This window comes from Acartia tonsa, chromosome 3, assembly GCF_053477335.1.
Source record: "Acartia tonsa isolate MP-2025a chromosome 3, ASM5347733v1, whole genome shotgun sequence".
Lineage (NCBI taxonomy): Eukaryota > Metazoa > Arthropoda > Copepoda > Calanoida > Acartiidae > Acartia > Acartia tonsa.
In genome coordinates this window covers 27,996,303-28,057,250 of record NC_137262.1, presented here as the reverse complement: position 1 = coordinate 28,057,250, position 60,948 = coordinate 27,996,303, and the positions used below count along the sequence as shown (strand labels likewise).

General features: G+C 34.1%; 2 protein-coding genes across 4 annotated transcripts in view; one reads left to right on the top strand and one right to left on the bottom strand.

The window, feature by feature from the left end:
• Window positions 1-8,370: 8,370 nt before the first annotated feature.
• LOC145313812 (aquaporin-9-like) lies at window positions 8,371-39,675 on the bottom strand. 2 transcript variants are annotated; one of them, XM_080153428.1, is made up of 11 exons: window positions 39,638-39,675; window positions 38,629-38,704; window positions 34,265-34,374; window positions 33,561-33,627; window positions 33,095-33,205; window positions 32,453-32,518; window positions 31,298-31,449; window positions 30,064-30,160; window positions 28,381-28,395; window positions 10,406-10,463; window positions 8,371-10,004 (listed from the first exon to the last, which is right to left on the bottom strand). In XM_080153428.1, the coding sequence occupies exons 1-11, from the start codon at window positions 39,652-39,654 to the stop codon at window positions 9,949-9,951; spliced, it is 825 nt and encodes a 274-aa protein (XP_080009554.1). In that variant the 5' UTR covers window positions 39,655-39,675; the 3' UTR covers window positions 8,371-9,948. The 2 variants fall into 2 exon arrangements, with proteins under 2 accessions (XP_080009554.1, XP_080009555.1); XM_080153429.1 differs by lacking the exon at window positions 28,381-28,395.
• A 17,761-nt stretch (window positions 39,676-57,436) lies between these two features.
• The window catches only part of LOC145313807 (glycogen [starch] synthase-like), a 144,689-nt gene continuing 141,177 nt past the window's right edge, over window positions 57,437-60,948 (top strand). For both annotated transcript variants that reach the window (XM_080153421.1, XM_080153420.1), the window contains exon 1: window positions 57,437-57,457. The gene's annotated coding sequence lies outside the window, so the exon portion shown is untranslated. The remainder of the gene's footprint in view (window positions 57,458-60,948) is intronic.

Below are 60,948 nucleotides of genomic sequence, written 5' to 3'. Positions count from 1 at the left end.
AGTTTTAACCACCAAAAAAAGCCAACAAATAATCTGGAATAATCATTGCTTAAAAATGCTCAGTTATCTCGCAGTGCACATACATGCGCGAAAAAGACTGATTTTACTTATTTTTTCTCCTGTGAAGCTTTCAAAGTGCATCATTGCACCTTGGCTATTCCAGATTATTCATTGGCCTTCATAGGCCGCTTAAAACGGTGTGCGGGCTACATGTAGGTTCGTCTTTTTGGAGATAATCGTTACCAGGAACATTTTACAGTTGATTGCATTAAATCCATAAATTTTGCTATGGGAAAATTAGCCAATAAAGAAGTGTAAATGAAAATTTAAAAAAAAAATAAAATAAAAGTTATGGATGGTAATGAGTTGTAAAATTGCTGCGCGTAAGATATTAATGCCGATAATAACAAAGAAATAACGATTATGAGAGTAGATGAGAGAATATGTACAATAACAATATTTCCAGTGTGGCCTCGAAAACGATTAATATCCGCTGGATTATAACCGGTTTTCAGTCAAACTGAAAAAAACATGTTTTGTATCGTATTACAGATAATTTTCCACGAATATTCAAATAAAAATCATAAAATTATCGCCAGTTAGCCAGGGCCTCAACCCCTAAGAGCTAACAAATCTATTTTCAATCTTACAATTTTTCATTTTAATATCCACGGAAAGCTGTCTATAATACGATGCGATAAATAACTATTCTATATATGCAACATCCAATTCAAAAGAATTTATAAAATATTAAGGTAACATTTGTTTAACAAATATGACTTATCTGTGGTATCCGCCGAGGACAAATGGCAGACACCGGAGTTCAATTAGATTACGGCAGTGTGACAGACGTGGACACCTTACTATAGAGAAGCTACGCTTCTCTAGCTTTCACTAGATAATGATCAACATCTACTTTCAGTTGTCACTTTATTGAAGGGTTAAGAGATACTGCAGTTATATACAACAAACAATAATTACATGGATAGGAATAAATAATCATAACATAAAAGCATAAATAATACATATACAATGGTCAGTTTGGGCAATAATGATTCCCCCATCCCTGGAAAGGGTGGGGGAGAATTAAGAATACAGTTAACCATAATAAACATGACAGATTCAAATCATTAATTCTAAGCGTAGGGAGGGGGTCACTAGACCCCTTCCCCAGGACTCGGGGGAGGGCCATTGACCCTACACCGAACCCCAGATCAGCGGTGCCATAGACATGGCTCACGGTTGCCGAATACCACAACTCTCCCCTCGGAAGGCTGGGAGGTGGTTTCCCTACCAGACTTCCGACAGTGGTTGAGGCCTTCGGCCCGCTCCTTAGGGCTAAAATATATATACAAACGATAATGATTCAATGGAATCCTAGTGGTGAGTATCTTCTTAGGGTTGATGGGCTCCCAATGTGGGATAGAAGGCAGAGGCTGACTTGGGTTGGATACGTTGGTCAGCGCCGGCAGGTATCAGGTTTGCTGGTGGCACAGTTGTTGCTGGAACGGTCAGCAGTGGGGCCTGCGGGTTGTTGTTGGCAGCGGCTGGGGCACTGGCTGCCAGGTTGATTGTCTGCGCAGCGGCCTGTCCTCCTGAGGGGCCGCGGGGTCTGCCAGAGGGCGGTCCTGGCCTACCTGGGCGGTCATGCCCGCTGTCAGTTGATTTCATAGACACCATTTCCTCGGCTGCTTCCCTGCCGATGGGAATGGCATCCCAGTCCACTGAAAAGTCCCGGGACTTGGCATGGTTGAGCCTGGCTCTAGCCAACGCCTTCCTATACAAAGCTGGATGGTACAGGAACACTTGTGATATCGCATTCAGGGCTGCCCGGACTCCTCCTTGTGCTGCTGCCAGAGAAATGATGGTTAGGTCCCCCAGCAGTTTGAGGATCAGCAACAGCAAGCACAGGATGGCGGCGCCATCTCCCCACTCGTGGATGGCTTGTCTAAATCCTGCCCAGACATCCAGGGCTGCCTCTCCTTCCTCCGCCAGTCGGTCAATGTTGTAGGACACTATCCCATGGTCTCCTGTGGCCGAACAGCTGCCTTGCTGAACGCAGGAGCCATAGGATAGGCCGGTCAGCATGGCACTCTTGTATGCTGGGAACGCCAGCAGTTGTTGCCAGTCATTCAACTCAGCCTGCGAATACAAACCGCCTGAACTGAAGTCATCCAAGGGGTCTGTCAACAACTGCTTAGGCGTATCCAGCGGGGGTGGCCTTTTCTTGGGAGCAGGGGTTAACTCTATCCAGCCTTCCTCCGCGTGCACAGTCAGGGGGTAGGTGGAGGAACAGGGAATCTTGGTGGCGTGCTCACTGTATACCCGTGTCACAGCGTCTACAAAACCTGTGGGCTCCACTGGCACTTTGTCCCAACACTCCTTGTGTTCGCGGACAACATACTTGTGCCTTTGGCAGGTCAGCTGCAGCAGGATGTCTCCCCTCAGTACCGAGAACGTGCTCCCCTGGACACGCACCGGGTGGGCCGGATCTAGTTGCTGGAGCTTCCAGCAGTTGGCCGCTACTTCTTCTGCTGCAGTGCTTCTCATGCGCGTTTCCAGGGTAAATCCAATATAACCTGCATGGATCTGTGCTTGAAGGGGAACGTCAACATCCCTGGCCGACACTCTGGGCAGCGCAGCCGCGGCTGGGTCAGCTGCCACGAACAACGCTGGATGGTTGGTGGCATGGGCCTCGAAGTCGCAGTTCACAATTGAGGTGGGGTTGGTCATGTTGATGAAAAACTGGGCCTGATGGTCAACCAGATAGGCATCCCTCACCAGGCTGGGCTGGAGGCTGCGGATCAGCCTCAAGGGGCAATCTCTTCCCAGGTGGTCCCACACGTAGGTGGCTTCCCCGGTGATACAGGACAGCTCAGAATGGGGACACTCGAGGGTCAGGTGGTCAGACTGGGACTCCACCCGTCCATCCTCCACCACATAGGTCTCCTCCTTGACCAGCAGCCGCCGCTCCTGGAGCACTAATTCATTGCGGTAGAGCTGGCCCTCAAAGTGGACGTCCTCCCCCTCGCAACCCACCCCCTCGGGGCTGTTGACGAGGGCGCCCACCATATCAATGGTGAAGAACAGGGGGTGGTTCAGCTGGAACGTCAGTGGCTGGGTCTTGCCTGGCAACGTGTATACTCGGTTCCTGGCCAGGTCTCGGCACGCTTCTGGGTCTATCTTGGTTGGCCTCATGAGGGTGGGGACCGAGGTCACCTTGAGGTGACCCCATACCCCACACCTGAATGTCCACTGGGACACGGTGAGCTGACAGCTGAACCCAGTGGTTTCCCTCACCTTGACTTGCTGCAGGACGTGGACGTCATGGCCCAGGGGCACCTCCTGGTGTAGGGGCTCCGTGTCACACATCTTTTCTTTATTGTAAGACGTGACATGGGTGGGGTTGGCACAGTCCCACCCCACCAGGACGTAGCTGGTTGTAGGCCACACGGCTGCCAGCAGGAGGCCCCACAGGACCATCCACCAATGGGAGAGGCTTCCAGGTAACCATCTTCCTCGTACACGCGGCTGGGGATCTCCGGCTCTGGTCACGGCTGCTTCTTGGGGCTGGACACGGCTGGGCTGCTCCTGGCTAGATACAAATTTCCATTGAGCGTTATCTGTATGCGGCCGAGGCACCCCGATACCCTCCCCAATGACAGACTGGCAAGCGACTGGCACTTGCCTGGGTGTCGGCTCCCCTAGCCCTAAGTGCTCCCTTCCCTGGTCCAAGGCATGCCCAGTGGCATGGGGCTGAAGTGCATGTGGCACAGGCTCGCCCTTACTCAATGCCCTCCCCTGCCCTAGGAACTCAGGTGCATGTGGCACAGGCAAGTCCTTATTTTCCCAAATTTCAATCTCCCCAGCCTCGGGTGCAGGGGGCACAGGCAAGGCTGGGTGTTTACAAGGTTTTGGATACAACACATTTAACAAATTCAACTTATCCTGATGGTGAGCCGCTGGGTTCCCTTGGCTGGTAGAGGGCTCTGGATGGCATGTAGCTGGACTCTCCCTGCAGGCTGGTGGCGCTGGCTGGCATGTAGCTGGGCTCTCCCTGCAGACTGGTGGCGCTGGCTGGCTGGGGGTGACGGGTGTCACCCCTTCCTCTGGGACCGCGGACTCGTTCCAGGACTCAGGTCTCTCGGTGGCGGCGACGGTTGTCGCCCCAGACATCAGGTTGGAGACCGGCTCGTTCCAGGATCCAGGTATCTCGGTGGCGGCGACGGTTGTCGCCCCAGGCACAAGGTGGGAGGCGCTGGATAGCACCCCCCCATCATCCCAGGTGGCGACGCCGGGTGGCATCCCATACATCGATGCAGAGGTGCTGGCTAGCACCTCCTGCCTCTCTCGTTCAGCGGCTGCCAGGGCCTCCCCATACACCGTCTCAGGGACGCTGGGCAGCGCCCCTCCACTCTTGCTGGGTAGGCTCAGTCGGGCAGGTTCCATCATGTTGAGGCTGAAAGGCTGGGGCCTCAGCACCTCTGGCTCGGCTATGTTGTTGGGCTGTACCAGCTCTGGCCCCAGATGGTTAAGACTGAAGCCTAGGCCAACCCGGTTGGGTTCAGCCGCGCCGCCCAGTACGTTGATCCTAGCTGGGACAGTCCCGAACTGCGGCATCCCATCGGCTCGGTCCGCAGCTCTGGGGGCGGCTGCTTGCGGTGGTGGTGCTGGAGGCGCGCTCCCTTCCATATGGGCCACTCTGCTGGGCTTCCCTGGAGGGGCACCCTTGTCGGCGGTGCGCCTGCGGCTGGCTACCTGGGCCCAGTCAGCTCTACAATCGGCCGCCGTGTGACCGTCATAGTGGCAACGCTCACACTTGGCAGAACGGTCACGGCGTGGCTGGGTGCGCCTCTCCTCTAGGCTAACTTCCACAGGCGTTGGACAGTCTCGAGCTCGGTGGCCTCTCCCCTGGCAGCGGTAGCAGCGGCCTGGAACCTTGTCATCTAGAGCGACCTTCCCCATCTGGTGGAGACCCGGAGCCAAGGAGCCAATCTCCATTGGCTCCGACTCGTCATATTGGGGCAACTGGATGCAGGCAGATCCAGTCAGCCCGTCGGTCGAGTCCACTAAGCACACACCTTCCTTCAGCTGCTTAGTAACCATGGTCACGGTGAACATGGCCTTGCGAGTGTACTCAGGTACACTCGCAATTTCATGGTTCATCATGAGGCGTTTTACATTGGCGTTACGAATTCCACGATTTAATTCGTCCACCAACAACTCAAGATCCTCATGGTTGTAGGCGTCCCTATACAAGGCGCACTTTGTTGATATGTACGCCTGTATAGGTTCTGTCGAGTGTTGCTTGTAATCCCTAAACGCTTGTTTAAGCGTTTGGGATTCAAAAGCAGGGCGAAATAGCAATTCACACTCGGTCTTGACCTGTTCGTAGGTCAAGGCTTGGCCTGCCTCGCCAAACAGATGGGACGCCATTTCCGCCGCTTGCCCTACCAATGACAGTAGTAGGGCGTTGCGGCGGTTGAGGGAATCATGAGGTGGCACGCGGTAAGCCGCCCATGACATCTCCAGTCGGCGGATATGTGCCGACCAGGACTGCTTGGGCGGCCCTCTAAACTCCGGCAGATTGCTCAGCATCAGCTTGCGGTACTCGGCTGGGGCCGGCTGAGGGTCATCCTGGAGCCATCCTGGGGCTTGGTCACCTACTGGGACTTGATGCTGGTCCATTGGGTCAACGGTGAAACGGCGGGCACAAAGTTATACAGTACTACAATGAATGGGTTGTCACTTGAGGCTTCCTAGCCTAACAGCCAACACTGTTTGTATCACTAGGTTGGGAGTTTTAGTTGCAAAGATATAACTTAGCTGTACTTATCAATAGTTAGGTGTTGAGGTAGATAGATGTTGAGGGTCTGAACTGCTGTCAGGAACTGATTGGGTTTTCCCTTATCACACTAGAGCTAGGAGGAAAGAAACTTGCAATTCTTTATTTGCTAAAAATACCCCTGTTAAATGCTATGGAGTAGCTCCGCTCTGGTGTGAAAGTGTGTGTGTGTGTGTGTGCGTGGAATCTTCTGTCCTTGTAACGCGCGTTCGCGCCGTCAAATCCGCGCACACGGGGAAAACGCGCTCTCACCCCTCAGCTCGCTCTCTCATTGGTCAGCTTCGTCCGTTGGATTTATGATATTTTCCGCACTCTGTTGCGCTACCCGTGAATGGCGCTCTGTGTATCCGATCGCTAGCTCCACACTACAGACGGACTTAGTCTAGTGTGGGTAGGAAGGGGGGAAGCGCGTGAGGGGACGGGGGTAACTCCGTCCGTTCCCACTGTGAGGGAGGGGGGTAATTGTGTGCTGGTGTAATGGGGCCTTTGCTTCTTAATCTTAGGCTTATCTGTTATATCACCCTGATTGTATTTGCCTTCAATGGAGAGGGGCCCCTCCCCTTCCCTTGGAATAAGGGGTGTATTGTTTTTGTGCTGTGGGCTTGAGATTGTTTTGATTATATTACATCTAGCTTTTATTTTTGTCCTTATCACAATTGCATAACAGATTTGTTGACCAACTCTGTTCTATTTTTAGCTGTTATCACAATACACAGTAATCCAAGCCTGTTCTATTCTTAGATTTATCACAACACAACAATTTGTTTGCCAAGCTTTGCTCATAAATCTATTGTTTGGCCATCACACTAGGGTGGTAATCCCTGCAAATGTGATATAATATCTGTCTTCTAGATGGGTGGCTGCGTTGTAGCTTCTCAGGATACTCGGGGTTGACGTAGTTTTTCTCTGTTCTGGTGCACTACACCCGTATGTTAGCTCGCAGCTTGCAGCTATGTGGCATGTTTCAGCCTATCGGCGGCAGGGAATGTCCCGTCCTGCTAGCGCCACTGGTTCGGATCCTGCTATTTCTTGCAGTAAAGTTGGCCTATTTTCAGCCGTCTACACGTATTTGGCTTGTTTCAGCCGGTCCGCAGGCCTGTTTCAGCCCTTTTGGCGCTCAATTCTCCGTTAGATATCAGCGCTGCTCGCGGTTATTCGTCAGATTTCGCTGTTTCGCTTCCACAACTGCCGGATGCAGAGTTAAACTTTGCTGTCCAGGGTGGGTAATTCAGGTTGCTTGCGTCAGTTTTGCCAGATTCACTGCTGGGAGTACCTTAGCCTCAGATGCGCGTCTGCTCTACACTTGTGGTTCGCCGTAATCTCACACAGCTGTCACCAAAGTTGTGGTATCCGCCGAGGACAAATGGCAGACACCGGAGTTCAATTAGATTACGGCAGTGTGACAGACGTGGACACCTTACTATAGAGAAGCTACGCTTCTCTAGCTTTCACTAGATAATGATCAACATCTACTTTCAGTTGTCACTTTATTGAAGGGTTAAGAGATACTGCAGTTATATACAACAAACAATAATTACATGGATAGGAATAAATAATCATAACATAAAAGCATAAATAATACATATACAATGGTCAGTTTGGGCAATAATGATTCCCCCATCCCTGGAAAGGGTGGGGGAGAATTAAGAATACAGTTAACCATAATAAACATGACAGATTCAAATCATTAATTCTAAGCGTAGGGAGGGGGTCACTAGACCCCTTCCCCAGGACTCGGGGGAGGGCCATTGACCCTACACCGAACCCCAGATCAGGGGTGCCATAGACATGGCTCACGGTTGCCGAATACCACATATCAACTACAAATAGTGGTTTCAAAGTTTTTTCTTGCAGCATTTTATTAGTTAACTGTTATTCTACTTCATAAGCAACGTTTAAGAGGATATTAGCTGAAATTACTGAATCTTTCTTGGTGCGTAATAGATTTTTCAGTATGCTTCGAAATCGATTAATATCCGCTGGATTAGAACCGGTTTTCAACCATACTAAATATCATGCAAAGCATTGTATTACAAACCCTTTTTTCCACGAATATTAAGATAAAAATCATAAAATTAATGCCAGTTTTGTTAGCCCGGGCTGTCAGCCCCTGGGGTATATCAAAATTGGTTTTAGTCTGATAATTTTTAATTTTATATCCATGGAAAGCTGCTTTACTTGTTGACATAATTGTCTTTGCTGTTAAAGTTTGAATTAAGGAACCACTCATTTTTGTGCTTTTGTGTGTTAGGTGTTGTGTAGTGAAGCCCTTTCAGGAGTCTTTGATGCAAAGAAATGCCTTTTAGGACGGTACCACCTTATCTTACTCAAAAATTAAATTAAATTTTGTAATATTTCATCTTTTTTAATTTAACTGAAAATGTTTTAAAATTGTGACAAGGTATTGTAAAACAGTGAGCAAATATTGCTAAATAAAAAAAAATTGGCAAGATAAGGTGGTAAAAATCTTGCAGATACTGCAAAATGTGTGCTAAAAGGTGCTTTGCAAATATGCAAGGATAAAGGAATTGTTAGTTCATAGCCACTAGATATTTTACTTCTCTTTGGAAGAAATAGTAAAAACAAGTCTAGAATATTCTAAAACTTGTGCATCTTTTAATTCTCAATTAATTTTTATTCCAGTATGGCTTTGAAACCGATTGATATCCGCTGGATTAGAACCATTTCTCAGCCATACTAAAAAAACATTTAAAGCATCGTATTACAGAAAAATTTTCACGAATATTTAAATAAAAATAATAAAATTAATACCAATTATGCTAGCTTGGGCCTTTGGCCCATTGGGGCTATAAAAACTGGTTATAATCTTAAAATTTTTATTTTAATATCCGTGGAATGTGACATATATATAACTATTAACGGATCTATTTCTTTATTCTTGGTGAATTTATTATTTTGCATCATAGTTGAAAGTCTTAATTAAATACATATTAAAAAAGATAAAATTTTGCACAAAGGCAAACTCAAAGAAAAAAAAGGAAGCGCAGAAAAAAATGAAAGTAAGAACAAGGACGCAGAATATTTTTCTTAAAATCATTTTCAGTAAGGCTTCGAAACCGATTAATATCGTTTCTAGGCTACACTGAGAAAAAACATTTATCGTATTATAGACAATTTTTAACGAATGATAAAATAAAAATCATAAAATTAAAACCAGTTTTGTTGGCACGGGCCTCCGGCCCGGCAGTGCTAACAAAACTGGGTTTAAACTTATAATTTTTATTTTATATCCACGTAAAGCTGTATTTTATACCATGCGATAAATTACTATTAAGAATGCAATTGCCTGTCCCTCAAAGAGGAAAGAATGAAAATATTCATATTTGTTCATTTTTTAAAAGGTTAGACATATTTTAAAAGATAATTAGATATTATACAACAGTATACTGATAAAAGTTTAGTATTGCAAATATGTCTATAGGTATATACATATTAGATATGACATTTAAAGGTAAATTTAGAGAGTTAAGGGATAGTTTTAATGTTAAAGTAGTTTGCTGGATTGACTTAAAGTAATTTTTCGTAGATAAGATTTGTAGTTTTAATTTAAGTTACATACTTAAAACCTTTAAAATGATTTTAAATTGACTTAAGACTTAAGAAAACGCGAAACCTCTCTACAAATTACTTGTCAGTATTCTAAAACTTACTTTCGGCAGCAAACTACTTTATAAACTTTATCCCTGGTAAGAAACTTGAATTGGCTGTGCATTTTTTTTATCATGGAAGATATATTTATAAATGCTAAGATAATGAAATAAATCCTTTTTAGGCTAGCTTAGAGGGTTTCCTAAGCCTACATACATCATTATATTTATGTAAGGATAAGGAAACTATACGTCCAAGGGTGGTGGGGGTCAAGTGGTGGAACCTCATTTCATCCCCCTAGATTAAAAAAAAACAGTAGATTATCACCCCACCCATGAAACCTTTAAAACCTCATTTAACCCTCCTCAAAATAAAAAGCTTGAACGCCCCTAGATATTTTACAGGATTTGGCCAACAGTTGTTTATTAAAAATTTTATCTTAGTACCATAAAAAATCTGGCATGAATAATTTAATTAATGAGTGATGAAAATATTTATATTTTGTCACCGTCGTGGTGCATCTCGATCATTCCATAGTAGATCAAACCTCCTACGATAAAAAGAATTAAAAGTTAATAGATGTTTAAAGTAATGCTTTTCATGACTTCACTTTAAATTGTTGCGGGTATTCATATAGATACTAGAAAACAATTCTGGAGAGTGTTATGTTAGTTTTCTGTTTCCAAAATTATTTGTAAAAATCGTAAAAAAAAACTTGTAAAAATTATTTATTAGGTAAGTTGTGCTTTAAGCATTACAGTAGGTTATTATCAGGGCTCGGCAGCCGCGACTAAGCCTCACATTTAATCAGTTTCGACACTTTTAAATTAAAAAAAAGAGAGTTTGACACATTTGCGTCAGGTTTAGACTTCCAGCTGATTTTTCTAATTGTAAAAGGTTGATTTCCCCGTGGCTTACAGGCAGCTGACGAGCCCTTAAAATCATGCTTACCTAGGGGTCCACCAACGAATGGAAGAACAGTGGGAATCCAGAACCAATAGTCGCGCACCTAAAACATCACATGTTTTGGTAATATATTAATATATTTTTTTAAATAAGCATTTTTTATTAGTCATTAATAGGGTGGGTCGATTTTAGACATTTTTTTCTGAGACCAAAGCGGGGATCTGCAAGTGATTTTTATGAGTATAATACAACTCTGGATGATTTAAAATTTATCTTAGGTCTTAAAACCGCTGACGACCAGACATAAAATTGTATAGCTATTTGTAAATGGAAGTAAAAAAAATGATTGAATCAGAACTATGGCTTCATAGTGCTCACAGGAAAGGCATTGAGGAGTAGAATCAGGAACTTTTGTCCGTTTCAAAATTCTCGTTCCTAGCCTGAGAACATCTCAAAAAACCTCTACAAGTTAGACATTTCTCAATGAACCTTAAAATAAACCTCAAGGCCTTTCCTAGGAGCACCATGAAGCCAAAGTTTTCATTCAATAAATTTTTTACTCTCATTTACTAATAGCTATATAATTGAATGTCTGGTCGTCAGCGGTTTTAGGACTTCCAGATCCAGAGGTGTATTAAATTTCTAAAAATCATTTGCAGGTTCCCGCTTTGGTCTATGAAAAAAATGTCCAAAATCGACCCACCCTAGTCATTAAATCAGAGAATTACTCATTAATGACAGGTGAAAATATTAAGTTAGAAAAAATTATCAAATGCTATGTTTTAAACAAGCTGTTACTAATTCTTTATGTCTTGTCTTCACTGCTTTAAGATGCCTGACTTTTCAACTCTCTTTCATTACTAGACAGGGATCTTAAGGGAGGAGACAATGGACTATTAAATTATGTACATTCCCATTGATTATAAACCCCTTCTGTAGATTATATTCTATGTTTGAAATATTTGGACACAGCTACTTATGTTAGAAATAAGAAAACGTGCTTATAAAACTTTGGGAACTTGTGTAATTAACAGTCCAATGTCCTCTCCCCCCTTGTTGCTAGTCCACTTTGGAAAATAATACAGTACCGCTTCTTAAGGTATGTGTTAGCATATATTTCAAAGTTCACTATATTTAGATAATGTAAATGAAAAGTATGATTAGAAGCTGTGATTCTAAATTATATTAATGAAAGCGTTAATTATAATGAATTTAAGCTCTTCAGCAAGAATTGTAAAAGCTAATTAACAAAGTAGAAGCAATTTTGAAAAGTACTTTCGTCCTGTTCATTCGTCTTTGAAAAACTAATAACTACAAATACAATAATTAGGACTTTTCAATGGTGTTACCGTAAAGCTGAAAGAGAACTCTATCTAATTAGCGGATTTTTTGCTATTTTTATTATTAAAATTATGGTAATGGATAAAGGATATACTAGGATATATTGACAAGGGAAAAATTGAAAATTTATCTCATTTATTGGTCAGTTCTTTCATATAGTAAAAGGATGAATGGGGGAACTCGTTATCTTAGCCAGCTGCGAGAATCATTTTATCAGGGAACATGAAAATCTAGTGAAACATTCAAGTATTAAAATATCGATTATTAAGATTATTGATTATTAAAGTTCTAGAAATAAAATTGATTTAATAATTTGGGTGGGGGGTTATAGCCCCTGAACAAGTACATCCTTTTAATTCCTATTTTAGTAGGGTTAAACTCGCCATCTTATTATAGAGTATTAATTAGTAAGGTTTTTATTAATTGAAGCTGATAAATCTCAGACTAGGAGCAATGCAACTAATAATGTTATATTGAAGGATCATACTTTTTTGAAAGTCATAATGTAAATAATGATGTATTAGGAATGTGGACAATTTTATGTGTATATTAGGACAAAAGGAATTTATAGTAAGGATTTTGAAAGATTCTAACATGTCCTTTTCAAACCTAAAAGCATTATATCGAATCACAACATGTTAATAGTTTATGTAAAAACTAGCGGCTTCGCCCCTAGCCTCTAGGGGCTTTGCCCCAAGAGGTTTAATCAAACAATTTTTACGTATTTTAGATTTAAAAGAAAAATCTAAAAAAAAATAGATTTTTTTTGCGAAGGGGAGAACTTTTTTTTTAGGGGGGGGGGGTATTTTTCATTTTAATTTAAAAATTTTTTTAGGGGGGGGGGGGCGTATTTTTCATTTTAGGGGGGTTGGGGGTGTCCCACCCCCCAAGAAAATAGTTATAAACCTTCCCAGGACCTATGAGAAGCTACCCTGTAAAGGAGAACCTGCTACAAACAAACAGACAGGCATCGTTCTACTTTGTATTATAGATTGTCTCATTTAGTAATAGTTATCACGCCAGGCTACAATTGAACCAAGATAAAAGTAAGTGCCGAGCTCTGGGACCTATGTATGGTGAAATTAGACATAAAACCATAATGATTCCAGGTAAAACCAAAATATTTCAGAGGGATCTTTTTGAGAAAATTAGATTTGAAAATTTCAAGTTCAATTTTCACCCCCTAGGAGTTTCTGCATAATCAAGACAAGAAAAGCAAAAATTACAAGTTTGATTTTATAAAGCTCTTCATAAAACACTCCTGAAGGGAGTTAATTAATGGCCATTTTTATCAGTTGCTTTGCTAAGGTCACGGAAATGCAGCCTTAAATAAATCATATATAGAGAGGTTTTATAAAAGACTTCATAAAAGCAAAGTTGTTCAAAATTTTAAATAAATAATCTTAGCTTTTCTTGTTATGATTATATGACAACTCCTAGGGGGTGAAAATTTAACCTGAAATTTTCAAATCTAATTTTCTCAAAAAGATCCTGCTGAAAATTTTGGTTTTACCTGGAATCATCATGTTTTTATGTCTAATTTCACCATACATAGGTCCCTGAGCTCGGGACTTACTTTTGTTTTGATTCAATTGTAGCCTGTCGTGTTATTTATCTCATCGTATTATAGACAGCTGCATCAATATTAAAAGTAGAAATCTGGCTATAATACGATACGAAAGGTATTTTTCAGTATGTTTGAGAACCAGTTCTAATCAAGCATATATTAATCGGAGGCAAAGCCATACTAGGAAAGTGGTTATTGCTAACATGCTGTTATCGGGCTAATTTTCCTGTAATTTTCACTGGCATTTAGTTTAAAATTATGCATTGCTGCCTTCAATCTAAATCTTAATAATTAAATGTGTTTATAAGTATTGACATATTAATCTGATTGTCGATTTGATGTTAATAAAAGCACCAATGATCAACAAGATTATATAATTGTCTGGCTACAGAGTTAATTAGAACTTTAATTTTTGAAAACAATAGGTCTTTGAAAGTGCAAACTTTCTTATCTTATTAGAATTCCTTTAATGAATGATATTTTGCCTTTAACTAATTTCCCAAAATATGTAAATGATTATACTTTTCCAAAAATATTTTTAATGAATCTTAGAAAAAAAAATTATTTTAAGTTAGGTAATCGTAGATTCTTAATAGTAAGAAGAGGGTGTGTTGTGGGCAATACTTCCCCAAATAATCGGAAAACTACGTTTGAAAAATCGGTCATCTAACAATCCGAGTCGCTTTAAGATTGGTGGCGACTGAAAGCCGAAAATACAGCCGCAGATTTTTGATTTGACCTAGCTGTTGCTGAGACAACAATCAAAATGCTATCAGCAATTCAAATTTGCAACTGCTGAGCCCTGCGAGAAATTAGTATTGTAAGATTTTCCAGGGCTCGGCATACGCCGGTAAGCCTTGGGGAAATCAACCATCACAAGTTTAAAATTCAACTGGAAGTCTAAACCTAACTTAAATATGGCTTTAACATTTGGGAAAATAATTCAAAGTTTCCAATCGGGTTTAAATTTGAGGCTTAGTCGAGGCCAAAGTACGGCTACCGAGCCCTGGGTAATTCTACTCGTCAATGTGTGACAGATACAAATTTTTCATAAATGTTTGGAATTTTACAAAACTTGAGATGGTAAATTGTAAAGGAATTGTTAAGATTGTTAATATGATACAGTCCAAATTTTAAATGAAATAGGCGTACATCCCATTTTATAAAGTAGTAAGGTTTTTTTTTTGTCTGAATCTTAAGATCTCAATAACTAATGAACCAATTAGGTTCTCATTTTTAGGTCGGCTTTACATAGGGCATGTGATAGTTTTAGCTACTTTGGTTTCAAATAAGTCTTGGGATGGTTTTCAGTTATTGTTCTATCCCTTTTCTGCCGCGTCGAGTACAGAGCCCCTAGATGATAGAGGCGTAGCCATTTGTTTTAAATAAGTTAACTTTTCCTCTAAATAAGTAATGATTATTATTGGAACAAAAGTATATGAAATTTTTAACTGATTACATTATCATTCAAAACAGATTGGTAGAAATTTTTACTTTTATTGTAGCTAATATACAGAAAGTTATCAGTTTTATGGGGAAAGGAAATATGTAAATGATTGTAAATGAATTTAAAGAATTTATGTCCTAAATATTGTCAACAAATGAGCCATTATTTAGAAAATTCTTCTCATATCATTTCAAATTCCACAATTTTGCCTGTATAACTTTTTTGTCCTTCTTTTTTGAGGTACAGGTATTGGGCTATTGGCGTTATCTTTCGAAAATTATGCCTTTGTAAGCTCGATAAAAGTTTTGCTAAAATTAAATTGTCTTAAGTTTCCTTCTACTTGCCAAATTCGATTAAATTTGTTTTTGGAACAAAACACTTAAGAATTTTATATTTTCTAATTTAAAAGAATTGTCTGTCTATAAAGATCTCTACAACGGTTGAGCTGGCCACACCCTATTGTTGCAAATAAAAGTATATTTAAAAAGCAGCGATATTTTTAAATTTAAATTTACTTATTAATTGTAACAAAGATGTACTATTAATTTCTAAGAATTTCTGTATGATAATATATCAATGATAACTATTTATCTAAATAAATATTGAATCAAATATTATCATTATTATTTGAAAATAAACTGTGAAATTCTTTAAAGATGCTGATTAGCAAACAATTTATTTAAATCTTAATTGAAATATAGATTACTAAAGCTGCTGCGCCCATAGCGTCTAGGAACTCTGTTTTCAAAGGAGTACATTATTGGCAGAAAAATAGCCTAAAACCATGCAAAGACTAAGATTTAAGGATAAAAGAGCCTAACACAACCTTAAGACCCAAGTGAAGCTTTCCCAAAAAAGGCAAACTCTATTATTTAAGTAGTTAATGAGATATTAAGCTTCAGACAAAAAAAAACATTAATACTTTTTATTATAGGATTAAAACCATTAGTTCAATACGTTAATTAAAGGATAGATTTATTTAATATTAGTATTAGGAAAGTAATTAAATTGCAAACTTCAGAAAATAGTTGTAGCCTGTTATATAATAATTTATTTCGGAAAAACAGAAGAATACAATGATTACAATGGAAAATAGCCATATGGCTATACGGATTGAGTAAAAACACTGTGCGTGCTGTTAGTCCATCCGTTTACAAAAGATACTATTACAATTTACAGTAAAATTTATAATTTATATTTAAAGTATAATTGCATCCATATATCATGTATCTACTGGTTGCCTATAGGGGATGTCGTGGTTGTGATAAATAACAATATCACACCAATCACTGCTGTGATTATGGTCCATAGGACCGACATGCCATTTGGTTAGTCCACACACCGTGCTGTCCTTATCCTGAAAAAGGCGACTTGCACCAGATCCAAGCGTCAAAGAGCACGGTGTGACCATGTGACCGTTGGTTTCCCATTGGTGGGTTAAAGGGGGGGGGGGGGTTTGGAGGTGGGGTTCCCAGGTGAAATCGTTGGTTAGATTTGGCTCGGTCATGTAGAAATGACCGAGTCATGACCCACAGTGTCGACTAAAATTAATTTACTTAAATTGTGAATTGTGTAGTAGTGATTCGATCTCTAAATTCAAGGCATCGTTAAGACATTCTTAAAATTATTAAAATATTGAAATTTTGTGGAGACTAAAGCCGAGAGTAAAAAATTGACCTTGGGTTTGATTTTTGTTAAAGATATTTAAAAATTTAGAAAATATGTGTAGAAAAATTCGCTGAATTTCAGTTTAACCTTTAACATTTCCAGGAATTTAGAATATTTTTGAGTAGTATGATGATATTAATATTGGGGTAGAGCAGGTATCGTGCAAATTGGGGAGGCTAAGGAGCTTTGGGTGGCCAGTGAGGCTTTTGCCTACACACAAACAGAAACATACACATAAACACACGCGTTCATTTTTCATACAGCAATGTATTTAACGAGCATACGACCCATATGTTATAGGCGTGTGTTGTTGTTGTTACTAGGTTCCCGGGAAATCCATCCTTAGCATCCCTTCCCCTTTTTATTCCCTTTGACAGCAATACTAAGAAATCACTAGAGGTGTCAGTGAGGTCAAAGAAGCCGAAAGTGTCGTCTTGAAAAATGGTTGACCCGGGTGGTAATAAAAGGGGGGTGGAGAAAAAAGACTGACTTTGGGGAGGAAGCTGCCTTTGCGCAATTTTCGATCTTTGACCCGGCCGGTTTTTGTCTTTGTTTATTATTATTTAATATGAAAAATAGGGGTAAATTAGACCTATTTGTAAAGGCTTGCCGGGACATGTCACGTGACATGATTAATTCTATTTAATTGCGACTTTATTGTTAACTAATCATTGCTCTTCCGGTGCTCATACGATTACCATAAAATTTACGTGTATTTTTAAATCTGCCGTTAAGTTAAATACTAAGTTTTTCTGTCATGGTTGATCATAGCAACCTACGGCTATTGATCGACGCCGCAGAGGAGGTCCTGGCTCCATCTCCCGAACCCGAGGTTGACGGCCCTGTTCCCTTTGCGGTTCCAGACCCTCTGCCAGCTCCGCCGATAGTTTACTCAAGTGAAATTGCTGACTGGTATTATTTTGGGAAGGGCCTGCGCACTAGCTTTCGCGACGCGTGTCGGTTAGCTTTTCGCGCAAGTCTGCAGGAGATACCCAACCGCGAGTCACTCAGACTTGTCGACGAAGGTATTCGGCTGCACCGCCTTCTCGGAGCCAGGTCCGATGTAGGCGAAGCTGGAGACGATGCCGCCCCCCGTGCTGAATCAGAGATCTCCGACGGCCCTACCTTCGAAGAGGATTCCGAGTCTGAACACGAGGAGCGACGCGAGCCTAGCGTCGAAATTCTGGATTAGTTTACTTTAATTCAATTTAATTCATTTGCCATCAGATTTAACTTAACTATGCATTTATGACAAAACAAATAAATATGTATATTCACCATCCTATTATGTGCAAGAATGATTAAACTAATTTGAATACTCCTATATGATTAATAAAACAAACAATGATATTAATAAAAAATCAATCGGCTAAAAACTAGTCACTCCACAATATTTATCTTTTTTTGGTTAGATAGATCCAAAGCTACTCTATAACTATGCTTAGTCCACTGTTATTAAGTGTTTTAGCACGATGAAAGATTCGATTTAATAATTAAAAAAAAAAAAAAAAAAAAAAAAAAAAAAAAAATAGAGTGTCTACGTTTGCGACTATATGAAACTTAACTTGTTGGATAGATAGTTCCGGAGCTACTCTATAATTAAACTTGGTTCGTTTGAAAAAAAAAATTTAGACTGCTGTTAATAAGTATTTAAATCGGCTGGAAAAAATTTGGTGTTACGTAATTTGATCGATAAATTATAAAGTGTTTGCGTATACAACTATTTAAGTTTTAGTTGGTAAAGGTATCACTGCCGTTGACAATTTATGAACTGTTGTCTAAGGATTTAAATAAGCTCTGTTCATAGCTTGCTGATATATGAGAATATGAGGTGATTGCGATTGCGTCGACTTTCACTGTGTAAATTTAATGATTTAATAATTTAATAAATTAAGAAGAGAAGTACACACGTATATATATCATGTGCATCTACTCTAAAAGACTGAGAGTGTGTTTGTTAATTTGCTATGACAATGATTTGCTTGACCTTATAATTATAATTTACTATTAACATGAGGCGTTATATATGATAAGATTGCGCAGCTATTTTCCTATCTTAGTAATAAATGCAAGAACACTTTCCTGTTAAATTCGTTCTTGTTCTCTACGGCTTTAATTTCAGCTGGTAAATTATTCCAGATTACTGGAAATCGGTAAAGCGGTAATGCTTTCAAATAGGAACGGTTTGTAAATTGAACATGATAATCGTTATCATTCCTTAGTTCTCTATTTCTGACTTCTCTATTTAGTTTCCAGGTATCGTCAAAAGTTGCTGGTACCTTTTTGTTTTTATAAAGGTACATGAATCTGGCAGTGTTATATAATATTAATTTCTTGAAGGGGAGTATGTGTAAGTCAATAAATAAATCCTTAGTATGAGCCCTATTCTCCTTTCTGCATATTATTCTTACTGCCTTTTTTTGTAGATTCATAATAGGTTTAATATAACTCTCTGGAATTCCTACAAATAACGGGGAACAGTAGTCTAATAAAGATTTCAAGTATGCGTTATATATTAAAATCAAATGGCGTTTGTGTAATAAATTTTTCATCATTTTCATTGAGAATATAATTTTACTTATCCTTATTCTTAAGTTGTCAAGATGATATTTATAAGTCAGCTTATTATCAATTAAAATTCCAAGGTGTCTGCAAAATTTTTCCTTTTCATTCGGGGTTAGCGTTAATTTGGTAATTTTCTCCGGGGAATTTTGTCCTTCATCATTCATATCGAAATAAACCGGGAATTCATTTAAGAGTCCTAGGTCTATATTAGTTAAAAAACGATCATTTCTGGGAAGTCCAAAGATTAATATCTTAGTTTTTTTCGGGTGGAGGAGGAGTTTATTATTACTGTACCAAGCTAATAATTTAGGTAATTCTGTGTTCGCTAAATTAATAAGATTCGTTAAATTGTCGCTTTCTAAAAATGCACAATTATCATCTGCAAATAAATAACTTAATAATGTTTCCGAGCATGCATTAATATCGTTTATATAAATTAAGAAAAGCAAAACGCCCAATATTGACCCCTGTAAAACTCCCCAATCAATCGTTACAGTGTTATTTGAATTTATTCCTTTGTAAAAAACTTTTTGGCGTCTGTCCTTGAAGTAGCTCTCGAACCATTTTAGTGCATGTCCTCTAACCCCCAGATTTTCTAGTTTTTTTAAAAGAATGCTACGATCTAACATATCAAAGCATTTTCTTACATCTAGAAGAACCACCATGGCGATTCTCCCAGATGCAAGACACGCTGTAATTTTGTTGACTAGATGTAAAATGGCATGATAAGTTGACCTGCCTGGTCGGAATCCATACTGTAATTTATTAAAGAATCTTTGCTGTTGTAAAAAGTCCATTAATTGTATATATACACATTTTTCTTGAATTTTTGAAAAACTATTTATTAATGAGACACCTCGATAATTATCGAGTAAGAAAAATGGTCCGCTCTTATGGATTAATATAGTCCTTGTGACCTTTTGCTTATCAGGCATCTTACCTGTTTCAAAGCTAAGATTTATTATATGCAAAAGCGGTCTAATTATAGTTATTCTTACAAAGTTAACTAGGTATATACTGACATCATTGTCATCAGAGCTTTTTTTATGCTTCATGTTTCCTATTAATTCTAATAAAAACCTTTCGGTTATTGGTCTTATAAAGAAACTATTTTCGGCCGGGGGAGGTAGGTAGTTGTGGAAAGTGCTACTATTAATTTTGGGTAGCAGTGGAGTGAGATTACGACCAATATTCGCTAGGTATTCATTAAACTTGTTTGCTATTTCAATGTCCTTATAAATCTTAGTACCCTCGGTTTCAATGTACTCTATCCGTGTATCCTTCTTACTGGTCCCCATTGTATCCTTTAATACGTCCCAAAGCTTTTTTGAATTTCCACCTGCATCGAGTATTCTTTCTCTATAGTGTAACTTTTTTGCCTTTCTATTAGCCCTGTTAAAATTGTTCCTATAACTTCTATATCTTTCTGCGTCCTCTAATGAATTTTTACTTGCTAAAAATAATTGTCTTTTTTTTAACCTACATTTTCTTAACTCTTTGTCCATATGTTGGTTTATCGGTGTGTTGCGCTCTCTGTTGCTAACTGGTTTTAGAGGGATGTTTTTATTCATAATATTCAAAAATTTTTCAATAAATATTGTGTAAGCTCTGTCTACGTCTGTCTTTTCATTCATCACTTCTCTCCAGTCGGTAATCGCTAGCTCTGTTCTGAATTTTTCTAAATTTTCAGCATTGAAAGATCTTTTAGAATGAGAAGAAGATTTATGCGAACTCTTTGGAGGGTTTTTTAGTTGGATTAGGTTTACTAACATGTAATGATCTGAAATATTGGTTGGTATTATGCCGCATAAATCTACTTTTCCTATGATGTCTTTGCAGGCTATATTATCAATTAATGAAAAGGTATTATTTGTTACCCTAGTGGCCTTACTTATTGTTGGGATAAATGCATTTGATATTAAGCTATTAAATAATGAACTGGCTTCGGAATTGGGTTGGTTTAATTTAAAAAGGTTTATATTAAAGTCCGAAAATATAATTATTGGTATATTAAGATTGCTCAAAAAATCTAGGTGTGCTTCAAGTATTTCCAAGAAATCGTTAATGGCTGTATTCCTAGGTATGCCTGGGGTATTTGGGGGACGGTAGATATTGAGTAATATAAATTTCTGATTACTTATGGTAATGTTTAAGGTGATGCATTCATATATTCGGTCCCTAAAGAATCCTTCATCGCTCATTACTGTAACAGCTATGCCCTTACTTATTAAAAAACCTACTCCTCCTCCACTTCCTAACGTCCTATTTTTCTTAAAATACTGATAACCGTTGAATGTTAAGTCTACCGAGTGCCATATTTCTTGCATTGCTAAGATATTTACTTTGGACTTCCCTGAGTTTAAGTTGTCAATGAATAGCGAAATGTCGTTATACTTGCTCAAGATGGACTGAATATTAATAGAAAAAGTGGACAGATACCTTGTGTTAGTAGAGTTCATGAAGTCTTTTATAGATTCTTCGCTATAATAATCGCATGAAGGTAAATTGAAATCCTCGACAAACTCTAAGTAATTGCTACCGTAAAGAACTTGACATTTCAAATCTAATCTTAAGTCCCCATTAAGTTCAAGAATGCTCCTGTTAATTAATTGATGTAGATTTGCTACGTTATTATCGTCGACATTAATGGCCCTAACCTCGGCACGAACCGTTTCTCTTAATACATTAATATCATCATCATTATTGTTATTGTTAGCTACTATTTCATCCTCCATCAGGTTGTAATGTCTTAAAACTTATTTCGAAATCAAATTTACTACACACCTTAATGTTATTGACACCGTGGCTAACCAAACATGTTTCCCTGTTGGTCCACCCCCTCCCCCTCCCACCCGTCCCCTGTTCTCCCCCCAAGGGAACCACTTTGGGTCTGGTAAAATGGTCAAATTGCATCTCAGTCTCCTCGGACTCTACCCTCCCCCCCCCCCCCAAGCTGACCGAGTGAGTTCCCCTCTTCCTATCAAAAAAAATTTTACTAAAGTTTTAAATTTGTCGCTTAGGTACCTAATATATAGGATACAATCATAATTAATACTATCAGATGAAAAAGAGATAAAATAAACATAGACAATTTAAATCATATCAAATGGTAGTATTGTAAAAGAAAAGAATATATCAGTTTTAGATTATAAAGATCTCAAAAGGTTTATCGTTTATGATTTATACAATTTCTTAAGCATTATACGATTTGACAAAATAACAAAATAACCAAATACGAATCAATAAAATAATTATGTCGGCCAAAACTATTCGATTGTGTAAAGAAAAGAAATCAACTATATGATTTAATAAAATACAATTTAATAAAGTGATTATGTCGATCAAAAAATTGTACGAGTTTGTAAAAAAGAAAGAAAAGCGTGAAAAATATTACTTATTTGCTGGGGTGTATGTAAACAGTGTAAATCATTAGCTCTTAATTCGCACGAATCAATAAAATAATTATGTCGGCCAAAACTATTCGATTATGTAAAGAAAAGAAATCAACTATATGATTTTATAAAATACAATTTAATAAAGTGATTATGTCGGTCAAAAAATTGTACGAGTTTGTAAAAAGGAAAGAAAAGCGTGAAAAAATATTACTTATTTGCTGGGGTGTATGTAAACCGTGTAAATCATTAGCTCTTAATTCGCTAGAGGCAAAAGAAGCGCCAATGAAACTAAATATTATAGACGTAAATATTAACACCCTTTATGTAATTAAGAGCTCTTTTGTGTTAGTTAGACTTTTACAAAGTATGCGATATTAATTACTATTCCCTAGTATCGACAGATAATAAAATAATAAAAAGAAAAAATGGAACGAGTATTACTATGTTACATTTAAATGATATACATTATCAAATACTATGATTACTAAAGAAACTATATTTAAGTAAAAACTTGCCGGTTGGACCTGCTTGATTATATGGGCCGCAGGTGGACCTGACTCGCCGCAGGTGGCCTAGTGTTCGTATGACATAATGCTGATCGAAAAACTTGCCGCGGGTGGCCTGGAGATCTTAGTTTATGATACCCGCATTACTGATCCGCGGGTGGATATAACTTGCCGCGGGTGGCCTAATGTTATGAAAATTTACCCGCATTTATTTTAACTTAGCACTTAATGCATGATAATGATAATAACCGGGTGCTGATATTTAACCGCGGGTGGTTAATCATGTGTGTAGGTAACCTGTTAATAAACCGCGGGTGGTTAGTCAGGTATGTATGTGACCTGTTAATAAACCGCGGGTGGTTAGTCAGGTGTATAGATGACCTGTTAGTAAAACCGCGGGTGGTTAATCAGGTATTGTGTCGCAGTTCCAACTGTTAGTGAACCGCGAGTGGTTAATCAGTTACCATTGGTTTGCTGTGAGCTGCGGCATGTTCGCGGCTTCCTTTGCTTCTTCGGCTCCTCGTCTTCAGTGGCCTCTGTCGAGGTATCCTTGATCGCTGTATCGATGGACGGGGATACATTCCTGGAGGTGCTTCTAGTATTCTCTGTAGAGGAAGTTCTCGAATCCTTTCTCTTCTTTAGGTCGGACATTTCACTCTCGATGAGGGTGAGAGCTATCTCGCTTACCATAGCATTGTCTACCATCTTGTCCGTTAAGCTAGCCGTTTCCGTATTAATCTTCTCCTTCGTTTCATTAATTCTTTGTTGCAGTGGTCCACCCTGTGGAAGCTGACGTAAAATTGAGTCCTCTGCATCCAGCGTAATTTCTGGAGGTAGTATTCCGAATCTATTCTGTACGGGAGTGTTGAATTTCAGCTGCTTCACGGCTGGGCTTCTGTTGTTTTCATCGAACAGTTTGAGCGGTGTGAAAGCATGCTTCCTCTTCTTATTTGCCGCCGGTGCTTTCCTGCTGTTATCTGTATCCTCAATATTTGTCACTCCTTCTATGATGACTTCCTCAGTTAGGTCGTCTTCTTCATCTATTAGTAGGGGGTTCTGTTTCGTTGGGTTTAGCATATCAAGCAGGTGCCTTTCATTAGATCGACCGTTAATGTAGGCTGGCTGTGCGAAAGGGCTCTGTTTATTCTTGGATCTTATCCACTTCTTCTCATCGATCACCGGAGAGATAAGCTCCTTGAGTGTGCGACCGTATGGATTCTGAACGGTGAAAAATTGTTGCTGTTTGTTTCTGAGGCTAAATACGATGCGCTGACCTCTCAGGTATGCTCGGTGTACCTCATTGTGTCGACAGAGCCAGGACAGTACATCCCTGTCAAGGGCAGTAGTATCTATACCTATCCTGCATGGATAGAGCTTGCCAGATCGGACTGATTCTGCGTATGATTTGCTGGTGGAGAGATTCTGCTCGTTGAGGCCGTCCACATGTGCTCTCTTGTACTTCAAGATTGCGTCCAGGTAGTATCTTGAGCGTAGCCGGATTATAAAATTGCGTGGAGCTGTTGTGTCCCTGTTGTTGCCTAATGGGTGGCCGTATTCTATGCATTGCATCCAAGAATCAGGGACTTCATCTAGATCTCCGTGCTTGTTGGCATCCACAAGGCAAGGTTTCAGCAGTTTATCGAAGATATGTTGCACTAGCGGTTGACCAGATGTTGAATAGTCTGCGTAGTTGTGGACCTTGATCGAAAAAGATCGGTCTCTCCGTTCGCGTTCATTGATCTGTAGGATCTGTAGGGTGGAGAGTTGCTCTAGTTTCTCCACTCTATTGTCGTAGTGTATAATCATTTCATCTACCTTGGTCTTCAGTGCTGAATCAGATTTCTGGATTGAGCTCTTCAGGTTGTTGATGCTGTCCTGGATAGCTTGGATCTTCTCCTGATTGTCTCCGCCTCCTTGCTTAAATAATTCCAGATCATCTTCAATCCTCTTGATTCTATCGAGCTGGTCTGAGGTGTTAAAGTTGTTTTCACCTTTCATGATCTTAGATAGGATGTTGACGAGCACTGTGGCTCCAATATTGCCATTGGAGCGGTTGGCATATTGAAAAACTATGTCCTTGATTTTGTCACTTGCCTCCGTTTCCGCCATTTCGGTGATTGGTTCTGAAAGATAAGTGAGATTATGTAAAAAAAAAGGTCAATTGGATTTATTTTCACTTTAATTAAAAATAAAATAGACAAAAAATTGACTTGTAACTTGTGAAATTCACTTGTGTGTTTATCGGTAGTGTTTAAACTAATACACTTCAACTTAGTGCACGTGTTCACAATTTTTCGTTCTTTATTGTTTAATTGACCAATCACCAGGCTGGAGTTGTCACGTGATTCAATGCTCACTGTGGTTGGCTGGACCTATAACCAATAGTTTTCTAGCTCTATGTATCACGTGGTTATATCTGTTATCCTATTGGTTTGTGGTGCTGGCAGGCAAGCTAGGTAAATGTATGGTGAGTACAATTTGGTACGATTTGCGGTAAGATAAGAAAGGGGGTGATTCACGTTCAGCTGTACTGGGGGGGTGATGGGGAAGAAAGTAGATTTACGTGGACACTAAAATATATGTGACCATCACCGATGGAATGCTGAACTGAACTGGAATACAGTGATTGGATTATGTACACAACTAAACATTAATTTTTGTACATTTATTATTAAAGTAACTACATATATGTCTGTTTGTGTAGCAAAGGATCTCGCTACCCGCAAAACTGATATTGCTCTCCTTTATAGTAAAGCTTACGATATGGCTAGGAAAGGCTTATAACTATTTTGAGGGATGGTACCTCTATCATCCTAAGCACTTGGGAAAATCTTTCCCCCCGCCCTCCCCACTTTCTTACGTATTAAAAATTAAAAATGTACAAATAATATATGGATGGATGTAGATCATCTAAAAGTGAATTGCAAGGAATTTGAATATTGATTGAAAGTTTGTGACCTCAGTGAATAATTTGAATAGTTAGCTCATTAACTGATAAATATTGTTTCCGAGTGTCCTTTTAAAACTGCTGAAAATTTTCATTTAATTTCTTCCGTTAGCAGAGGGGTATGTTCTGCATGGCATCTCTGGATAAAGGGGGGGGGGGATGAGAAAAATATCCGGGAGAGGGCAATTGAAAAAGTAAATAGTACTGGAATAAAAATTCCAACTTTTCCCCTACTTGTAAAAAAACTAGAAAAATATGTGGGAGAGGGAAAAAAAATTAAAGATAACTGAAAACATTTTTCCATTTTCCCCTCTCTGGGGGAAAGTGAAATATTTTGCAGCTGGTTGAAAAAAATGAAATATTTTGTAGCCTTGGAAGAAAATTGATCTTTCCCAAATAGAAGCAAAGAAGAAATTTATATTTTAAAAATAAGGCTCCTTTTGACTAAGGACCTTTTAAACCTTCTTGAAATAGTTTAATCTGTTGCATTGTGTGGACCGACTGTCACGTGACACACAACATGATAAAATTTGTACAATTAGGTAAACAGTTTAGTTAACACATATCTGATCTATTTGTTGAGATATCATATCTTAAATTCATAAAGTAAATATGTACTTTATAGCATTTAAATTATGTTTAATTCTAAATTTTAAAAAAGCTAAATAAAAATGATTGCAAAGTATCTTCTTATAATATAGCAAATGTTTATGGAAATAAGGGTCCTCCCCCCCCCCACACCCTCCAACAAAAACTATGGGTTTCCGAAGTCACCCAAAAAAATTTTGTAAAATTATTTTACTCCCTCGACAACATAAAATTCAACAAGTGAATTACTATGGATTTACATACATTTTATGAAGACCTTATTAAGATGATATTGTGCCTAATAGCCATAGGAATTAAAATACCAAAATCAAGTTTATAGGATGAGTATACAATGTAACAACTTGTAAAAAATAAACATGTTTAAAAATGACATTATAAATTGCACCTAACTTCTTTAGGAACCACCTTGCAAACAATTATAATATGACTTAAAGGACGCCTGCAAGAAATAACACGCTTTAACTGCTGAAAGACTGCCACAAGAAGACCCAATACCCCAAATTTAAAGCCTTCAGCTTCAATAACAAAAAAGTTCTAGGCATTTCAAAATAGCATTTTATGTACAATGGAATTTTTGAAAGATTTCCAATGCTCATAAAAGAAAAAACAATATTAAATTACGTGGCCTAGACATAAAATTATAACCTTATCTTTGTCAGAAACTTAGATTGCCTGTAACTGATTACATTTTTACAATAAAAACACCACATTTCATAGTCAAAATCTATGAAAAAAATTCGATTTAAATTGCATTTTTAAACGAAAATCATAGCGGAAACAAAGGGGTAAACTAATACAAGCTTAGCTGTGATTGGTTGTTAAGTTGATTCAGCCTTCTGATTGGCTACAGTACATTCGGTACAACGCAAGTAAAACTTAATTTTTTTTAATGATTTTGACAATAAAAATGGGTATTTTTATTGTAAAAATACAATTAGTTACTGGAAACCTAAATTTATGACAAAAATAAGCTTATAATTTTGTTTCTAGGCCACGTAGTTTAATTTTAAAGTTTTCAACATGAGCATTGCAATTCTTTCAAAATTTCCATTGTACATAAAATGTCATTTTAAAATGCCTAGAACTTTTTTGTTATAGAAGCTGAAGGCTTAAAATTTGGGGTATTTGGTCTACTTGTGGCAGTCTTTCAGCAGTTAAAGCGTGGTATTTCTTGCAGGCTTCCTTTAATTAACAATCAGAGCTATCCGGACGATGATTCCTAATGTAGAAAAAATTCAAGATAAATGATGTTAATTATCTTTAATAAGAACCTGTACTTGAAAGGTATTTGAATATAATGAACATTAAAAAATAATTAAGATCCAATTTAAACAGATTTTCTGTACTAAAAAATAATTAATTAACATCTACTAATTCATGTATAATATAATTATGATTATGAATTAGTGTTAATCATCTCTGTCTTGTCATATAATTATTCTGCTTGGTGGGGGATCTTAAGGGAAAAGATAATGGACGATAAATTGATGCACATACCCAATGATGATAAACAAAATTTTAACTTAAAATTATGGATTAAAAAGATGGTACACTGCTATTTTGAAACAAACATTGAAAAGTTCCCAAAGTTTTCAAGATAATCAATGCGAGTGCATGCTTTATCAACTTTGGGTACCATTACAATTTACAGTCCGATGTTTTGGTGCAATTCCACGTTCACCGATGCTGGTGTTTAATGAAAATGTGATGTCTTAGATAGGTGCTTTGGTGAATTCATTTATTATAAGGAAATATTTTTAAAAAATATGTGCTATCATAATTATTAGTATTTATAAGTTGTCCATTAAACATTTTTATTTAATTTTACATAAAATTACATTCTAGGGATATTTTCAGATTATTTCAATGGACAACCTATAAATATGAATATATCCTATTTATACTTTACTACATTGTGCACTTTATATTTTTTAGAATCTAAAATGTCCTTTATCTTATCTATACTACAACTTACTTTTTTCCCTTCCTCCTTTAAATGATAGCGACATTTTTAAAGTACATAATAGTAGGAAAACATTTTTTTTCAGTGAAGCATCTCTCTAGCTAGATTGTCAGTTTGTCTTTGATAGTATTTGATAGCCAACAAAAACATAATATTTTTTTTCAGTATTATATTATTATCACATCATGTAATAAATTACATTTACTCAATGTTTTTTAATTTTCCAATTATGTTGTTTTTTTTATGCAGAATAAGAATGTGGGTATATCAATCCCACTGGTAAATTTAAATGGTTGGTTACACACCCCTATAAATCCTGTACACTATCCTTGAGAAGGTTCTACATCCCCTTTATCGACCTCCCTAAAACAGCCAAGGGGGGTGATGAACAGTAGAAAAAGTCAGATCTCCTTTTTACCTTCCCCTTTCAACCACTCGATATTGGGCTTAAGTGGGGTGTAAATTTTCGGGTGTTATTCGCCCACCGCACTGGAAAAACATTCTTCACATTCTGTATAAAATATTGTTATCTTGTTGTTGCTGCGCTACTTATGGACAAAATATTCTTTTTGTTATAGTCCTAGTTTATGGGGCAGATCGGCAGTAGCGTTACGGACCATTTAAATTAAATTTAACATAAAAATTAGTTCCTGAAGAAAAACAGCGGGACAAACAGATTTGGCTTAATTAATATTACACAACAAATACGTATTTTCAGGAATGCCGGGATAAGCCAATGAACAAAAAAAAACAATATTCCCACCTATTTTCTGTGAATAAATGTATAAGGTTAAATGTATAATCCAGACTACTACCTGACCCTTATAGTCTTACCCAATACAGAGTTGGCACAGGTTCCTCGCCCCATATGCCCGCTCTATTCTTTACTTCAAATTTCTTAGTGAAATTCTATCTTTAGATAATAGGTGGAAGGGTGGAGAGTAGCAAAAATTTAGAAATATATTATTGAATCTTTTTGGGATAGAGTAATTCAGGAAACTAAAACAAATTTGAAAACAAAGTGTATTTTAACTTATGCATAATATATTCGTATCCCTTTATCTATGAAAATTCGCGTTCTTTTGTTGTTCCGTCCCATTGACATTTCCCTTTCCGTATCACCCTACAGATGTCCTTATTAGGATCTTTCCAGAAATAACCAGATTAATACATTTTACACCCCTAGTTTTAAGGTTAAAAATCAGATCAAAAGATGTTATTAAATTTGCTTTAACTTGGAAGGAAACGATTATTCTGTTGATTAAAAATAATAGTTTTAAAAAAATGTATAAATTATGTAAAACATTTTTGACAGAAATTCAACAGTTTAACTTTTACCGAAAACGGGCCCAAAATACTTTATTGACAAAACATACACTTCTTATGTTTATTTTAGATTAAGTTTATTTAGAGGTGAAACTTCGAATCCTATTTTAAAGGCTAAAACATAGAAAGTTAATAGAAATGTATTCCAACATTGAATTGCAATTGTACTATAAAGCTTATAGAAGTCCAAGTGGGAGGGAGTCAGTATAATTACTCCCATCAATCTTGAAACTCCTAAAAAAAATACATTAGGTTACCCCCCACAAACCTTTGAAACCACTCATTTTATCCCTCTGAAAGTAAAAAAGCTTCTTATACTTCCTTACATTCACTAAAATATTTTTCAACTAACCCAAAAATATTGTTTACCTTGAAAGTCTCCTCTGGCCACCCACCCATGATGGACAGGATTCTGGGAGCCAGGTCTCTGGCAGGATTAATGGCAGCTCCAGCATTCAATCCAAAGCTAGGTAAAAATAATGTTATCACATCGTATTATAGACATCTTTCTGAGGATAGTAAAATGAAAAATTAGAAGATTAAAACCAGTTTTGTTACCCCTGAACTGGTTCTTATCCAGTTATCTTATCTTATTCATCGGTTTCTGTTACTAGAAAAATAATTTTGATTGACAGGATTCTGGGAGCCAGTTCTCAGGCAGGATTAGTAGCCGCTCCAGCATTCAGTCCAAAGTTAGATACTAAAATAATTATGGGAATAGAATGATCTCGCCTACCGCTGAAACGATATAGTTCTCCTTTACAATGTACTGGGAAGGTTTATAGCAATTTGGGGGAGTGCTCCACCACCCAACCAAGGCCTCATATAATCAATAGGATTCAGCGTTATCAAACGCTATTCTATAGTCTAACTGTCTAATATATCACATCTAGCCTCTCATAAAGATCTTATTAAAAGACAAAAATATAGAACATTTTTTCAATGAATTTACTTTATCTTTAACACCTGTTTATTTTAGTTTTTAAAGCATTACGTAACAAAGAAGTAGTAGTAACAAAGTTGTTATGCCCAAACATTTCATTCAAAAACTTATAAATTTAATTATGTCAAAGAAACTTTTTAAGTTTAAAACAAATCCAAAGTATTGCATTTTTTACTATACAATTCATTATTGCATTACTTAGAAAAATAAGAAAATTATTATGTGAAAAAAATTACTTTATGCAGTCTATAAAAACCAACCCTTTGATTTCAGAACCTTTTCTAGAGGTTTTAATGATAGATAACAGTCGAAGTTTCACTCGAAACCATATCAACATCTTTTGTTATGTCATGATTTAAAGTGTAATTTAACATTTCTGACAATTAAACTATTAGGCAAAATTCAATACATCAGATAGACAAACAAAGATTTCAAATAAATAGAAACAATCTTGAATTCTAAACACAAATTTCGTATAAACCTATTCCAAATTAAAACAAGTTCATAGAGATGCTTCGCTTTAAAAAGTTGCTATTGATACCCTTTATGTACACCTAGTTCTTACAGGAGTTATCATGACAAATTTGAAACCGATAGAATAGTTCCAACATGTGTAAATAATTGATTATAGCTATCCATGTGCATAGATAATAAACCAACCTAAGATGAATAGCTGCGAGGCCAAGACCAATGAGCAGAGGGATAAGACCAGAGTTGGGCTTCATGTTGTTGCCATCAGTGACCGCCAGGATAATGATCACAAGCAGAGCTGTTCCAAGGATCTGATCAAAGGCTAGACAGGCAGTGCTAATCTAGTAATATTAATACTTTATAACAATGGTAATTAGGTCTTCGAATAGCTTAGAAATCAGGGGATGTGATTCAGCAAATTAATTCCATTTAAAATTGCTGAAATTGTAGGAATACAATGTGTTTTTTATGAGAACTTTTTTGAAAGCAATTTTACCCCACTTGAAGTTATCAGAATTTAATGATTAACGGCTTATTTTTTTCGTTTTTTGTAACCATTTATAAAACATTAAAAAAATATTTTAGTTTTATTAAAAAAAGTACAGTAAAATCAAAAATTCAAAACTTAGGTGTCAACATCTAAAAAAGGTTTCAGCGCATTTTTCTTCAGCTCAAATCTTCTACCCTTTGCAAGGAAAAAATTGGATTTTCAGTAGTCCACTTTTTGGGGGGCCAGTTCTCCCTCCCTGGTTGAGATTTGTCCTTCAAACTTTAATATGTTTTAGTACATGTCCCCAAAGGTATCTGTATTAATTTTTAACTCTGTATCTCAACTTTCAAGCGTTTTGCAGCCATTCTTGCAATAAGTAGAAGATTTGAGCATGAGAAAAATGCGCTAAAATCATTTTTAGATGTTGACACCCAGGTTTTGAATTTTTGATTTTACTGTACTTTTTTAATAAAAACTGAAATATTTTTTTGATGTTCTATAAATGGTTATAAAAAACGAAGAAAATAAGCCGTTAATCATTAAATTCTGATAACTATAAGTGGGGTAAAATTGATTTCAAAAAAGTTCTCATAAAAAAACACACACTGTATTTATGGTGGAATGTTGGCTTTAAACTTTTTTGTTCTTTAACTAAAGGGAAGTGGGTAAGAATTTTCACTTAAAATTGTTTGTCAGAATTGTGGTCCCTCATCCCTGCTTAGAAATAGTAATTTTGATTTTAAAACAATGATGAAAGGATGAAAATCAAAAAGTAGCAAATTTACTAGCTGACAAAGATAGATATAGATCTAATTTTTGAAAATGATATTTCGTAAATAGAAAACAGTACCTACCTCATTATTCATAGGATAAGAAGCAAAAATACCAGCAGTGGCCATTGTGTACTTCACTTCAGAACCCTAATATAGAAAGTACATATAAAAATACCAGCAGTGGCCATTGTGTACTTCACTTCAGAACCCTAATATAAAAAAAGTAGATCAGAAAGTACACAAGAGTACAAATGCATATTAAATCAGTCCGCCTGAATGCAAAGAGTTCAGCTACTAAGTCAGATACATTTCAACATATGTAAAAGCAGAGAGAATGAGTTGGAAAACAAAAGCACATTTCATGGACAGACAGTAATTAAAAGGTTTGTCTTTATTCAGATATCTCCTTTCTGTAACTAAATATTTCTTTTGAAACAAAGAACGGCGGTTTTCCTCAAAGTGGCTAGTCGAGCACACGATCCCCCCCTCATAATTTGATATGAATTGAAAATAGAGGAAGGGGGAATTTTATTCTAGTGCTAATTTTTACTTTAGGCTATATTAGGTTAGGTTGTATTGGGTAGCCACGCAGAGTAAGGGTACTGATGTAAACGTAAAGATAATAATAACTTAATTATTTTCAAGTAGTTTTTTAAAATGAGGGGTTAGAGGGGATATTCTAAGCTAGCTTTGCACTTTGTGTGAAAGTACTAATGAACTTACATCTACAAGAATGGCTTTCTCAGCGATATGAATAGCATCGGCATACACTCCCCACAGGACCAGCGCTGCAAAGAATGCACCAAGAAATTGTCCAGCAATGTAAACAGGGGCCTAAACATTTATACATTACTAGTTATTATCGCATCGTATTATAGACAGCTTTCAACGGGTATTAAAATGCAAAATTAAAAGATTAAAACCAGTTTTCTTAGACCCGAGGGGTTAACAAAACTGCCTTAACTCTATGATTTTTATTTCAATATTCGTGAATGTTGTCTGTAATTTGATGATATACATGTTTTTTTTAGTATTTTTGAGAACCAGTTCTAATCCAGCGGACATTAAGCGGTTTCGAAGCCATACTTGAATAGATATAAAAAATTCTAGTATTTCAAGGTGTAATTATATTTTAAAAAGACCTAAATAAACTAAAATAAAACATTTAAAAGGTAGAATGATAATTTACCATGACAGGCTTCAGTTTTCTAAGAACAACCATAGATGCAGTGACAGCTGGGTTTAGATGACCACCACTATAAAAAGATACACATATTTTATAAAAACTAAACATCCTTGCTTATAATTCTGATATAGACAAAGAAGCACCTATTCTCAGCCCCCACCCCCAATTTTTATTTTGATCAAATTACATGTACCTTCAGGGTTAAGTAAAGCCCTATTCATATCCTAATTTCTTCTTCATTGTGCAACGTAATCAGAATATTTAACATTTTTTATTAACACCTTTCTCCATGTAAATAGAAAATACTAACTGCAATATGGGTTAATTTATCATATTATTTAGGATTTAGTTAGTTTCATATAGCATCTAAGAACGGAATACTCCATGAAATCTTATTTTGGTGCATCTCTGAACTAAATCTTGCTTATTGATTACTTACATGATTATATAGTCAACTGCCCTTCAGACAACCAACCTTTTGATTGCACGACCTTTGGCTGGAAGTCGATGTTTCTCATACTCTAATTATTTATGCCAAGCACCTAACATAGAAGCAGCAGATACCCTATTTAACGTATTGTGTTATGACTCGTTATAGGTAAGAGATTCGAACCTACCACCTTCCAGACAACGAGGGGATACTCTACGCGTTACGCCACAGAGGCGGATTCAAGGTTTTTAGTTGAATCTACTAATCATTAATTTACCTGACACCACCACTAATGAGAATTCCAATCATGAGAGCAAAACCATAGCCGAAGCAAATATTCAGAAAACCTCCAAAATCAGCAGCACCCAAACTTGAACCAAGGACCACCTGAATTTGGAACAAGTGTCAAGGTTTATGACTTTTTTTTACATAATTTTAATTTGGTGCAAAAAGTAAGAAATTATTTTGTGGCAATGTAAAGTTTACTTTTTCCTAGAGGAGGATGGGGTGCTGTATTCACCCTGCCTTATAGCCAAAAATAAAACAAAATATACACCTAATTTTTCTTTAGTGGTAATAATTTAGATTTTTTGACTTGTTCAACGCATTTGACTGAATATTAGTGTTTATGCAAGATATTTTTAAAGTGTGTTGCTAATGAAAATAACTGCAACATAAATCATGATAAACCACATTGATAATGAACTATTTGTACATTTTTTATATCAAAGAGAAAGTGACCTATATTGTCCATTAACTTAAGAATGTAAACATAATTTGAACTTGTATTACATTACAAAAAAAAACGTTTTTTTGAAAGTTGACAAAAGTTTAGATTCAATCATTGATCATCAAAGTAGAATAAAAATGTTAAATTCAGTTTTCGCGTTACCTGTGCGTTTAACTAGCATGTAAAATTTGAGTTAAGGTTGCCGCAAAATTTCGATAATTTTGCTATCATTTTATCAACTGAGCAATTGAATTTAGAACAAGCTTTGCGTGTTACAAAATATCAAATAAATGTATATTTTGACCTAAAGCAACATGTAATTGACAAGACAATTTTTTAATCTTAAAGTATACAAAAAAAAGATTACGCTTTAAAAGATAAAATAATTCCTAGAAAATTGGTTATCGTTGAAAAAAATGCGTTTGATCAAATAAAAATTAATGAATTATTCTAGGAATTTTCAATAAACTCTATTGTCTTATTAATATCCCATAAGAGACATGAAATGTAAAAAAAAACCTTTTACTTTCAAAACAATGGCTCTAAACAAAATTATTTCTTGTAAACAAATTTCTTAAAACAAAGTTTAATATTCTTTGATGTTTAAAAATATAGAAATGTTTTTTGTCTCATTAATATCCCATAAGGGACATGATATATAAAAAACCTTTTACTTTCAAAACAAAACAATAGCTTTAAACAAATTACTTAAAACAAAATCTTGTTCAAATCATTCTCTTTGATTTTGAGAATACTAAAAGGTTTTTTTTTGAAATCCTAAGGGGATATGATTTATAAAAAAAACACATTTTACTTTCCAAACAAAGGCTTTAAACAAAATTATCTATTGTAAACAAATTACTTAAAACAATTCTACTGAAGAGTAGAATCCAATCGGTTCAGTGGTTACCGAGATCTTAAGGGACAGACAGACGGACAGACATCAAGCTACTTTGTATTATAGATATCTTTAATATCAGGGCTCGGCAGCGGCACTTATGCCACAGGAAGTCGCAGGGAAATCATTTTAATGTCTAAATCTTTTCCTATTATGACAATCAGCCTGCTAAGAAATATGCATGTATAAAGATGCCAAATGTTTCTATATTAGCGGCTGCCGAACACTGTAAAGATGCTAAGTTAGTCGTTTGTCAGCTACTTAAGATATTTTTTGCTGCAAAATCTTTAATTTTCAGAACATCCTGTTTAAGGTTATTGAACATGAAATAAAAATTGTGTTAAACAGTTCTTGAAGTTAATTAAACCATAAAGACAAATAATCTTTTATTTGAACAAAAATCCATCAAAATTCTAACTGTACATTTAAGACAAAATACAACGTACTATGTTTTGGTCAAAGTAAAAGAGATGATTTTGAGTTATTATTTTTCTTCTGAATGAAAAAAACATTAGCAAAGATAGGTAGCGCATAAAGAAATAACAATTTAATATCAATTTCAAAACAAATATTAAAGTATCAAATAGAAAAAATATTTTAAAGATTTTATTACAGAGCAGCTACGCTTCTAGAAGTTAAGACAATTATAATAGCAAAGAGCTTTTAAAATATTTTTTAATTCATAGCTACTCTACACTTGTTACCTCAATTATATGGACACATCCCTAGTGTAAATATTTGCATAGCATTTACTTTCAAAACAAAAAGGAACTCATCATGTCCGATATATTTCAAAATTTGTTAAATCCTGTTTAATGTAAGTTGATCGTAAACGCCCCCCCCCCCCACTCACTCCCCCATTAATTACCTAAGAGAATGGGGATACAGGGAGAGATATTTGAAATTATGTACATACTTCTAGCTTAATAATGGTTTATTTTAATAATAAGGTATTTACTGATTCAAATGATTATTTATCATTTAATAGATAATTATTAATAAATAATTACATAAAAAAGAATTTTGAATATTTAGAGTAAATCTTACAATGAAAGTATTGTTCAGTGGCGTGTTCAAAAATTCAACAGGGGGGGGGGCAACTTTATGCAGTAGGAGGGAGGAAGTTTATCTTATTATCTTGTTTTAGAGGGGTGTTGACATGTACTGCATTTTTGCGTAGAGGTTTAAATTGGCTATATGGAAAAGTATTTTCCCAACACTTTAAAACTAAAATACATCGAAAGATAATGGCATCTATTAATTACAAGCTACCGAATACAGAATTTTTATATAAGTATGGGTGGTAAGGTGTAAACTGTATTGTATTAAAATTTAAATTGTCAAAAAATAAAAATTTCTAGCTTTTCTTGTTACACAATGTATAAAATATACTTAATTATAATAAAATCATAAAATAGTTAGCTTTATCTTTATGACTATTTTCAACAATATAATTCTTTAATAAATACTTCATTTATCAAGTGGATTAATTTTAATGCTTTTAATCGTCGCAAAAAGTTATATACGATGTAATTCACTTAAAATTAGCAATATTATTGATTAAAAACTCTATTATTATTGCAGCTACCCTTTAAATAAATGTATGTTCGTATAATTGCTGTAGCTTTTTAAAAAAATATTTAAAACCTAGGCTTGATATTGCTTTGTAATATATTATTTGTGAATATTACCCCAACCTTCAAGAGAAATCGACATACAAAAAAACTATCCCTCGTTTTTCTTAAAAAAAAAAAACTAGAGGCCTCTTGGGGTGTGGATGCTTTATTTAATCTATAAGAAAAATGTCATTTTTCTACAGCAGTTGAAAGTCAGCCGTACAGTCGGACATACCATTGTTGTAAAGTAGCTTCGAATAAGATTTGTATCTTTTTTAATATAGCTACAGATTTAGAAATGTACTGTACCGTTTGAGTTCACCAATTTAGTGTTGCTTAATATTGGTCCTGGGATGGTTTTAGGCTAATACATAATTAGGTTTATGATTTCTTGCTATTTTCTTCCCTTCCCGACTACTTCGAATAAAGGTTAGGGACGCTGCCGCCAGTTTTGGATTTGAGAACACATCCGCTAAATAGTAAAATAATAATACAAAGCAATTAAATATAAAGTCCCAGAAAATAAATAAAAAATTCTTAATTGACGCAAAAACAATTTTTTGCAAGATAAGATTAACAAATAAGTGTTTTATAATATTTGCAGATATTAAACTTTAATTATACTCATTCTTAGAAAATATGTGAACTTTGATTTTAAGACCCTTTAAGCTTGTTTCTAACTTTTTTTCTCACAAAATGAGCAAAGTGTTATTGGTTATTTTATTAATTATTTCATTGTGTTAAGTGTTTTAATGATTCTTTTCCTTTGCAAAGATAAAAATATTATATTAAATCATAGTTGTTTTTCGTTCTTGCTAATTTACATATGTATTTATAAATGTTTTGCGTTTGCTATCTTGAATATTTTACCTAATTTTTATTTACTCCTGAGTATATGTATTTGAAATATTTTGAAATAATGTAACTACACAGTAAATAAAAGAGTAGCGACGCTACTTGTAGGATAAAGGTGAATAAATACACGGTGACAGATATCCAGTAGTCAGAGAATGTACAAAGTTTAAAAATAAAAGGGCAAATAAACATTAAAATACTACTTCTAATTTTAATGTTAAATAAATTTTTGGTTTTGAAAAAACTGTTTGCTTTGTAAAACGATAGAGAGGGAATAACTGTTAAATAACTGTATGGCCCCACCCCGTGGACCCTGTGCCGAATTAGGTTTTAGAATATCAGCCTAGAGTGTCGAAAATATTAACACAGTCAATTTGCTACAAAAGAGCAACAGTCATTTGTTAGCAGACGAAAAAGGTTCCCACCACAAGGTAGTTGTCTGGATTATACATTTATTGTCACTGTAAAATTCGAGAAATCCAAATGTACAGAATATACTGTACAAAATCTGACCCTTAATTTGTCTGTCATCAAATACACACCTGTGCCACAGCTCCGTCTCCAAAGATGACAAGGGCAAAGGTTCCAAGGAACTCGGACAGGAAATTACGAACATATCTACAAAATAATATTAATTTTGTTTATGGTTCTTTTATGCTTATTCTTCTTTTACTGTAGTTAATACCTCTGAGACGGCTGATAACAACGCAAAGTCTGACCTTTATAGTAGGTCCCTAGGCACATACATCCGAACTGTTGCAGACAACTAACCATTTGATTGCAGGATCTTTATATGAAAATCCTAACTGTGCAATTGCATAGTAATAAGTTGGGTTTGTTTTGGGACACGGCATTCACCCTTACCATTGATGTGCACGTTTAAGATAGTAGAGGAAGCTGGGTAGGTAGGTATATATTTAAACGTCTATAGTTGTGCCATGGTTTGGGCTGAGATTCGAACCCTTCCCCTCCCTAACCTTACTTATTCTTCTAACTGAAGCCTCCAGATCCTAAGACTAATATTTACTTCGTTAAAACCTAACTATCTCATAAAGAACCATCACTAATCTAGCTTATTTATTGGTTATAATGCTCAGAGGATGTAACTCCATGTGGGAGAAATTTGATAACTCATCATAATATCTTATTCTCTTGTGATTTAATTTATTTTTTCGTTCTCTTACATTTATGTTTGGTAAAATTACAAAATTCATAACAATAAACTTATAAAAATAAAATACTTTTTCTGTACTCAAAATTGTTATAGAATACATTTTTTATATTTTTAAATTACCGAACATCTATAGATTAAACATTTGTATAGCATTTGATTTTTTAAGAATATCATAAATATAGATAAATTGATTTTATTGTACAGAAAAACAAGATAAAAAGTTTGTGAAAAAATATTTACTTTTAGTAGTTTAAACAAGCAAAGACAAGCTAAAAGAGGTTTGTTATAAAAACACAACGCTGAAAAAGTTAGGCGATAGAAGAGGCAACTTATAGAGATGCTACACATTTATAAAAAAAATATGAAAAAATACTTACACGTTGGATATCCGCATTTTTATGCTTTTGTGTCTGAAAATAAATAAGATTGTTTATAAATTAAAATAATTAATAAAAATTGATGATATATATATACATTTTCCATAGCACAAAGGAAGGAGGGGACATTGATCCCCAAAGTTTAATAAACTCGTCCTCTCATAAATATATACTTTTGAAACTCTATTAAATCCAAACTTGAAGTCAAAAAGTGTCAACCAATATTTGTAATCAACTTGCAGGGGATATTTTGTTTATCATAAAAGTGGTCCCTAATCCTTCTTGGACAACTCTGACCTTAAATTATAAACAAACAAAACAAAAATTATCGCCCCTCCTTATTTCAAATTTTTTTTTAAAAAAGAGGGGGGGGGGGTGTTTTGCTCATGAGGCTACTTTGTGTGATAACGCCTTATATAGATAATATGTCAGCCACTTCCTTTAATTCAGTATGGTCGACATTATGTTAATAGCTTTTTGTCCTTCTTGTTTATTTACCTAAATATTTCTTATCCCACAAAAATTTTTGACAATACAGGCGATTTTTAAAAAGTCTAGTTTCATAATCATTTGCCTGAGACATGTTTCAAGATCAAAGAAGTCGACATGATTTATCAAAAATAAGAAGTCGGCAGATTTCTTTTCTTTAATCATGCATGCCAAACATAAAGTACAGCCTCTGAGTAGACTTTGTACTTTTTAGTAAAAACTGTAAGCCTTTTTTATTCGACAAGAAAACAAATTTGATAAGTATGGTCCAGTTTTAATAATTTAGTCTAATAATATTTTTCTTTAAAGGGGCTCTTTATTATAATAAGAAAACTAGTCTAAAAACAACCCAGGACGTACCAATGTAAAGCTTCCTTAAGATGGAGAACACAATCGATTCAATGGTTAGGGAGTTCATAAAAAGGTAAAAACATATTAAATAATTAAATGATACTTTTTATTTTTTTATCAAGTCAATCTGTAATACAAAGTAGAACGTTCGTTCTTAAAGATCTCATTAAAAGAGTCAAATCAAAAAGATTGTGCTTTAAGGAGAACTATTACTAATTCAGTGCTTTTTTAAAGGTATTTTCCTTAAGGTGGGAATACGGTCTTCCCAAAAAAAACAACACCTTTAGGAAGCCAATAGTAATATAAATCGAAATATTTCGAATTATACGCCATAAGATTAATATTAATCAAACGCTACTGAAACGACATAGGTGAAATATTTGCCAAAAATAGATGTAACTATCGCTACGCAATTTTTTTCAAAAATGCAAATGCTTCAAAACTTTTCTTTCCATTCAATGTAAAAACTTCATCAATTTTCTTTTTATTTCATTTGAGCCATGTTTATCCCTCTCTTACGCACAATTTAGTGGCTGCCAACCCCTATTTATTTTTGTAGCAAAGCATTACAATATTTAGCGCTGAAGCATAAAATTTTAAGAAGTCAAGTTCTACAAATTTTGATTATCGAGGAGTAATTAAAATAAGAAGACGAAGAAAGTCCCCCAGAAAAAATAACTTCATAATAATGAGGGATTAGGAGAGGAGGAGTGGGAAAGAAAATCCTAAAAAAGAGATGGATAATCTTTAATTTTTATGACGTCACATGCAGATTTTTTGAGAGACTTTCTTCGTCTTCTTGAAATAACACTTAACTTACTTATTTCCAACAAAAAAGTTGATAAAGAAATTAAATATAAGGGGTACATGCAAAACTCAAGTGCGTAAACAGAGTTTTGCAAAGTGGTTAAAAATTTTGACACCTCCCTGGAACAAAAATCAAAAGGGTTTTGCTGCTCTGAAAAGGTGGTTTAGAGGGGCGTAAGGTTTTGTATTCAACCGCCGTAAAAACCAGATTAAAAAATACATATAAGGTAATTATAAAAAAAATTTTTGTGATAATTTACTTTTATATTCAGTTCAGAACTAATTGAAAAAGTCAATAGCAAAGCGGGGTAAATAAAGTCCACAATAATTTTCATCAGAAAGTGCTAAATTTCTCCTGATGTTTTCAGGTATAAAAATTGCACAAAAACTGTTGAATTTGCACAAAAAATGTAAAAAAAAATAAAAATTAAAATATTGTAGTTAAGTGTTAATTAAGCTAAGATAATATGTACAAATAAAAGTTTCTAAATGTCCTCATGAAAGATTATTTTTTTTTTTACGCATGTTTCTAAATTTTTAGATAATATTTTACATATTCTGGAGCTGCTCTTAAGTTTAATAAATTATCCATCTAAACAATAAATATATTAGATATAGATCCAACATCAGTATTTTAGACCAATTAGAACACAGTGTTGGAAAAATCCCGCAATAATATTGGTTATACCTGAACGTTAACAAATTATAGGGATGTGGCATTTTTCGTAGCAAAGCTACTCTATAAGTGGTCTTGTCTTTCAAAATGTCTGTTAAGCTAGATTGTTCTTTTTTTTTGTTGAAGAGCAGATAATTAACTTTCCTTATCTCTCCTCTAAATCTAACAAAACCAACCCCTCCCAACTAATTTCCTCTCCTATTCATAATCATATTTTTCTCTTCCTTTCTCTCATTAATTTAGCTTACAATTTCAACTTTGCTACTTTTGGACATAATTGTCCTTGAAATATGAGAAATAGTTAAAATAATATTTATGTTTTGTAAGATCTTTAAATTGTCAAAAATTTTGTTAAATCTGTTCCTAAGAGTGAATCTTATTGGCCTATTGTCTATATTTTTGTGCAACTGTTTTTTCAATAATTTATTGCACCTCTGCTTTTCATTCAATTCAAGAGTTAAAACACTGAAAATCCAAGTAAAAATAAAGGCAAAGCTTACTTTTATATTTTAAATATCATGCTTTAGTTTCAAAGGGTTTTCTAATCGTAATAGGATTCAGCCTGTCCGCTAAGATCCCGTAAACAGTTGGACCAAACGCAGGTAATTTTGGTCGAAGTAAGTTTTAAGGTTCTTTGGATGGGGACACGACATCATCAATAAAGATTTGGATGCAATGAAAAATATTTTTTCCCCTTATTTATTATCAAAAAACTCTTAGGTGAACCTCAATAGGCTGAGTGAGTGGAAAGCCATTAATAATTCTAAAACAAATAGTTTTGATAAGATAAACCTTGCACTAAAATTCTTGCAAAATTTATTTTTGGTTAAATTGAGAAAACGCAAAGATTGCGTAAATTTTTCATCGCTTTGACCCTTCTTCTACCTTTTAACTTTGTTGTCCCGAATTTTACCCTCTTCTACCATTTCGTAAATTTAATACAAAGCATTTCTAAAAAAATAAAATATATAAAAGAAAAAGAAAATATTTGGTAATTTTAAGTTATAAAGATAATTATTTTAATGTCTACTTTCAGAGTGGCTTTCAATAGTCCTGAGTTTTAGAGTGCTTAAAATCAAAAAGACATTTTAAAAAGATGTCATATAAAGTGATTTATTGACATTATCTGCCTAAATATACTTATGAATGCAAAAAATGTATTGCAATTTGACTTCATATACTTTTCAAACTAGAATTGTTTAAAATATAAAATGAAATATTATGTTTGATTACTCTTTCTTACCTCTATAATTCAAACAACCAAAATAAAAACATTAAAAGTGGTTTCTAAAATCTATAAACTTCAATTGTATAACATCGTAATAATAAGAGTGTTTTTTAGAAAATTAAATTGTTATGTTATTGTATTTGATAGTTCTAGGAATCGCTTAAAGTTTGCGTGATTTTACTGGTTGCTATTTTTAAAGGTTCAATACCTCTATCATATCTTTTGCAAATGGGATAAAAGCAAGAATAACTGGTCTAGAAATTTATACACTTTTACAAAAATAATTTTGTTTATCATTATTGGGTATGTATATCAATTTATCGTCCATTGTCTTATCCCTTAAGATCCCTGGTAAATTCTTATTTGAACAATCTGAACAATAATCATTAGCTGGATATCTAACAGCCAAGTAAATCCCATTTGCCCTAAAAAATCTGCTATTTCAAGTAGAATTAATGCCACTAAGTGCTCATTGGTCAGTTGAAAATTAAGTTGTTTATCTTAATTATCAGCATAGAAATTCATAAATCTTTCAGAGGAACATTCAGCTTTGCTACTGAAAATAATTATAAATAATTCTTTGATTGCAAAATAATTTTGCAGGCGTCAAATTAAAACACAATTCAATTTTTTTTAAATTTATATTTATCAACCATCCTATACCTATTCCTTTAATGCCGCTATCTATCTCTCTATTACTTATTTTACCATTCTTTCTGTCCATTGTATTTAAACAGTGGCTTTAAATTCTTTAAACAAACAAGGACAAATATCAACGACGCGAAAAATCCTAAAAAAACGACGGAGAGCATGTTTATGCTAAAAAGAAAGATTACAACTGACAAGTCTGTGCTAAAAAAAAACAAATATTCTTTTTATTACTGCACTACTGTGCTAAACGTACTTTGCTACGTTACTTTAAAATATATATCCTCGATAGAAAGAATGTCTAAGCTCAAAAAATATTAGAACTGACAAATCTTGCTCAAATTCTACATTTTTTGCCGCTATACTATGCTAAAAGTACTTTGCTGCGCTACTTATAAATATATTTTCCTTATTCCCTAGAAAATGTTTATGCCCAAAAGAAAGATTGCTTGCAACTGACAAATGTTAGCTCAAAACAAATATTCTATACATTTTCTCTTTCATATGCTCTCTCGTTTCCACAGGAATACAAGGATAGGAAAGTAGGAGATAAACTTTTCTTCGTCCGAAAATATTTAAGTGTAAAATTCTGCGTTTGGAGCAATTGATTTAATTTTTTTTTATTAGACTTACCCTGATTTCAAATAAGGATAAGTGTTCTTAAAAACAGTCTAGAAAAAGAAAGTTTTTAAGATTACAAAAATCGACATCTCATTTTCATGATTTATGCATCAATAATCAGGGAGTAAGGGAGGGGACAATGGATCGAATATTCAATTTTTAGGAGTCTCAGACTTTGGGGACTGGCTTAAAGGGAACATGCAAGAATTTAGCAGTTTCTAACCAATCTTGGGGACCAATTATGAATGACGTCACGCAAAATCATGCATAATCTCGCGGCAAACTAGCGCGTCAACAAAAAGATAAACAATAACAAGCAGACAGAATATTTTGATTTTGAAAATTATTTTGTAAATTGAATCATTACATTTTTTATATCTAATTCTTGTTTAATGTTAATTCATTCCGATTAGTGCGTTGTAGAAAGAAATTTTATTAAGATTATTAGTTATTATGAGCAAAGCCTTCCTATAATTAGGTCCCGCACATTTGTACGTCCGTAACGGTTAGCTCTTTTCGTTACTTTAGACATGTTAGATGTTTCTTATTGATTTAATGTAAAGGCAAAAGTTTTTTGTCTTTAGCTTAATATTTCTGTAATTAATGATCCGATTAATTTCAAAATTTTAGGGAAAATTCACGAAGTCCTGAGTTGTTCAAGGTTTGTTTATCATTAAAATCTCAAGATGGTGTTATTTTATTTTTCTGTCCTGGATGCTAGGAGCGCAGCTACCAGTTATCCTAAGATATGTTACTTAAACCTTAAGATCTTTAAAATTAAGATGTACTTATGTTCTCAACTATTTTATTTATGTAGTATCAAATTTTGACGCAAGGTATCTCATTTTTATTTCGTTAAATGAAATAACTTGAGTTAAAAGTTCTGTAGGAAGGTAATTGTTTTAGTAAGTTTTGTAATATAATTATTTAAAGGCTTTTTCATGTCTAAGCTTTTTAATAAATACAATAAAAAAATTTGGGTGAAAGATGTTGTAAAAGTAAAATGGTATGTTTCCTTAATTTTCCGAAGTTCAAATAATAACAATTATGGAAATGAATTGTAAACAAGGGTTTTGATCTCTAGAATCAAAGGCTTGTAGTAAAGCATCAGTTTAAGGATGGTGCATTTCGAATTAAAAACAATTCAAAAAGTCAAAAATTTCCACTAAAGTTTGCTGTATTGCAAATACTTGTTTTATCTGGAAATATCTGGGTTTTCAACCTTAAAGGGTCGCAACTATAAAATTGAATTAACTGCCCATTGTCCCCTCCCTTACTCCCTGATCAATAATATGTTTGATAACATAACTAAAATGTCTTTTTAAGTAGTCGACTAAGGTTGACACAATAAAAGCACAAAGGGTTATTAGGGTTTAAGATTTATTCTATACTTTTTTCTTTTAAAATCTTAGTCGACACTGTTCTAAAATATACTTTTCCAGAATCTATTTCTGTGTCCCAGGTGTTCTCTTGCCTCATAAATGTTTTAATTAAGCTAAATCACTTTCAGCCTCAAAAACGCATGGACAGTACACACACATACACACACACACAAACGTGCACAGAAATGAACACACACACAAGCACACAGAGACTTTAAAGCACCTAACAACAAACCCATTATGTACTATCCTAGCTGATGCGCCCATAGATTTATTGGAATCCGTATTCAAAGGGGAAGGGATAGACATAAAAATTGCCTAAAACCATACAAAGAATTAAATCTAAAAATTAAATAGTCTGAAACCATCCCTGGAATTCAAAAAATTGAGAACTCAATCGATTTATTAATTATAGACAAAAACAAACCTAATACTTTATATAATAGGATATGTTCGACGTTCAGTAACAAAAATCTTCCCTAGAAATAAATTACCCTATCAAATATATTGTTACAAATATTTTCTTTCTAAAATTTAAAAATATAATTGTCTGGTCCATCCCAGCCCCTGATTTCTTCAAGTGCCCATGTAGACCGCTATTTTTTTTAAATCACCCAAATTAAATTAAATAAAATAATGATTAATTAGGAATTACTAATTAGTTCATAATTTCCCACTAAAATGACACTTTATTACCCTACCAATGAATTACTATAACAATTATTTCATTGTCTTTTTTAATACTACATTAATTTAATTTGTTCCCAGAAAAATTTAAATTTTTGTAAACATACCTAAAATACCTTTTCAAGACACCCCCAAAAGCACCCATACAACAAAAACAAATAATGAACAGGTGTAGTCATTTGGGTATCTTTTAAACAAGTAAAAACTAGTTTGCAGGTCCTTAAAATTTTTTTCCCTTAACAATTACCTTAGAGATGAAACAAGAAAAGATAAAAAAGATTTTTAGATATATTGTTGATAATTACAAAAAAAGACATAAACAATCAAATAGAAATTGATATCTAAAAGTGAAGATTTATACTTTTGGGATATGCACGTCAGTAAAATATGATAGTAACTTAATATTCCTATTACAATAAGGTATTTTGATAGCATAGCAAGTTTACAATCAGGGCTTGAAAGTCTCTAGGTCAATTTTAAACATGTTAATTATATTGCAGTTATTATTATCTATAATACAAAGTAGAATGATGTCTGTCCGTCCGTCTGTCTGTCCCTTAAGATCTCGGTAACCACTGAACCGATTGAATTCTACTCTTCAGGGAATGTACCTACCGATCCTATGTTGGTTTTAGGCTATTTTCTTGGGGGGGTGGAACACCCACAACCCCCCCAAAAATGAAAATCACCCCCCCAAAAAAAAATAGTTTTTAGGCAGTTATTTAAAAATAAATGGCAGCACCAGAATAAGTTTTTTTTTTCAAATTACTTCATGGGGCAAAGCCCCCTAGAGGTTAGGGGCGAATCTGCTAGTTAACAACAAAGTATTAAATCTAATAATAGGATAAGGCACAATATTATAAGCATAACATCTCTGTAACTATGTTTTTTTATTTAAGTAGGTTCTTTAAGACAACCTGCGTTTTATTATTTAGACTATTATATGATTTTTGTGCTTCATTTTAATGGATTTTGTCATCCTTATCAAAATATGGTTAAATACAAAGAAAATTAAACGGAATTTATTTAATAGAAACGTTTCTTCATAATTTTCACCTTGTTATTTGACGCTAAAGTAAATCTAACAAAGTAAGCAAGATGTTATTTTTAGTTAATATTCTGTCAAATTTAAAGGTAATAATAATAAGTTTTATCTTAATAACAATAATAACTTCATGTAGATATATATTATATATTACAAATAATACTTAAAAACAAAGGTTATACAAATAAAGAAACATAAGTATAATTTCAAGTTCTCTGTGCATTGCTTGAAGGAGTTTCAATATCATCTAATACAACTAAAAGTATTGAAAGTTCATAATAGAATATATTTTAATGGTAACCCTTAAGAAAAATTTAATTAAGAAATTATATTTAGATAAAACTACAATTTAACTTTAGCATAGCATTTGATATTTTTTTTAGAAGCGAAGCTACTCTTTAATTATAACTGACCGTCTGTATGTGTGTAAGAAAAGAAAATAGAATAACAAGTTCAATATAAATGGCTGATTTTATTAATGACCGTCTTGAATATAATTCAATTGGTCCGTAGGTAGTCGGTCATACATTAAAAGACCAATACATATTTCATGTAAAAAGCTTCCATTTAAGGTATATATCAATTTTTTATGGCACTGCTCTTTAACTGACTTAGTCCGTTTATCAATCCATGTTTTCTTGTGCATCGCTAATTATTAGTATTGTTATCCTTTTAACTATAGATATTAATGAAAGATATAAATAGTTTTAATTCAAATACTCCGATGTCTTTTTTTTCTGATTTTGATTTTATATATGTAAGAATATATTCCTTATTTACAAAAAAAAGACATAGGCAATCAATATATGATTTTAAATAATATGCTAGGCTGCGCATGAACGGATGCTGTCATTCTAGTTCTAAATTAGTGTGTTAAACACTTTTACAGTTCGAATGAGTTTTGTGAAAGCCCAAACAAAAATCGGGGATCCGAGAAAAAGATGTTACAATAATTGGAATAAAATATATTGAAATTAGCTATTTCTACGTAACCTAATAATCCAAAAATGAAGCCACACATAAATTTAAGTAGATTTAGATAAAATCAAGATACTCTCCCTTGCTGTGAACTACTAAATACAAAAAAGAATTGAAAATATTTTAGGTCTTTCAATTAAATTCCATAATTTAAATCTTTGAGCAGAGAAAACTATGATGCAATTTCTCCGTAAATATTTTTCATACAAAATTTTATTTATTTTTCCTCATTTCTAATTTAGAAGTGTCAAAAATCAGAGAAGAATGGGACAATGTTACTTTGTATAAAAGTAACAGAAAGTTTGTCTGTCTATGTGTACCGAATGATCTTGCTGACTGCTGAACCGATATGGTTCTCCATTACATTGTAGATTCTCATAGGCCCTAGGAAGGTTTATTACAATTCTGGTGGAGGGTTCCACTACCTACCCTAGAGAAATTTACTCTAGAAAAAATTACCCCCTCAAAAAAATTGGTAAAAGCTTTTTTATTTTAAAACTAGTATTCGAGAAGTTCGAGCATCACCCCCCCCCCCTGTCCCTAAATTGAACAAAAGTTCTCTATGGGCGTAACTACTTGTATACTATATGATATCAAAGCCGGAAAATTACACATTAAATTGTCCTATCTGTTTATCCATGACAATATTGTTTTCTTTTACTGTAGGTAGTGTAATGCATATGTTTTGGATATAAACAATTTCATGTTTTTACAGCAACGATTTTCTATTATTCGGGAATATGCAACAACATACAACATCATGCACAAAATAATAATGATTTGAGTTCATTGTGTCTTTTGTAAAATGTTTAAGGAATTTTATAAGCATTTGTCTTCTTTAGACTTTAAGTATAAAGGGCAAACAGTCAACGCAGATTAGTTGGAAAGTCTCTTCTGTTAATTATTGTTTTAATAGTCTTAATATTTAATTCTTGCAGACCTACATATGCTTATTTTGAATTGCAGATTAGCTTTAGCTACTACCAAATGTAATTTACAATGCCTTTAAAAGTATTATATTGCATCACTTTGTTTAAATAAAATTCAAAGAAATTTTACAAGTGTAAAAATCCTTAAAATGTTAAAAAAGAATAATAAAAAGTGTTATTATAATAGAATAAGAACGGAAGTGAACTTAAGGTTTTTTTTATTTATATCATATTTTTTTCTAATTGTAGATTGTTATTGTGTACATGTTATTGTCTATCTGTCAGTCTGTCTGAAAAATGTCTAAAGAAAAAGTTTGGGTCAAGGAAATGAAGTTGCCGGTTTCGTCGTATTTTTAGAGTAGCTTTTGAAAGGTTATTTTGGGATAGGTTAGGTCAAGATATGTCAGGTGATTGCCCCGCAGGGTTAGAGCCCCTCGCAGGGGCTAGAAATTGGAGAAAAGCTACCGCGCAAATATGACCGAACCCGCAACTTTTCTTTACATGACCCAAAAATTTTTAATAATTGATATTATTCAGTTTTTAAACAATTTATAATTTTTTAATAAATAGAGAAGAATTCTTACACTGTTTTATGGCAGGGAGGGACCGGACATTTGGCTGTTTATTACACTAGTCCCAGAAGTTTTATGATAACGTTTTTTTATTCATTGGCTAAACAATTTTAGAAATTTTAAATAAATTTTGATTGGTTGGTTTATAAGGTTAAGTGTCTAATCGTTTCAACCACTAATAGTAATCTACAGAAGGGGTAAATTTGTGAATTATCATTGGGATATACACTATTTATCGGCTATTGTCTTATCCCTTTAGATCCTTGTTTTTACAGTGCCAGACAATACAATTGTTATACTTACGTATACAAACACACTGTACAATGTATTAACAATTTTCTAGTTATAAGAATACAGATTAGGCTTGACACCCCCACCCTCCACAATAAAAAGTTAAATTGCAAAGAAAAAATTGTAATGCATTATTGCTTGTTTTTGTTGGGGGAGGGGGGGGGGTAATTTTTCATATATTATACCATATACTTTTAAAATGGATTTATTATTACTTGGATCTAACACCAGATTATCATGTACTCTTATAAAGTAAAACTTGTAGCTGGCTAAAATTACGATCCCCCATAACACCCTTTATTCCATCCCCTCCCCTACTATTAGATGACCAATAAGTGATGTCCATGTTGGCAACCTAAATTTGTCCCCTGTCATAATGTCCACGTTTATTCTTATCCATTACTTGTAAATAGTGTTAATTATGAGGGGGGTGCTTTTATACACATTAAGGATATTGTCATAAAACATTATTTTTAATCTACATAAAAAGTGATGAAAAAATGAAAAGGCATTTTTTTGTAGAATATAAAGGTGAATGTTTCTAAAAAATATCTGAGATATAGGAATAAGTAATAAAAACTGCGGGCTTAGTTTCTTTAACATGTATAGTAAAGGAATTAGCAGGGAAAATAATTTCAATTAGAAGAGAATCAATAATTAACAACATTCTAAGAGCAAAAGAACAGAGTATAGTGTAATATTGAAAATTGAAGAAAATATTATTTCTAGCATAATTTTCAATATAAAAGTACGAGGATAAACAGTGTCTGTCTGTCTGTATGTTTGTACCTTGCTAACTGCTGGACCAATATGGTTCTCCTATTCAGTGAACTGTCTAATAGGTCCTAGAAAGGGTTTTAACTAATTTGGGAGTGGTAAGCTTCTAAGAGAAATCGCCCTTGAAAAAATACCCATTCCCATATAAACAACCCCTTAAATAGTGGATGTAAATATTCATTTATTTCCCTGGTATCTCATTTATATCCCTGGTATGATTTTAGAAGATTTTTAATTTTTTTTGGAAGATTTTAAAATTTTTTTTTTAATTACTAAAAGAAAGAAAAATAATACAAGGGAAATAAATGAAATTTAAAAACCAAAATTAAACCACATTTTACTAGTATAAAAATGAGTTTTTGTTTAAATGAGAATGATATTCCTGTCCAGTTTTTTGTTTAGGAATGAATATTTCTTACCCTCGTGAATAAATGATGACCTATCGGTCCATCATTTATTCCCTCGGGTAAGAAATATTCATTCCTAAACAAAAAACTGGACAGGAATACCCCATTTTTACCCCACCCCAAAAAATTCAAAGTTGAGGGTCGACATTGCTCCCCATATTTTCATGGATATGGTAAATTTTAATTTTTATTATACAGACGTACGGACATACCATAATTATAGAGTAGCTTCGCAGATCAAATATATTGACAAGAAACAAAATAAATTATGAATAATGATATGATTGATACAAAAGAGATAAATCTATCAGATGGGTAATGAGTCTTTTATGAATATATACATTTAATATCTTAAACAGTTATCCTTATGTAAAAGTAAGAGGATGTATATAAGTCTATCTGTTAATCTGTGCGTCTGAACCAAAAGATCTCACTAACTGCCTATATGGTTGTTCTTTCGTGCGAAATACTCAAATTTAAGGTATTTAACAAAATGTCACATTAAGTGGTTTATCTTATTTTTTACTCAGCAGATTCGACCCTAGATGCCTCTAGAGGCAATTAAGTAAAGGTGTAGTGGGGAGTAAACCTTCCATTTTCAAATTTAGTTTAAGAAAAAGTACAGAAAAATCTAGTTTGTATTTTATTCTTGAGAAAAGTTAATATAAAACGGAGAAACAATTATTCAGACATACATATATTCTGTTACTGTGATACTTATAAAAATAAATTTAGATTATTGTATCTAGCAATTATATCCAAAATATGAAATATTGTTCAGCTTGAATTGTTACATAAATTTATAAACATGGATGTATAATTACATGGATTTTCATGTTCTATATTATAGTGAACTCTGTAGCTGGCTAAAATAACGAACTCTTCCGTCCCCCTCCTTTACCCAATTCTTTTTCCTCCTACTGGATAAACGGCCTGACTAAAGAATGCGGAGGGAAATTGCAACCTAAATTGCAATTTTTCTCATATATCATCCACGTATATTGTACATCCATTTTTATAAAGGAATTGAACACAATTTGGCCACACCAAAGGATAATATAGGCAAATAAAAATATTTAGAAATGTGTACAGAAACAAGAATAAATGCTTCCATTTTTAAAGTTTAGAATTCAAGAAATTTAAATAAAATTTAAAGAGAATATATAACTTTTTAGGGGGGGGGGGATATTTTCTCTCTCATGTGTTTGTTAAACCCATCTGAAAATAGCCAAAACTTCCATTGTTGGACCATTAATAAACCTCTCTGAAAATATAGGATTTACAAGAAAACAAAAAAGAAAATAATTTAATATGTTATAAGAATGTAACGTACCTCTAAAATCAGGAATCTAAAGGGATAAGCCAATGGCCGATAAATTGATGTATATCCCCAATGATGATGCACAAAATTACCAACAAATAAGAAAACGTTTTTTTAAAACTTTGTAGACTAGTGTAAAAAATAGCTCAATGTACCCTTCCTCCCTGACAAAGAAAACGCAATAGAAAATAATCTAAAAAAATATAAGGCTGTAACGCACCTCAAAACAGGTGGGCTCTTTAGACATGAAATTATAATAGGGTCATGATAATTTATGTATTTAATGGATGTAATAAACACTAGAATAGCGCATTTTATAGTGATTTTTAGAAATTGCCATGAAGTTATTGATTTGATATTTAAGAAGTTAAAAGTCTCAACAAGGAGAAAGACATCCAAAAAAGTAATGTTATATTCAGAAACAAATATATTTTATACAGGTGTCCTATCTTTTAGTATGATTAATATAAATCCCATTTACAAGTCACTGATCTATATTTGTTTGTAAAAACTATAATCTATTATTTAAAAGTTTATATGAAATGAAAATGATAAATTTTATAAAGTTTTATTCATTATCATTAAATCTGTTATTGACGTAATCATACACAATAACCCTACAGTTGCACGAATAGGAATTAACATCCTAAAAAGGTTTGCCAAAGTTTTTGTTGACATAGATTTTTAATGGCTTATGAAGACAAACCGTTTTCCAAATTTGGTTATTAAAATGGACTATATTGTGTGAAAATTGACAATTGACTTATTATTAAACTACCGTCATTGTTATGACTTTAAGACAACCTACTATTTTTGATTGGATTACAGCTGAAAAATTAGGAAAACCGAAAAACGACGAAAAGAAATTTATCGTGGGAGATGAAATGGTTGTAAATTAATATGGCTACCTTTTAAAATTATTATATTTTTAAATTGGAATCAAAGTCCTTTTCCATAATGCGTAGTTTATCGAACTTATGAAATTTTAACACTTTTATAACTGTCAATTTAATTTTTATGGTAATTTTTTTTTAAATAGATGTTTTATGAAAGATCTTATGAAAGAAAGGTAGACATACCTAGGTTATATGTATATATACATATATAGGTATACATTAAGATATATAAGTTTTCCGGAATTTTAAAGTTAAGGGGAGATTTGAAATCTGCATCAAATTTTGAGGATTTTTTTTATAAAATTCGTTTTTTCTATAATTCTTTATCTAAAAGCGGAAATGCAATTTAAGTTAATTAATTTTGGCATCTGTGATTGGTGGATTTAAAAAATCTGCGCTCTGATTGGATGGCGTAAATCATTCAACCAATTAGAGCGCAGGTAGTTTAAAATCCACCTATCCTATTGGTCAAAATTAATTAACTTAAAATGCATTTCCGCTTTTAGATAAAGAATTATACAAAAAACGAATTTTATAAATAATCCTTAAAATTTGATACAGATTTCAAATCTCCCCCTAACATTAAAATTCCGGAAAACTTATATATCTTAGTATACATATCTACTTTTAAAATTAAAGTTTTATTTCGATGAACATAAGTTTTTAAAAATCTTTAAACTTGATGTTTTTTAGCAAATGCATAATTAAAGATTATTTACATCGTTGACAACATGTAATGTCAAAATAATTTAATTGTAGCTTTAGTTGATATAATTAAATTAAAGTGTGATAAGTTTTCAAAAAACAAAAATATGATCTTTTTTTTATTTTTAGAAAAAAATCTAAAAATTTACAGTTATTATATTGCAAGTAATAAAAAAATAATTTAATTGCTTATAAATTGTAAAAAGTGTTAAATTTTGAATTGACAAGTGATATTTATTTAATTCTACATTTTTGATTGATTTTTATTCTGATATTTTAGATGCGCTTTTAACAATATGGAAATTGACAAATTTTTTTGAAGCAAACATGTAGCAGGTATCTTATACCTACTCTAGCGGCTACGTCCCTAGAAGCCTCTAGTGGCACTGTAAATGTTTTTTTTTAGTAGCGAAGCTATTCTAATGTCTAAATGTCCGTCCGTCTGTCAGAGACAGAAAGGGGGAACGTGATTTTCTCTGCTCCTATGAAAGATAGAAGGCTGAAATTTTCAGTTAAATATGTTAACATTCTTCATATTTTCACTAAGTTTCATTAAAATTCGTGAATTAATTGCTGGAAGAAGTGCTAGATCGATTCCTATATTTTTAAGTTTTCATTATTTTCTCAACTCATATTCAAGATAGTTTTCAAGAAATTTTCAGAGTTTGAATACTTTAATATTCTGCATACTTTTATCAAGTTTTATTGATTGCTAGTTCGATTCCTATATTTTAAGTTTTCATAATTTTCTTTACTCCTATTCGAGATAGACGGCTGATATTTTTAGGGATTATTAAAGTTTACAATTTACATATCCCCACAAAGTTTCTTCAATATTTGCTCATTGGTTGAGGTGTTAGATCGATTCCTATATTTTCACGTTTTAAATCTTACAAGATATCGTGAATTCTTTAGTTTAATATTCTTTTTATGAAGCTGCTCTATAGTTCATTTTTTCCGGATATCCATCCATATTTTTTTAGTTTCGCTACTTATACATGTATATGTAGATGTTGTCATTCTTGTTTTATTTCAAATATCTAATTTGAGAAATAATTGTCTATGTTGCGTTCAAGTCTGTACGCAAAGCGAGAATATTTCTAAAAAGTTCGATTTTTTGTGATTTCTCTTGGGAGGGTGGTGGTACCCTCCCCCAAAATAGTTTTAAAGTTTCCCTGGACCTATGAGAAACTACCCTGCAAAGGAGAACCCGATCGGTTCAGCGGTTATCGATATCCTGAAGTAAAAACAAACAAATAGATATCCTGTTACTTTATTATAAGGATTACATATCACTACGCTCTTTATAACCAAAATGTTGTTGGTCCTTTGTTATTGCGCTAGTTATGAACAAAACTCTCCTTTTTTTTGGAAGGGCATGGCAGCCGCAGGGAAATTAATTTTTTATGAATCCTAAAGTTAGTCGGATATCTTAAAACACTATCCATATGACAATCCATATATTTTTATGGCGGGGATTATATGGGACTGACGTGCGTCTTCAGAGCCTTGGTTATAGGTGTTGTTTGATTTTTTTTCTCGGTTCGATTTATCCTCGAAGGGTAATGGTAACCTCCCCCGCAATAATTATTAATCTAAGAGAGCTAATTTAGAAGGGGGAGAGCCATATAAGTCCGGATGTTAGCGAGATTTTTTGGTACAAACAGACAGACATCCTGGCACTTTTATAGAAGGATGAACTGTTATTGTTAACAAAATGCAACAAAATGCAACTTAAAATTGACAAATATGAAATATGATCACACAATACACTTGTTTTAACTAAGGTCTATGCTTCACTACTAATTAAGATCACTAGCTAATTTTTGCTTAACACTTTACTCACTTGTTTTGTAAAGTTATGGAATCAGCATTTCAAAATTACCAAAATTATGTTTCTTTGTTTATGTTTTTACTATGATTCAATTTTACAGAAAAAAAGATTTTTTGTATTATATAAAACTAGCGGCTTCGCCCCTAGCCTCTAGGGGCTTTGCCCCAAGAGATGACAACAAAAAAAAGAAGAACTAAAGAAATCTTCTACAATTTCTACAAAAGAAATCTACAAAAGAATTCTTCCACAAAAGAATATTTCTACAAAAGAATTCTTGTACAAAAAAAAAAAAAAAAAAAAAAAAAATGGGGGGGGGGATTTTTTGTTTTTGGGGGGGTTGGGGACCACAGGACCAATAGAAATATACCCTGAAGAGTAGAATCCAATCGGTTCAGTGGTTACCGAGATCTTAAGGGACGGACGGACAGACAGACGGACGGACAGACGGACAGACATCGTTCTACTTTGTATTATAGATAGTAGGGCTTTTTTGCCCGAAGCTTCAGATCTCAATACCTTCTGAACTGATTGGGTTCTCTATTTTAGGTAGGATACACATAGGTCCCTTGATGGTTTTAGACTATTTCATTTTCAGAATATAGAGCGCCAGAGAGTGTTTGTTTTAAGGTATGTAACAACTTTGAAAAGCATATTTGCAAATCTAACTCCTTATTTATTGCATCTGTTATATTAAAAAGTATATATTGAACTGATAATTTGTCAATAAAATTTTATTATTATTACAAATTAAATTAGGTTAAAGAAGATGTTACTTTATATCTTTATCTCTCTCTTTAATTTACTCATTTAAATGTACATATTAAAAAGTAAATTCAGGTGTTGATAAAAAAACAACCTTTAAAATTAAAACAAGGATAACAACATCCATAAGTAGCGAAGCACAAAAAATGAATGGGCAAACAGACAAAGTGAGTTACAAAAGACACGTATAGTTTGTAAAACAACGAAAGTATGAGAGAGAAAATCACACCCCCCCCCCCCATAGTGTTACGGACTGAGTGACTGATGGACGGACATACAAAGTGTATTATAGAGCATCTTCGGTATTTTACCCACTTTTAACTGCCATTACCTCATCAGAAAGCCCTTGACCTTATCCCTCAATTCGAACGTTATCATAGGTTGTATAATTTAGCTTGATTCACTTCACTAAGAAGGGTTTGCTTTTGAGTTTTTTTTGTATTAAGAACGAAAAGGGAAACGAAATCTTTAGGAAATACAATTAAAAAATCTTCAAAAATTAGGTGAGGACGTTATCAATCGGGATATGAACTTTAAAAGATCAAATAGTAATGACATTTAGCTTGCTTTATACTTTATCTAGAAAAATAAATATTTGAAATAACATTTTTTATTAAAATGATACAGTTGTTATCATAATAGTCAATAATATTATCTAAATGGAAAAACCTCATGCAAAATTTAATAAAAAATAACGAATATTTTGTAAAAACTACCTAAAGACTACAAAAAAATATTTACCAGATATCTAAACTTTGAAGCAAGCCGTGCCTAAGCCTGAAATTTCAATCAGATAGTGTGATAAAAAGATTTCTCGACACGATGATTGTCTGTTTAGGAACAGGTTTAGAGATACAGATAAATTTAAAAGTTTTAGTATGGCGATTTCATTGAGGCTTATACGTGCTCATTTAGTTGTCTTAAAAACTTTGGGGACATTTAATAACATTGATTGGTTTGTACAGACTAGCAATGTCCAACTCAACAATTTCAAGCTACAAGAATGGGTAATATTGTTTCTCATAATTGGGGAAGTACATCAATTAATCGTCCAATTTCTTACTATTAAAGAAATTAGGTAGCCTATTAAAGCTCCTCGACTTTATCAACAGAGAAACGCATTTGAATATTTTTTTGCACATTTCAAGTATAAAAAATTGCATATTATTGACATACGCTTTCGCTCACACGCAAAATATACAAACATGAATATATACTTTTTAAAAGCAGTGAATTGTTACTGATCTTAATCATAAATACATTACTAAATTTGCCCTTAAAAAATAGGCAAAAACACCATAGAACCATTAGTACTTTCTATGAAAAGCAGAACTTTATTCGTTTAGTGATTGGACGGACTAATGATCAAACAAGATATAAATAATGAAATAAATACTAAAAACATCAATTTAAATGATAAAACTTGAAAAATGAAAAGTAAAAATTCACGTCATCATACTTCAAGAAAAATTGCAAAAACAAAGGTATTTTGCAGATAGTATTATTCTGCTGTTGTTATATAGTGAAGAACAGGGAAGTGGATTGTAACTGAGAGCGGAGTGAGAGAGAGAGTGTCAGAGGAGAGAGAGAGTGGAGTTCTGTAGTTTCTGTGCCCACAGGGCCTAGGCCTTACAATGTGGGTTATATGCAGCAAATTCAAATTTTAGCAAAAGCAAAATAAAGTATTGACTTGTCCTATCCTATTATATAGAATAGTAAGCTTTTTTGTCTGTAGCGAAGGATCTCGCCAACCGCTGAACTGATTTATTTCTTCTTTACATTGTATTTTCTTATAGGTCCAAAGAAGGGATTTAACTATTTTGTTGGAGGGTATTTCCACTCATAAAAAGTTGTTTTTACTTTTTCTCTTAAAACTTAAAATGGCCGTAGAGGCTTCTAGGGGCGCAGCCGCTAGAACTTGATAATTAAAAACCTAAAATTCCTTCAATGATCGCTTGGTGATATGAATTCATGGTGCTTTCCCTCAATGTCCCCAAAGTGCCCGACGAACACTTAAACCTCCTCCTATATTTTCATATAAATTGAAACTAAAGGAAGATATTTTTTTCTACTTTGCCTAACCCCTGATGGGATCCCTAACCCTGAGGGGCTTATACCTGCAGTGTTCTAGAGCCAAAAAAGTTTTGGTATTGGGTATAATAAAAAATCTAATATTTTTACAAAAAATTTACTCACAAATTTGTTTCAGGAGTTTCTCTCACCCCATTAGACGCCAACAAATAAATTTTACATATCACTTTGGAAATTTACAACCCTTAAAGAATGCTTACTAGAGAAAAAACAGTAGTAATTGATTATCAGCTTAAAATTAAAACTTTATTTTGACCAAGGAAGAAAATAAAAAAATAAAAAAATGTAATACATTTAAATATTTTAAAAATAATTTAAGTGTTTGATAGCATTGGAAGTTTCCAAATCAACCATTTTATGTCTTAATGTTTTTTTAATCTCAGGGTAAGTGCACTGCTTGTTAAGGCCAAGCAGGGTTAATGTCTCTGAAGAGGCTAGGCACAAAAAAAATAAGAAAATATAGGAAGGGTAATTATATGAAATACGATTGTATAAAAAAAACTTTTTTAATTGGCATAATCTTAATTGATACATTTTAGTGTATCTAGTAGTTTTAGTTATAGACTCTATCCTATAATATAATAAGATGTCGATAACTTCTGAACCGATTAAGTTTTAGGCAAACTTAATTTAGATCTTGGGATGGTTTTAGGCTATTTTTTGCCCTTCACAGAGCCCCTAGATATTAGGGGCGTAGCCATTAGTAATATTTGGTTGAGGCATACCATCTGTGAAAAACCCAATACCTTTCCAACACATCTTGAGCGTAATAGTCCTTCGAGAGGAAATGCGTTATAAGCATATGTATACACAGAACACAGTATGCTAAAATACAAACCAAGTTGAGGGAAATATATTGGTCAATACGTTCCTCCATAGTCCAGGGAGGTGATGGAGTATAGTTATATTAATTAGCCAGCTAGGACAAATATTTTATCAGGTTATGCGAGAATATCTCACAATATCTACGTATTTTATATCTATAAGATCAATATTAAATCAATTTCATTTTTAAAATTGAAATATTATTTTTGAAGAAAATAATTCTTAATTTCTTAACAAGGACGATTGCCTACGATATCAATGAAGCTACTTGAAGTTTATTATGAAAAGAAGGAAAAAATTGTGAATAAAAAAAACCTATCTTCCTAAGGAGGTTTTATTCAAATTGCAGACTAATGATCTATTTATTATAGTGTTGTTGTTTTTAGTTTCCAGTAATCATACATTCAACTTCTTTTGTTTTCTATGACAGTGTGCCAATTTACACGCCCTAGTACTAACTTCCGAGAGGATGTACTATGTGTGTACTGCGTTCTGGCCTCTAAGGGGCCATTCCCTGAAGAAGAGGGGGAGGGGGGTGTTATACATTTTGGTTTGTTTTCCCGGAAAATTGCGTAAAACCTTTTAGGTTTGAGATGAGATGCATATCAGGGTTCTAAAGAGATTAGACAATGGCCGGTAATTTGATATACATCCCCACTGATGATGCACAGAAACTTCCCTTTTTTGTAGTAATTAAATATTAGAGGGTGAAACGTTTGGATACTCAAAGTAATGAACCAACTCCTCAATAAAAACTTAATAAATGTCCCCAAGGTTGTTGAGAACGAATAGGAAAAAATCATTATAAAATTTTGGGGACTAGTGTAATAAACGGCCCAATGTCCCTCCCTCCCGAGATGCACATAACAATTTAATGCACACATTTTATACCTTATTGGATATTCGAGCACACGCACTTTAAGAAAGATTGGTTGGAATAAAACTAGTCAGTTTTCTAATAAGAGACAAATCTTTATAATAAAATAACA

Bases quoted from the DNA above. Each gene is read 5' to 3' on its own strand.
- LOC145313812 (XM_080153428.1), bottom strand. The intron at 33,628-34,264 runs GTAAATTAATGA...ATCTTTTTATAG, and splicing joins CTCATTAGTGGTGGTGTCAG to TGGTGGTCATCTAAACCCAG. The intron at 10,005-10,405 runs GTAAGCATGATT...TTTTTATCGTAG, and splicing joins ATTCGTTGGTGGACCCCTAG to GAGGTTTGATCTACTATGGA.